We start from the raw sequence: 72,089 nt of genomic DNA, 5'->3' as shown, positions 1-72,089 counted from the left end.
CCGGGCAGCTAACCGGCAGCGTAGCTGTCAACATTGTAAACAGTCCGGAGCGGCCGCCATCTTGTCTCTCGGTAGATTCGAGAGACAAGATGTGGTGAAAAAAGAAGGGGGAAATGAAGGAAAGGGGGCAAGGTAAACCCCTCCTGACCCCCTAGGATTGATGAGGGGGATATTAAAGTCCCCCGCGATTTTTCGCGGTAGAGGCGCCTCCCGGTACGCGAACCGGGCAGCTAACCGGCAGCGTAACGGGAGTCCGCCATCTTGTGTTTTTGGAGCGTCCGGTTCGCGTACCGGGTAGCGTCCCGGTAAGCGTAACAAGGGGAAAACCAAGAGAAACAGTAAAAAAAAACTAAGGGAATAGATTTCCAGCAAACTTGGCAAAATTGTAGGGACTGTTTGTTTGATGTGCCTTTGCAAGGCCTCAAGATATGTGCACGTGTGGATTTTGTCTAATTAAGGTTAAAAAAAATATATATATCTGTAAGCGTGCTCCGGCACGCTTACGTTACGGGTTTTGTTTGCGCTGCTGAGCCGATACGTCACGGTTATGCGACGCGTCATGAGGCGTCTCATGTGGCTACGTGATACGTCACGTAATAAAGAATATATTTTACAGCTATAGATATTAGCTTTTAAAAAACCAATGAAATTCACTGAAAAAACCATAGGTTATAGACCATATATAGTTAGGAATTTGCATTTACAAAACCTCGAAAATTCACTGAAAAAACCATAGGTTAGAGACCATATATAGTTAGCTGGACATTTTCTTGACATAAAACCAATGAAATTCCATATATAGTTAGTTGCACTAACTATATATCGTGCACCCGCAATCCACTGCTGATGATGTCACATATTACATCATTCATGACATGGTCAGTGACATCACTGATGACATCACTGATTCAGGCAGATTCCTCAACCGGCGCCAAAGTTATTCCCAATAGAATGTTGCGATTTCCCTATGGAAATCAATCCTAACTATAACTACCTACTGGCGACCGCCAGTAGGTAATATATATATATATATATATATATGTATATACATATATATATATATATATATATATATATATATATATATATATATATATATATATATATATATATATATATACATATATATATATATATATATATTCACTGAAAAAACCATAGGTTATAGACCATATATAGTTAGGAATTAGCATTTACAAAACCTTGAAAATTCACTGAAAAAACCATAGGTTATACACCATATATAGTTAGGAATTAGCATTTAAAAAACCTTATTTTACTCACACAAAACCATTGAAATTCCATATATAGTTAGTTGCACTAACTATATATTGCGCACCCGCAATCCACTGCTGATGATGTCACATATTACATCATTCATGACATGGTCAGTGACATCACTGATGACATCACTGATGACATCTCAAATGACATCACTGATGACATCACTGATGACAACATCCAGTTACTATGTTTCTGTAAAGTTAAAATATGTCTTACATATTGAAGAATGAGTGGATGTATAAGTGTCTGGACGAAGGATTTAGTAGGTACATGACTGAATGTATGAGTGAGTGATTAAATGTGTCTCACTGAGTGCATGGGTTAGTGACTAAACTGTCTTAATTTGTGCATCATTATGTCTGTTGTTCTGTAAACTGCTGCATGTGTTGATCAGTAGCTATATGAGTAACTATATGGGTTATTGATTGATTGCCCAAGTATTTGCATGGGAGACTGAGTGTGTGTGTGGCTGGATGGGAGGTGTGTGACTCTGTACAGATCAATGTGTACTTGTATCAATGATTGTATAAGAGAGTAAGTATGTGTTAGTATATGGTTGAAAACGTAAGGTGCTCTATGTTTAACTGTATAGAGTAGAAAATGGAAGTGTGATTGATTCTTTACAGGACTGACTAGGTGTGTGAGTAACTCCATGGATGAGTGGCAGAGTGTGAGTGTCTGTATAGGTGTATGAGTGCATATGATTGTGTTGTAAACATGAGTGATTGTATGTATGAATGATTGTATGGGTGAATGAGTGAATGTGTGTGTAGACGTAGGAATCAGTGAGTACGTATGTAGTAACTAGTATTGGTGTGTCAATGGTTTCAAAAATTATACTCTGTTTTTAACACTGGGTGAAACAGAGGTTATATTAAAATGTGAGGAGATGCATTGTATTGTCACATGAATGATATCATCAGTGATGTGATCATTGATGTCAAGTGAGATGTCATCAGTGATGTCATTTGAGATGTCATCAGTGATGTCATCAGTGATGTCACTGACCATGTCATGAATGATGTAATATGTGACATCATCAGCAGTGGATTGCGGGTGCGCAATATATAGTTAGTGCAACTAACTATATATGGAATTTCAATGGTTTTGTGTGAGTAAAATAAGGTTTTTTAAATGCTAATTCCTAACTATATATGGTCTATAACCTATGGTTTTTTCAGTGAATTTTCAAGGTTTTGTAAATGCTAATTCCTAACTATATATGGTCTATAACCTATGGTTTTTTCAGTGAATTTCAATGGTTTTTTAATAGCAAATATCATAAGCTGTCGAATGTCAAGTACGTGGTAAGAATTTTTTTTTTCGTGTTTATGCACACTGATCTGCTTTGATTGCTGCCCCCCACCCCTCATTTCTATTAGGAGTACTCTCTCTTTGCAGATAGTGAAGGGTAGTTAACGCAGCCCTTTCCCCCTTTGTAATCCGTCGTGCCTGCTTCTCTCTCCATTTGATTGATTGTTCTCTTTGGTTCATTCTCTATTTACAAACAAGCACAGAGTCGCAATACTCTGTTTAGTCTTTGCAGATAGCGAAAAATCGTGTAAAAAAACAAAAGGAATCGAGCAAAATCAGTAGGCCACTAATGGGATCTCTTTTGACCTCGCTAAAATAGAAACATTAGGAACAACCTGTTGAAAATAGCAATGCGTATGTATATAAGCGGCGTTCATTTGTGTTCACAGTACCCCTTGTTGATTGTTTCAATCGAGCATTGAATTGTTCGAAGTTAATTCTCTTAACGATCTTCTCTACCTGCAAACGAGGAAGAATAGGAATATTCTATCTCCCTTTGCAGATAGTGAAGGGTAGGTAACGCAAGCCTTTAACACGTCGTACCTATTTCATTCCTCATTGATTGATTGATTGTCCGAACATTGACTGTTTGGGAATTAGTTCTTTTTGGAGGTATTCCCTGTTTGCAAATAAACGTAGGAAAATCTTTGCAAGTAGTGAAAGGGTACGTAATGCGGACCGTTCTCCCCCGTTGTAATCTGTCATGCCTATCTACTCCCCACTGATTGATGCACCTTTTTCACCCGGACCATTTACTAGAGATACGTCATCTGGCCCGACCAGAGAGCACCCCTAGTGAAAAGGACATATGCAATAATAACGAAGTGATCACTGTATCCTGTTAACAGAAACTTTACCATGAAACAACCTGGAAAGAAAAAAATAGGAAAACGAAAATCAGTAGGCCACTGATGAACATGAACTTTTATTAAACAACGAACAAAGAAACGATAACATAACGTAATGATAAAACCTATTAATGTCCTAGAAACAAGAAAACGTTAAAATATGCCAGTGGTGAGAGACCAGAAAAACAGTAAGAGAAACCAAATCACCCCTCGCTGTCCCACCGCCTGCCACGCCAAAAAAATCGATAGACTAGGGAAAATGCAAGTCAGTAGAACATCCACCCCCACTCTGGAAACTTCCAAGGTGGGGCAGGGTTCCGGCTACGCCCAGCCGGGAGCAGCCCATATAAGGCAGGTCCTGCTGCCACGCCTCGGCCAGGAGATCCTAACGTAGGGTGTAGCCGGAGGAGAGGCCGAGACCAGCGGGACCCGGCCAGGGGATTGCCTTTACAACGCTGAACAGTTGCAGGGGGGGGGAATGTCTCCTCGACCCTCCCCTCTCTCTCCCAGTCCGGCCGCGGTGGCCCTTGAGAGTTGCAGGTAGTCCCGCCACATGCTCTTCCGGTCCGACCACCAACGGTCGGGGGGCCGAGGCCGACGGGATCCGGCTGCAGCCGATAAACCAAGAAACCCGTTCATGGGGCCAGAGCCAGGGGCGTCCGGCCGACATCCACCGGAAGCCCGGCCCGAAGACGGACGGGACACTTCTTTCTTTTATAATGGCTGCGACAACACTGGAGGGGGATGTCTTGCACATGCCTCCGACCCCCCCCTCGTCCTCATCGCCTGGTCCGGCCATAACAAATCTCAAGCGAGACGCCGTGGGGTGCACTGGGAGGGAGAGACGGTGCGAACAGGCCTCTCCCGCCTCTCCAGGTGGAGGCTTCCCAGCTGCACCCTCAGCGCTCCAGGCGGTGGCATCCTAACAACTACAGTGCTGCACAGTTTCGGAACGACCTAGATAACGGTTCTTCCACTGTGGCCATGCTGCAACGTCTCGCCCGGCAGGGTGGAGCCCGTCCGCTCATGTGACCCCGCGATCGCCGGTAGCTGCCGAACTCTCAAAATGGCGGTCGACCTGGCAAGAGCGGGCCCAACATAAAGAAATGGCCCGGTCACTGGTTGACTCCACCACCGTAGTCCTCCACGACCTTGAAGATTCTAGAGGAGCCGCGGGAGTCTCCGACCCCCGATGGGGAATGACTGCCATGATCGCCCGTGGAGTGACGAAACTGTATCCGCGGGACGTCGGCGCTCCCATGCTGGCGCCAGCCTCACTTTGAATTACTACAATCCTGCAGACCTTACTTCCGGTGAAAGCACAGTGTGACCCGGTAGGAAAAATTATTGCACCCCCTCCCCTTTTTGACTGATAGTTCAAACCACCGATCCTTTCCTTTGCCCTTTTAACGGAACTTTGGACTGCCTCCCCCTCTTTTACATTTTCTAGAGAAAACAAAACATTAACCACTACATTAGCATAGCAGTTGACACCAGAACTGTTTTCAAATTGAAAACCAACAACATCTTCAACAGAATCCTTTTTGTTTCTGCTGTGACCCTGCTACAGCACAGGCATTGTCCCCAGCAGTAATTCTGCAATGCCGGTAAGAATAGCTGTGGTGCCTACTGGACTCACTCACCCCCGCGGCGCCCCACGCCGTTTTTTGCTGGGCGGCAACTTACTAGACATCACTTTCGTGCCATCTAGATTTCAGCGCGTTCTGCTGCCTTGGAACTATTCGCACAACAGACCGCTACTGACAAGAATATTTCATTATTGGTGCTGTCAATTTCAATAAATCTATTGGATAATTAAAAAGAAATTGCCACGGTCTCTTCGTTGTTTAAATGTTTTTACTGTTTTTGTTTTGTTGTATATATTTATATGTTATTAAAGTTTTATATTCCTACTACTTTGTTGGAGTGCTATATATTTTTAATGTGACACATAATTGTAAAAACTTTGATGTACAAAGAGTCATTCCTGGAATCTTCCGCTTCAGGCTCGGTCCCCTCCCCAATCACAATACAGGATGGTTTTCAGATAGTAGGAACGCGTGTGCTGTGACGGATCACATCGGGTGTGGGCCTTGATCTACTATAACTCCTTTGAAGAGGGGTGATTCTTTACAGCTGGGGCCATAAACTACATCTGCAGGGCTAGCTGATAGCCTAGGACCGGCCTGGACATTCGGACACAGAGGAAGAGGAGTGTCAGAGGGTGCGGTAGTGAATAGGGCGAAAGGGAGGTGTCGGGCGGGCACAGAGTGTGATTCTCAGGGAAGAGCAGCGCAGATGGGGGAAGGTTTATTGCCCATGCATAAGACAGAGAGCGGTGGTGACCAGTGCCTGGGGGAGATGCTTACGAGGGTGAGGAGCCATGCTACGAATCGACAGCGTGCAGAGAGTGGGTCTGGTCAAGACATCTAAAATGGCTGCCGTGCACGACAAAAGTGTGGCATTTCAAAAAAGGCAAGATGGCGCAGACAATGTTTTTCAACACTTCCTCATTTCCTTCGAATCGAACGTTAACAGACGTTGGGGCATATTACCAAAGTTAAGCGATATTTATCGCTAACGATGCTTACCAACGAATTTTTTACCGCTAAGCATCGTCAGAAATTATCGAAGATAAACCTTGCTATTATCAAGGTTTATCGCAAATGCGATAATAAACGGCCGCAATGCATGAATATCGCTAAAAACTCAGCGATATTCATGCATTACCGAGCTAATACTCTTAGCCATGTTATCCACCTCCCATTGGATAACATGGCTAAGAACTGCTCAGGGCAGGTGTTACTTTTTGGAGATATTCGCGCTTACCGCGAATATCTCCAAAAGTTGGTAATAGGAGATAGATATCTTGCATGTTGTAATGCAAGTTATTGTGGTATATGGAACTCATACCATAATCTCTCAGGAAAGCAGAAACTGATCCTTTTGGGACCGCCTAAAAAGGCCTAGGGGGTGAGGAGTACTCTACTTTGCCCCCTTTTCACGTTCCAAACTATTTTATTTTACTCTCTTCTGTAATTACACAAAATACCAGCGATAAGATGCATCGGAGACACACAGTGAGAGAAAGGAGGCCGGAGATGAAGAAGACATGTCAAATACACATTGGAGATAATATAGTGGCAGAAGGGAAGTAAATATGAGTAAACTTACCATGTAACATAAAAATGTTGCACTCTATACTATAAGTCTCATTTTATACTACAATCACTTCGCTACAACCTCATAAATTAAAAATAAAAATGAATAATGTCTCAAACAATTTTTGATTTCTAAATATAAATTTATTCTTCAGAATTTTCTAAATTTGAAAGAACTAGTAACATGTCCTCATCAGTAATTTCCTCTTCAATCATCTCATCTGGAATCTCCTCATTAAAAGTCTGCAATGATGATTCTTGTAACTCTATGGTCTCCAAACACTCGATAAATTCGCCATCAAGAGATTGATCAAAAAAATCATTCAAGTCATCTCCTCCTTCTGACAATATTTCATTATTGGTGCTGTCAATTTCAATCAATGTAGTGGAATCATTCAAGTCATCTCCTCGTGACAATATTTCATTATTGGTGCTCTCAATTTCAATCAATGTAGTGGAATCATTCAAGTCATCTCCTCCTTGTGACAATATTTCATTATTGGTGCTGTCCATTTCAATCAATCTAATGGAATCATACAAGCCATCTCCTCCTTGTGACAATATTTCATTATTGGTGCTCTCAATTTCAATCAATGTAGTGGAATCATTCAAGTCATCTCCTTGTGACAATATTTCATTCTTGGTGCTGTCCATTTCAATCAATCTAATGGAATCATACAAGTCATGTCCTCCTTGTGACAATATTTCATTATTGGTGCTCTCAATTTCAATCAATGTGTTGGACAATTCAAAAGAAATTGCCACGGTCTCTTCATTGTGAGCCATTTTATTTTGAAATTGCTTGCTGTAAATTGCAGAAAAAAATAATCACTTTCATTTATCGTCTTTAGTAATACATAATATAAAACTAACTTTATCAAGTATTTAGTATAACAGAAGGACTGCAAATAAATAACAGAAAACATTTTTCAAATTATCTTCAAGTGTACAACATAGTTCCCCATACAAATTAACAACTCACCTTTTTAAAAGTAGCAGAAGTGTTAGTACTGTGTAAATCAAACACCAGAAATTCACCACCAAAAATTCCTCACAAATGTACCTCAGACAGTAGTATCACAAAATGGCTGTGGTTTCCTCTCATTTGACATATATACATAACCAATTAACTTTCATCACACACAAATACAAAACCAAAGTAACATTTTAATTGGTTCTAAATTTCAACACTTTCAAATGTGTTTTCCCCATGCAATTTTCCATAGGACATTTACATACGTCTACAGCCTGAATGGCTGAACGGAATTACACCAAACTTGGCAAAATGGTACATCAAACCTAAGAGGTCAGGAAGGATCTACTATGCCCCCTTATGGTCATTTCCCCCTTCGCTTTGGCCTCCTCTTGTCTCTCAATCCTACCGAGGGACAAGATGGCGGCCGCTACGGACTGTTTGGAATGTTGACAGACGCCGGAGAACCAATCAGCTTCGCAAAGCTCCGTAACGCGAAAAGTACGCGAAGCGGAGCGCTGTTACAGATATATATCTTTTTTTCAACGTTAATTTCTCAAAATCCACTGGAGCACATATATTGAGACCTAGCAAAGGCACATCGGGCTACCAGTCCCTAATATTTTGCCAAGTTTCGTGCAAATCCATTCAGCCGTTCGATTATTATTATTTTGTTTTTTTTTTGCCCCGCGGGGCCCTTTTAAAACCTCCACATCAAACCTAGGGGGTCAGCGAGGATCTACTATGCCCCCTTATAGTTATTTCCCCCTTTGTTTTGACCTCCTCTTGTCTCTCGATCCTACCGAGAGACAAGATGGCGGCCGCTACGGACTGTTTGGAATGTTGACAGACGCCGGAGAACCAATCAGCTTCGCTTCACAAAGCTCCGTTGCGCGAAAAGTCCGCGAACCAGAGCGCTAACCGGTCCGCTGTTACAGATATATATCTTTTTTTAAACGTTAATTTCTCAAAATCCACTGGAGCACATATATTGAGACCTACAAAAGGCACATCGGGCTACCAGTCCCTACAATTTTGCCAAGTTTCGTGCAAATCCATTCAGCCGTTCGGGCTAAAAGTGAGGCCAACCGCCCTATGGAAAACTCAATGTTAAAAACACGTTTTGGGACCCCCCTTTTTTCTCGGCCCCCACTGGACGAACCCCCCCCAAATTTTCAAGGGCTGCTCAGAAACAAAATGTGCCATTTTCCTGAAAATTTCAGCCGATTCCGTCCACAAACGCCAAAGTTATTAGACATAGAATTTTCAAAAAACCCATAGAGAAAAAATCCTAACTATATATACCTACTGGCGACCGCATTGAGTTTTCCATAGGGCGGTTGGCCTCACTTTTAGCCCGAACGGCTGAATGGATTTGCACGAAACTTGGCAAAATTGTAGGGACTGGTAGCCCGATGTGCCTTTTGTAGGTCTCAATATATGTGCTCCAGTGGATTTTGAGAAATGAACGTTAAAAAAAAGATATATATCTGTAAGCGCGGACCAGGCAGCGCACTGGTTCGCGGACTTTTCGCGCAACGGAGCTTTGTGAAGCGAAGCTGATTGGTTCTCCGGCGTCTGTCAACATTCCAAACAGTCCGTAGCGGCCGCCATCTTGTCTCTCGGTAGGATCGAGAGACAAGAGGAGGTCAAAACAAAGGGGGAAATAACTATAAGGGGGCATAGTAGATCCTCGCTGACCCCCTAGGTTTGATGTGGAGGTTTTAAAAGGGCCCCGCGGGGCAAAAAAAAACCAAAATAATAATAATCGAACGGCTGAATGGATTTGCACGAAACTTGGCAAAATATTAGGGACTGGTAGCCCGATGTGCCTTTGCTAGGTCTCAATATATGTGCTCCAGTGGATTTTGAGAAATTAACGTTGAAAAAAAGATATATATCTGTAACAGCGCTCCGCTTCGCGTACTTTTCGCGTTACGGAGCTTTGCGAAGCTGATTGGTTCTCCGGCGTCTGTCAACATTCCAAACAGTCCGTAGCGGCCGCCATCTTGTCCCTCGGTAGGATTGAGAGACAAGAGGAGGCCAAAGCGAAGGGGGAAATGACCATAAGGGGATATAGTAGATCCTTCCTGACCTCTTAGGTTTGATGTACCATTTTGCCAAGTTTGGTGTAATTCCGTTCAGCCATTCAGGCTGTAGACGTATGTAAATGTCCTATGGAAAATTGCATGGGGAAAACACATTTGAAAGTGTTGAAATTTAGAACCAATTAAAATGTTACTTTGGTTTTGTATTTGTGTGTGATGAAAGTTAATTGGTTATGTATATATGTCAAATGAGAGGAAACCACAGCCATTTTGTGATACTACTGTCTGAGGTACATTTGTGAGGAATTTTTGGTGGTGAATTTCTGGTGTTTGATTTACACAGTACTAACACTTCTGCTACTTTTAAAAAGGTGAGTTGTTAATTTGTATGGGGAACTATGTTGTACACTTGAAGATAATTTGAAAAATATTTTCTGTTATTTATTTGCAGTCCTTCTGTTATACTAAATACTTGATAAAGTTAGTTTTATATTATGTATTACTAAAGACGATAAATGAAAGTGATTATTTTTTTCTGCAATTTACAGCAAGCAATTTCAAAATAAAATGGCTCACAATGAAGAGACCGTGGCAATTTCTTTTGAATTGTCCAACACATTGATTGAAATTGAGAGCACCAATAATGAAATATTGTCACAAGGAGGACATGACTTGTATGATTCCATTAGATTGATTGAAATGGACAGCACCAAGAATGAAATATTGTCACAAGGAGATGACTTGAATGATTCCACTACATTGATTGAAATTGAGAGCACCAATAATGAAATATTGTCACAAGGAGGAGATGGCTTGTATGATTCCATTAGATTGATTGAAATGGACAGCACCAATAATGAAATATTGTCACAAGGAGGAGATGACTTGAATGATTCCACTACATTGATTGAAATTGAGAGCACCAATAATGAAATATTGTCACGAGGAGATGACTTGAATGATTCCACTACATTGATTGAAATTGACAGCACCAATAATGAAATATTGTCACAAGGAGGAGATGACTTGAATGATTTTTTTGATCAATCTCTTGATGGCGAATTTATCGAGTGTTTGGAGACCATAGAGTTACAAGAATCATCATTGGAGACTTTTAATGAGGACATTGCTGATGAGGACATGTTACTAGTTCTTTCAAATTTAGAAAATTCTGAAGAATAAATTTATATTTAGAAATCAAAAATTGTTTGAGACATTATTCATTTTTATTTTTAATTTATGAGGTTGTAGCGAAGTGATTGTAGTATAAAATGAGACTTATAGTATAGAGTGCAACATTTTTATGTTACATGGTAAGTTTACTCATATTTACTTCCCTTCTGCCACTATATTATCTCCAATGTGTATTTGACATGTCTTCTTCATCTCCGGCCTCCTTTCTCTCACTGTGTGTCTCCGATGCATCTTATCGCTGGTATTTTGTGTAATTACAGAAGAGAGTAAAATAAAATAGTTCGGAACGTGAAAAGGGGGCAAAGTAGAGTACTCCTCACCCCCTAGGCCTTTTTAGGCGGTCCCAAAAGGATCAGTTTCTGCTTTCCTGAGAGATTATGGTATGAGTTCCATATACCACAATAACTTGCATTACAACATGCAAGATATCTATCTCCTATTACCAACTTTTGGAGATATTCGCGCTAAGCGCGAATATCTCCAAAAAGTAACACCTGCCCTGAGCAGTTCTTAGCCATGTTATCCAATGGGAGGTGGATAACATGGCTAAGAGTATTAGCTCGGTAATGCATGAATATCGCTGAGTTTTTAGCGATATTCATGCATTGCGGCCGTTTATTATCGCATTTGCGATAAACCTTGATAATAGTAAGGTTTATCTTCGATAATTTCTGACGATGCTTAGTGGTAAAAAATTGGTTGGTAAGCATCGTTAGCGATAAATATTGCTTAACTTTGGTAATATGCCCCAACGTCTGTTAACGTTTGATTCGAAGGAAATGAGGAAGTGTTGAAAAACATTGTCTGCGCCATCTTGCCTTTTTTGAAATGCCACACTTTTGTCGTGCACGGCAGCCATTTTAGATGTCTTGACCAGACCCACTCTCTGCACGCTGTCGATTCGTAGCATGGCTCCTCACCCTCGTAAGCATCTCCCCCAGGCACTGGTCACCACCGCTCTCTGTCTTATGCATGGGCAATAAACCTCCCCCCATCTGCGCTGCTCTTCCCTGAGAATCACACTCTGTGCCCGCCCGACACCTCCCTTTCGCCCTATTCACTACCGCACCCTCTGACACTCCTCTTTCTCTGTGTCCGATTGTCCAGGCTATCAGCTAGCCCTGCAGATGTAGTTTATGGCCCCAGCTGTAAAGAATCACCCCTCTTCAAAGGAGTTATAGTAGATCAAGGCCCACACTCGATGAGATCCGTCACACCACACGTGTTCCTACTATCTGAAAACCATCCTGTATTGTGATTGGGGAGGGGACCGAGCCTGAAGCGGAAGATTCCAGGAATGACTCTTTGTACATCAAAGTTTTTACAATTATGTGTCACATTAAAAATATATAGCACTCCAACAAAGTAGTAGGAATATAAAACTTTAATAACATATAAATATATACAACAAAACAAAAACAGTAAAAACATTTAAACAACGAAGAGACCGTGGCAATTTCTTTTTAATTATCCAATAGATTTATTGAAATTGACAGCACCAATAATGAAATATTCTTGTCAGTAGCGGTCTGTTGTGCGAATAGTTCCAAGGCAGCAGAACGCGCTGAAATCTAGATGGCACGAAAGTGATGTCTAGTAAGTTGCCGCCCAGCAAAAAACGGCGTGGGGCGCCGCGGGGGTGAGTGAGTCCAGTAGGCACCACAGCTATTCTTACCGGCATTGCAGAATTACTGCTGGGGACAATGCCTGTGCTGTAGCAGGGTCACAGCAGAAACAAAAAGGATTCTGTTGAAGATGTTGTTGGTTTTCAATTTGAAAACAGTTCTGGTGTCAACTGCTATGCTAATGTAGTGGTTAATGTTTTGTTTTCTCTAGAAAATGTAAAAGAGGGGGAGGCAGTCCAAAGTTCCGTTAAAAGGGCAAAGGAAAGGATCGGTGGTTTGAACTATCAGTCAAAAAGGGGAGGGGGTGCAATAATTTTTCCTACCGGGTCACACTGTGCTTTCACCGGAAGTGAGGTCTGCAGGATTGTAGTAATTCAAAGTGAGGCTGGCGCCAGCATGGGAGCGCCGACGTCCCGCGGATACAGTTTCGTCACTCCACGGGCGATCATGGCAGTCATTCCCCATCGGGGGTCGGAGACTCCCGCGGCTCCTCTAGAATCTTCAAGGTCGTGGAGGACTACGGTGGTGGAGTCAACCAGTGACCGGGCCATTTCTTTATGTTGGGCCCGCTCTTGCCAGGTCGACCGCCATTTTGAGAGTTCGGCAGCTACCGGCGATCGCGGGGTCACATGAGCGGACGGGCTCCACCCTGCCGGGCGAGACGTTGCAGCATGGCCACAGTGGAAGAACCGTTATCTAGGTCGTTCCGAAACTGTGCAGCACTGTAGTTGTTAGGATGCCACCGCCTGGAGCGCTGAGGGTGCAGCTGGGAAGTCTCCACCTGGGGAGGCGGGAGAGGCCTGTTCGCACCGTCTCTCCCTCCCAGTGCACCCCACGGCGTCTCGCTTGAGATTTGTTATGGCCGGACCAGGCGATGAGGACGAGGGGGGGGTCGGAGGCATGTGCAAGACATCCCCCCCCAGTGTTGTCGCAGCCATTATAAAAGAAAGAAGTGTCCCGTCCGTCTTCGGGCCGGGCTTCCGGTGGATGTCGGCCGGACGCCCCTGGCTCTGGCCCCATGAACGGGTTTCTTGGTTTATCGGCTGCAGCCGGATCCCGTCGGCCTCGGCCCCCCGACCGTTGGTGGTCAGACCGGAAGAGAATGTGGCGGGACTACCTGCAACTCTCAAGGGCCACCGCGGCCGGACTGGGAGAGAGAGGGGAGGGTCGAGGAGACATTCCCCCCCCTGCAACTGTTCAGCGTTGTAAAGGCAATCCCCTGGCCGGGTCCCGCTGGCCTCGGCCTCTCCTTCGGCTACACCCTACGTTAGGATCTCCTGGCCGAGGCGTGGCAGCAGGACCTGCCTTATATGGGCTGCTCCCGGCTGGGCGTAGCCGGAACCCTGCCCCACCTTGGAAGTTTCCAGAGTGGGGGTGGATGTTCTACTGACTTGCATTTTCCCTAGTCTATCGATTTTTTTGGCGTGGCAGGCGGTGGGACAGCGAGGGGTGATTTGGTTTCTCTTACTGTTTTTCTGGTCTCTCACCACTGGCATATTTTAACGTTTTCTTGTTTCTAGGACATTAATAGGTTTTATCATTACGTTATGTTATCGTTTCTTTGTTCGTTGTTTAATAAAAGTTCATGTTCATCAGTGGCCTACTGATTTTCGTTTTCCTATTTTTTTCTTTCCAGGTTGTTTCATGGTAAAGTTTCTGTTAACAGGATACAGTGATCACTTCGTTATTATTGCATATGTCCTTTTCACTAGGGGTGCTCTCTGGTCGGGCCAGATGACGTATCTCTAGTAAATGGTCCGGGTGAAAAAGGTGCATCAATCAGTGGGGAGTAGATAGGCATGACAGATTACAACGGGGGAGAACGGTCCGCATTACGTACCCTTTCACTACTTGCAAAGATTTTCCTACGTTTATTTGCAAACAGGGAATACCTCCAAAAAGAACTAATTCCCAAACAGTCAATGTTCGGACAATCAATCAATCAATGAGGAATGAAATAGGTACGACGTGTAAAGGCTTGCGTTACCTACCCTTCACTATCTGCAAAGGGAGATAGAATATTCCTATTCTTCCTCGTTTGCAGGTAGAGAAGATCGTTAAGAGAATTAACTTCGAACAATTCAATGCTCGATTGAAACAATCAACAAGGGGTACTGTGAACACAAATGAACGCCGCTTATATACATACGCATTGCTATTTTCAACAGGTTGTTCCTAATGTTTCTATTTTAGCGAGGTCAAAAGAGATCCCATTAGTGGCCTACTGATTTTGCTCGATTCCTTTTGTTTTTTTACACGATTTTTCGCTATCTGCAAAGACTAAACAGAGTATTGCGACTCTGTGCTTGTTTGTAAATAGAGAATGAACCAAAGAGAACAATCAATCAAATGGAGAGAGAAGCAGGCACGACGGATTACAAAGGGGGAAAGGGCTGCGTTAACTACCCTTCACTATCTGCAAAGAGAGAGTACTCCTAATAGAAATGAGGGGTGGGGGGCAGCAATCAAAGCAGATCAGTGTGCATAAACACGAAAAAAAAAATTCTTACCACGTACTTGACATTCGACAGCTTATGATATTTGCTATTAAAAAACCATTGAAATTCACTGAAAAAACCATAGGTTATAGACCATATATAGTTAGGAATTAGCATTTACAAAACCTTGAAAATTCACTGAAAAAACCATAGGTTATAGACCATATATAGTTAGGAATTAGCATTTACAAAACCTTGAAAATTCACTGAAAAAACCATAGGTTATAGACCATATATAGTTAGGAATTAGCATTTAAAAAACCTTATTTTACTCACACAAAACCATTGAAATTCCATATATAGTTAGTTGCACTAACTATATATCGCGCACCCGCAATCCACTGCTGATGATGTCACATATTACATCATTCATGACATGGTCAGTGACATCACTGATGACATCACTGATGACATCTCAAATGACATCACTGATGACATCACTGATGACATCTCATTTGACATCAATGACCACATCACTGATGATATCATTCATGTGACAATACAATGCATCTCTTCACACTTTAATATAACCTCTGTTACACCCAGTGTTAAATACAGAGTATAATTTTTGAAACCATTGACACACCAATACTAGTTACTACATACGCACTCAGTGATTCCTATGTTTACACACACATTCACTCATTTACCCATACAATCATTCATACATACAATCACTCATCTTTACAACACTATCATATGCACTCATACACCTATACAGACTCTCACACTCTGTCACTCATCCATGGAGTTACTCACACACCTAGTCAGTCCTGTAAAGAATCAATCACACTTCCATTTTCTAATCTATACAGTTAAACATAGAGCACCTTACATTTTGAAACATATACTAACACATAATTACTCTCTTATACAATCATTGATACAAGTACACATTGATCTGCACAGAGTCACACACCTCCCAGCCAGCCACACACACACTCAGTCTCCCATACAAATATTTGGGCAATCAATCAATAACCCATATAGTTACTCATATAGCTACTGATCAACACATGCAGCAGTTTACAGAACAACAGACATAATGATGCACAAATTAAGACAGTTTAGTCACTAACCCATGCACTCAGTGAGACACATTTAATCACTCACTCATACAGTCAGTCACGCACCTACTAAATCCTTCATCCAGACACTTCTACATCTACTCATTCTTCAATATGTAAAACATATTTAAACTTTACAGAAACACACAGTCACTGGATGATGTCATCAGTGATGTCATCAGTGATGTCATTTGAGATGTCATCAGTGATGTCATCAGTGATGTCACTGACCATGTCATGAATGATGTAATATGTGACATCATCAGCAGTGGATTGCGGGTGCGCGATATATAGTTAGTGCAACTAACTATATATGGAATTTCAATGGTTTTGTGTGAGTAAAATAAGGTTTTTTAAATGCTAATTCCTAACTATATATGGTCTATAACCTATGGTTTTTTCAGTGAATATATATATATATATATATATGTATAAATATATATATATATATATACATATATATATATATATATATATATATATATATATATATATACCTACTGGCGGTCGCCAGTAGGTATATATAGTTAGGATTTTTTCCCTATGGGATTTTTGAAAATTCTATGTCTAATAACTTTGGCGTTTGTGGACGGAATTGGCTGAAATTTTCTGGAAAATGGAACATTTTGTTTCTGAGGAGCCCCTGAAAATTTGGGGGGGGGTTTGTCAAGGGGGGGCCGAGAAAAAAGGGGGGTCCCAAAACATGTTTTTAACATTGAGTTTTCCATAGGGCGGTTAGCCTCACTTTTAGCCCGAACGGCTGAATGGATTTGCACGAAACTTGGCAAAATTGTAGGGACTGGTAGCCCGATGTGCCTTTTGTAGGTCTCAATATATGTGCTGCAGTGGATTTTGAGAAATTAACGTTCAAAAAAAGATATATATCTGTAAGCGCGGACCAGGCAGCGCCCCGGTTCGCGTACTTTTCGCGTAACGGAACTTCGCGTAGCGAAGCTGATTGGCTCTCCGGTGTCTGTCAACATTCTAAACAGTCCGGAGCGGCCGCCATCTTGTCTCTCGGTAGGATCGAGAGACAAGAGGAGGCCAAAACAAAGGGGGAAATAACTATAAGGGGGCATAGTAGATCCTCGCTGACCCCCTAGGTTTAATGTGGAGGTTTTAAAGGGGCCCCGCGGGTGGTTAGCGCCCGGTACGCGAACCGGGAAGCGTTCTGGGGAGCGTACTACAATGAAAAATGAATGATAGTCTTTTCAAATGCTGTATGTTAATTGATTGTTGTATTTTTTGATTATTTTTTATTTCCTTTATCTTCCCAGGGAGTGACCAGGTACGCGAACCGTTGAGCGCCTCGGTTCGCGGACCTTAAGCGTTCCGGGAGTCCACCATTTTGTGTTTCGGTCGAATTAAGATACAAGATGGAGGGCAATTAATGTTCGGAATGGGTAGAAGGGGGCACGGTAGAGTTATCTTGACCCCCTAGGTTTTCTGAGGGTGGCTGAGGAGGTTTATATGTGCGAAAAAAAAACATTTTTAAAAAAAAAATTCGCGAGGTTAGCTCCCGGTACGCGTACCGGGTAGCGCCCCAGGGAGCGTACTTTGTTGAAAATTAGTGAAAAAAGTTAGAGTAAAATATTAATTGTGAGTGATTAGATGTAGGGTAGCTCTGAGAAGAGCTTTTGGGTTTATGGTACATTTAGGTACTTATAAGTAGGTACCAATGCACATTCTTAAATTCAGAGTGAAAACTCTGTTGCCCTCATCTGAGAAGTGAACTCCATCTCCTCTGTAGATATCTTGCATGTAGTAACGCAAGTTATTGTTGTACAGGGAGCCCATTCCATGGTCTCTCATGTAAGCTGAAACAGATTTGTTTACATGCTTCCTCGACTTCTCAATTTGTGGACAAAATTGGTTTGACCACCTCCATTTCTGTCTTTGGCATATATTTGAATGAATATACCAAGGCAGTCTGAGGAAAAAGTGCCATTAATTGCTCAAAGGTGTCCTTTAAAAGCATTTCCAGACCTACACCAGTCAAAGTGCCCAAGTCATTACCTCCACAGTGCACAATTAACAGGTCAGGTTTTGGCAAATGCATAAAGGTTTTCACCAATGGTATCAATTGGTGACATTTTAATCCTCTGTGGCCAAACCACTTAATTTCCACATCTTGTAAATTGAGGTTAGGTAAATTCCTGTTTTCAACGTACCTTTGAGCCCAGTGAATATAACTATGACCAACAATCCAGACAGAAAACATGGTGAGAGAAGGTTCTCCTGCAGTCAGATGAAGTGTGGCAATGAAATGGCAGTTGAAAAAATGAGAGTGTAAAATGAAAAAAAAACTGTGGAGTTTCTGTGTTCATGAAGCAGTAACAGTGATTGGTGGATTTTGATTGATGAAAACAGAAAGTTAGGGTGTACAGATGTGTTGTTTGAAAGATGTATTTTGAGTGGTCAATAAAAAATCATTAAATGAAACAATGCACTGGATATGCAGGTGCACTGAGAGTTCAGAGTTCAATTGCAACATTGTTGTGTGAACTTGCAAACACCAGAGTTTCTCCAAGAGGTGGTTGCTATGGAAAATAGGCAGAAAGGGCAGAGGGGGAAGGGTTTTCATTTGAAAAAAAGTGAGGGAAGAGTTTTGATTGGGTGACATGAGAAATATGTGTGAAGAATTACAGCATTTCTGTGCTTTTGATAGCTGCAGACTCTGGAGTGCATACCTTTTGCTCTGCTGAAGACAAATTGGTGTGTTTCTTAGACTGTTTTCAAACTCAAAGTATTTGCTAAGGTGAGAAAATATTTCTTTACTTTAGATAGAGAATAGTGTGCTTTAAGGAGAAAATTATGATTTATGTGGCGCAAATTGCTTGTAAATATGCTCTCACATGTGTATGCAAAATTTTGATTTTGAATGTTTGTGTTACATAGCCATGTTAAAAGTGACCCAACCATGCTGGAAAGCCAATCAAAAAATGATTTCATGTGTTTTAATGACATTTTAAGTCATTTTCCCATGTGCAGTGTTTAGAAATTATGATTTGAAAATCGTTTTTGGGGAAAAGGAATTGTTTTTAAATTCATGACAAGGACATAATGGTGTATGGTTCTTTATAAGGCAATTGACTGTCCCTGATGTTATTTTTCTCATTTTAGTGTAAGACCTTTCTCTGTGGCGCAAATTGCTTGTAAATATGCTCTCACATGTGCATGGAAAATTTAGATTTTGAATGTTTATGTTAAATAGCCATGTTAAAAGTGACCCAACCATGCTGGAAAGGCAATCAAAAAACGCTTTCATGTGTTTTAATGACATTTTAAGTCATTTTCCCATGTGCAGTGTTTAGAAATTATGATTTGAAAATCGTTTTTGGGGAAAAGGAATTGTTTTTAAATTCATGACAAGGACATAATGGTGTATGGTTCTTTATAAGGCAATTGACTGTCCCTGATGTTATTTTTCTCATTTTAGTGTAAGACCTTTCTCTGTGGCGCAAATTGCTTGTAAATATGCTCTCACATGTGCATGGAAAATTTAGATTTTGAATGTTTGTGTTACATAGCCATGTTAAAAGTGACCCAACCATGCTGGAAAGGCAATCAAAAAACGCTTTCATGTGTTTTAATGACATTTTAAGTCATTTTCTCATGTGCAGTGTTTTGAAATTATGATTTGAAAATCGTTTTTGGGGAAAAGGAATTGTTTTTAAATTCATGACAAGGACATAATGGTGTATGGTTCTTTATAAGGCAATTGACTGTCCCTGATGTTATTTTTCCCATTTTAATGTAAGACCTTTCTCTGTGGTGCAAATTGCTTGTAAATATGCTCCCACCTGTGCATGGAAAATTTTGATTTTGAATGTTTGTGTTACATAGCCATGTTAAAAGTGACCCTACCATGCAGGAAAGCCAATCAAAAAACGCTTTTATGTGTCTTAAGGACAATTTAAGTAATTTTCCCATGTGTAGTGTTTTGAAGTTATGATTTGAAAATCGTTGTTGAGGTAAAGGAATGTTGTTAAAATTTATGTGCGCCATATGCCCCCAAATTTCTTTTTTAGGGTTGCAGCAGGGTGTTCTTGAGACACCCCTGCACCTTTGGAATAAATTCCTAATTTGTGATGAGCAAATTGTTAATCGCAAATTGCACCTTCATTTATATGAGCCTCCTAGCCCATGGAAATGAATGGGTAAAATAGCAATTAGCAATTTGCTCATTGCAAATTAGGAATGGTAAAGAATTGCTATTTATTCCTTAAAATTCGCTATTTAGGAAATGCAAAATAGTTTGATGATACATATGGCGGTTGATCTCTAACAAGATAAGAAGCTTATGGATTCATTTATGGTGACTGGCGCAATGAAGTAGACATCACTTACTTCATTGGTAGAGCTTTACATATATTATCTCCTCTGTATTCTTCATCAAGCGTAAATTTAATCTGCAATCCTGAGTAGGCCTCACTTTAAACAAACCTCTGGATAGGCTACATCTTATTGTTATCCTGTATTAATCATTTAAAATGCTAGGGACAGATTTATGATAGGTGTATACCTCTTTTGTGCCACTTAGAAAACATTGTCCATGGGGAAATGACTTAAAATGTCCTTAAGACACATGAATGTGTTATTTTAAAACGTTTGCAATTTTTTTGGGTCACTTTCAACATGGCTATGTGACTGAAACAGTCAAAATCTAAATTCGCAATGCACAGGTGGGAGCATATTTACAAGGAATGTGCTTCATGGGGAAAGGTCTTATAATGTAATATGGGGAAAATGACATCAGAGACACTGAAATGCCTTATAGAGAAGCATACACCATTATGTCCTTGTCATAAATTTGCAAACCATTACTTTTCCCCAAAAACGATTTTCAAATTATATTTTGAAAACACTGCACATGTGGAAATGACTTAAAATGTCAATAATTCAAAATTTGCGATTCCTTAAATGCAATGTATCAAAAAAAAAATATGTAAAAAATGATATTAAGGATTTGGAAACTACCACCAACTTCTAGTTTGTGGTAATTTGCGAATTCTTTTCAAAAAGCATTTTTTTCAACAAAAAAAAAAGGTCCCATATGACGCCCATACATGCCATTAGGGCATGTAGGTGTGCCATATGCTCCCAAATTTCTTTTTCAGGGGTGCAGCAGGGTGTTCTTGAGATACCCCTGTACGCTTGAAAAAAATCCTATTTTGTGATGAGCTAATTGCTAATCACAAATTGCAACCTTCATTCCTATGAGCCTCCTAGCCCATGGAAATGAATGGGTAATTTGCAATTAGCAATTTGCTCATTGCAAATTAGGAATATTAAAGAATTGCTATTTATTCCTTAAAATTTGCTATTTAGGAAATGCAAAATAGTTTGATGGTACATATGGTGGTTCATCTGTAACAAGATAAGAAGCTTAGGGATACATTTATGATGACTGGCGCAATAAAGTGCACATTACTTACTTCATTGGTAGTCCTTTATATGTATTATCTCCTCTGTATTCTTCATCAAGCGTAACTTTAATCTGCAATCCTGAGTAGGCCTCACCTTAAACAAACCTCTGGATAGGACACACTTTATTGTCATCCTGGATTAATCATTTAAAATGCTAGGGACAGATTTATGATAGGTGTATGCCTTTTTTGTGCCACTGTGCGTCACTTTTATGATGCAGCGGTGGTGCAAAATATTTGCTATGAGGTGACAACATTAAAAATTGATGCATTTAGGCAGATATGTCATGGTGTAAAAAAAAACGTACCACATAAAACCCAAGCAGCAGTGATGCAAAAGATGCACCATGTCGCAAGACAGGCCTCACTTGGGGCCATATGTATCAAGCTAATTAGCATTTGCAAAGATCAAAATTCTATGAATTTCGGCCTTTGCGAATGTTAATTAGACAAATGGTATGTATCAAACAACTTTGATGCAAAATAAGGAGTAGCAAAATTTGCTATTCCTTATTTTGCGATTGCACTGAAGCATTTGCAAATTTTGTGACTACTTAAATGCAATGTATCAAACAAAAACTATGTAAAAAATGACATTAAGGATTTGGAAACTATTGTGGTAAATTAGTGGTAATTTGTGAATTCTTTTCAAAAAGCTTTTTTTCAAAAAAACAAAAGGTGCCATATGACGCCAACACATGCCCTTAGGGCATGTATGTGTGCCATATGCCCCCAAATTTGTTTTTCAGGGGTGCAGCAGGTGTTCTTGAGACACCCCTGCACCCTTGGAAAAATTCCTACTTTGTGATGAGCAAATTGCTAATCGCAAATTAAACCTTCATTCATATTAGCCTCCTAGGCCATGGAAATGAATGGGTAACTTGCAATTAGCAATTTGCTCATCGCAAATTAGGAATGGTAAAGAATCGCTATTTATTCCTTAAAATTCGCTATTTAGAAAATGTAAAATATTTTGATGATACATATGGCAGTTCATCTGTAACAAGATAAGAAGCTTAGGGATAGATTTATGATGACTGGCGCATCACCAGGGATGTGACAGTCATCCTGCGCCACTGTTCCGCCACCCATGTTGTGCTGCATTTACAATGCGGCGCAGCATGGGGCAAAAACGGCACAGATGCGTGACGCATCTGTGCCGTAAAGGTGGCGCATTGCTGGAGTTGTATCGCAAGTGCGATGCAGCTCCAGCAAGGCTCAGGGGTGCTCCATCTCCACAATGCTGCGTCAAGACCTATGCCAGCTTCAAGCAGGCGCAGGGTTTTGACGCAGCTTTCTCCTATCTGATTGTAAATGCGGCACACCATGGGTGGTAAAGCAGTGGTGCACATTAACTGGTGCATGCGTGGGGATGTGCCATTTAATATAAATCTGCCCTTTAACATTTAAGTATGTGCAGGGGACACAGAGTCGGTGAGGCTTATCCAAGGTTAAGAAGAGATGAGTCCTGTTCAGTGAAAAATTAGACATAGGCTTCACCTGCTCAGCATTGCTGGACATGGCTAAATAATAGCTGCAAAATGTTAATCTTGTTAAACAATTTTACTATTATAATCTCTGAGATTTGTTTCTTACTCTGCAACATCTCATTGTTGTTATCTTTCTTTAAAGATAAAGACAACCTCAACATGAGCGACAATCTGCAATCAGTTGATTTTGACCTCATCATTGAACTTGTAATTGAAACATCAGTGGATGTTGATCCTTTGGATGATTTAAATCCTGAGGATGAAGAAGAGCGTGATGAGGATGCAGATTTGTCCGAATTATATGATATAGGATGGGAAGCTGACCTGCTTGAGCCTTTGGAATTATAAACATTTATTTTTAAAATTTATAATCAATAAAAAGTAAAAAGGTAAACCGTTTAATTTAAAAATAAAGACACCTTCAAAAACAGGTTATGTGTAGTGTCTTCAATAAAATATTAAAATATGCTCATAAAATTAGATCAGATTCACATATAAAATAGCATAGGTAACATAAATATAAATGTCATTTCTTTTCTGGTATTTCTGTATTGTAAAATTGCCAATGACTAAAACATCTTCAAATTAAAATGTCAAGTAGTGTGTTATGTTTTTGATCACTATTACTGATTTACTGTTTGATAATAATGTTTATTTACATTTTTTATTATATTTTTCCTCAGATTCAACTGCAGATCATTTCAAGATTTCAATATGCCTACAATACAAAGACAGATAAAGGCTGCAAAACGTCAAAGACAGCAGGTGAAAAAAAAAATGCAGCAGTCCTCTAACAAAAAGATTTCTCAAGCCACGAAGAAAGCACCGGGTAAGAGCTCTAAATATTTCATAAGAAATATTTGTAATAAAAAAAATATTACTACAGAAAATGTTTCAGTCCATAACACGAGAAGGAAATCAAATGGAAAGAAAAGGACAATGAAAAATGTTACTGCTAGAGCAAGAGATAAATCTGTGCATGATAGTAGAAGGAAACAACAGTTTAGGGATATTCGTAAACGAATGTTCCGCAACAGGATAATTGGCAATTTGTTAAAAAATATTAAGAAAGGTCAACAGAAACTAGTTTTTTATAAGAGAAAAAAAAAAGTTGAGAAAGTTATTGATCAGGCATTTGAAATTAAACGTAAGTTATTTATTTTGATAATCAATAGAATTAGGAAGCTAAACAAGGCAATTTTTGATTTCAAAAGAAATAGTAGATGGAAGAGAATAGTTAATCGTAGTAATTTTTGTGAAGTTTTTTCTGGAGAATGGATGCATAGTTCAAGCTGTGAGGCATTTTTTAATGAAGAGAGTTATTTCCAGGATAATGATTTGGTGCATGCAGTTGACACCAGTGGTCGTGCTTATGAAGTGAAAGATGGTTGTCCAGTTGAAAAAGAAAAACTTGTGACAACAGAGGCAGAAGAGTTGTTAGGTAATGAGGTTTTAGGAATACGTGCTAAGGGTCCTGTGTACACCTGGAAGTGTAGTAGTATTTGCAGTGTGCGACAGGATTCCATCAATTTGCTTTGTGATTTTGTACGGTCATTTAACAAAAAAAGTTTGAAGCAGAAAATGAGGTTGTTGCAAGAATTAGATCCTTGCAGAGTAAGAGAAGTGACAGGTTTGCATGGTCATTCACTGGCTTGTCTTTCCAGGAGAGTATGCCAGAGTGTTTTTCATCATTTCAGGATGCTAGCAGTGCATCATAACAAAGTGAGGAAATTAGTTAGAATGTTGTATTATGCTAAGAGTCCAGCAATTATGCTGAAACAATTATGCGCTGCTCTTTTGCATGGTTCTGAAATAGATGTGAAGAATATATGTGAAGAAATTGAGTTTTGTTACTTTGGAAGTAAAGAGGAGAATGTTGAAATTGAGCAAGAAGTAGAGGGTCATTTGGAAGATAGTGTACATGTTTCCAGTACAGATAATTTCCAGAGGGAAATTGCGATGTTTGACGTGAAATCAAGTGAGAGGCCTAATTTTACTTGTGTGTGTTGTAGACGCACTTATTATAAGAATCAGACTAAGTTAGTGGATTTATATGCAAAAAGTGAAAGGGAAAATAATAGTGAATGGAAGGATTTTGCAACATACTTGATGGTAGAAAATTGTTTTGATTTGGGATTGGATCAACGTGTGTGTACTTATTGTTGTAACAAATTAAAACAAAACCAGATGCCTGCTAGAGCAGTTCATAATAATCTGGAATTGGTTGAGATTCCTTCTGAATTGAAGGACTTAAATACTTATGAATCTATTTTGATTCAAAGTATCCATCCCTTTCAGGCTATTGTAAGAATGGAGCCAAAGACAGGGAAATTGCCTCCATCAGATTTACAGAGAGGATTAAAGGGAAGAGTTGTTTATTTGCCTCTAGATTTGAAGAAAAACATTAACACAATTGGAGTAGAAAAAGTGGAAGAGGAACCTCTGGTTATCTTAGTTAATGGGGTTCCGACAAAGAATAAGAAAATATGGCAAGATTTAGTAGATGTTAGGAAAGTTAAAAAGGCAACATTGTATTTGAAAAAAAATAATAAATACTATAATGTATATGTTGCAGAAGAGGAAGTAAGTGAGGAAGAGGATAGCGATTTGTGTGCTGGTCAAATTGAGAAAGTAGAACCCTCTACTAGTGAAGAAATATATGAACATTATAGTGTTCATCCTTTGCATTCCAAGGAAGTCGTGGGGAATGCTATTGAGTTGTTTCAAATGAAACAAGCCAAAGGGAGTCCCATTAGTGTTTGGGAGGAAAGTTTGGAAGCTCGGTGTTTCCCACAGCTATTTCCAACAGGTCAGGGAGGAAGATATGATGAGCGACCTCATCAAATTCCTGCTTCTGAATACCGGACTTTGCGATTGTATGCAGGAGATGCTAGGTTTCGACAATGCATTCCTTATTTGTTTCATCTCCTGTTTGAAAGCGATCTGTCTGGACTGTCATATGCAGTGAACCACATCTTGAAAAGTGGTATACACATGCAAAACATCTCGGCAAGTGATTTTATGGATAAAGTGAATGTCCAAGATAGTATTTTGGATTCTCACCTGATTAATCTCATGGCGTGTCAGCGTGGTACTAATGAGTACTGGTACCGTCGTCATGGTGATTTAAAATGTATGCTGAGGAACTTATGTACTCCTACATGGTTCCTCACTCTGAGTTGTGCCGAGTATGGCTGGGAAGACTTACTTCAATTTCTACGAGAGGCAAATGCTAACGTAGATAACATCGAATTCAAGACACCCGGAGAACTGTGCTCTTTGGATCCAGTCAATGTATGTAGGTACTTCAATCATAGATTTGAAGCTATGATGTCTTTCATCATGAATAAGAAGAATCCACCTCTTGGAGAGGTGTTGGATTTCTTCTGGAGAAAGGAGTACCAAGCAAGAGGTGCTCCTCATATACATATGTTGCTGTGGATCAAGGATGCACCTAAATTTGGAACGGATCCAGAAGACTCAGTGATGAGTTTCATCCAACAGTATTCTACGTGTGCTGTTCCAAACGCAAAGGAGAAGAAAAGCCTAAGAGAAAAAGTTCTGCGTTTCCAAAGCCATCGATGTGGAAAGTACTGCCGTCGTAAATTCCGAAACAAAGACAAGTTCTACACCAAATGTCGTTTCGGCTTTCCACGACCGGTGATTTCTAAAGGAAGAGTAAACAGTTTGATGTCTTCGCTGCGACATAATGTGATGAAGAAATCACCTAAAAACACATACAATTTGAAGAGGAACGAAGAGTCCAAGTACATCAACGACTACAACCCGGTGATTTTGTCCATGTGGAATGCTAACATGGATATACAGTTTGTGGCTGATAACTGTATGGCTGTGGCTCGGTATGTGACGTCTTACATCACCAAAAAAGAGAAGACAGAATTGAAGGATATGTGGGAGGACATTTCCCATGAAAAGAGCCTCAGCAAGAAGTTGTACAGTTTCAGTCTGAAGATGTTGTCGCATCGAGAAATCGGAGCGTACGAATGTTCTGACCGGTTGTCTTCAGCAAGTCTCTATGCCAAGTCCAGGAGTATCGTTTGGGCGAGTCTTGGTCTTGCTGCAACGCGTAATCGAGTTCTCAAACCTGTGCGGGAAATTGAGTATTTGGCGGAAAAGGAGCCAAACAGTACCGACATTTTGAAGACAAACATGTTAGATACATATTATCCAAATCGAAGCAGTCACCTCGAGAATGTTTGTCTGTATGAGGTTCTGCAAAATTACATATTCAAGAGGAACATCAAAGAAGATACTGAGAAAGGAGTGTATGCTGTAATAGGAAGTGAGGGATGTCTGGTCAAGCAAAGAAAATGCCACTTGATAAACCATCGAAAATTGAGTGGCGAATCTCCTGAAAAAAAGGAGTTTTTCTATTTAGCACTTTTGCAACTTTTCAAGCCTTGGCGTGCAGAAGAGGAACTGCTTGGAGATTTCCTCTGTTACGAAGACTCTTTCAATGCCGCCAAGGAGACCATAGAATGTCCTGCTTTTCCCAAATATGTAGAAATGTTGAATGCAGAAATTGAGCAGGAAGCAACGATTGCAGCCGAGATTGCCAGAGACAGTTCTCAGGATAGTCAGAGTTCTGCTTCATTGAGTCAGGATCCACTAGGAGGACCTCTTATTGAAAATGAAGCTGCCACTGCTATGAATGAAGTGGAAAGAGCCATGGCACATGCTCAAGAGGATGCGGTTAACTTAGAAGAGTTGGAAAGGCAACTCAACGTTGAGCAGAGGAAAATATATGACGAAGTTACCATGCAAATTGATCATGGATTAAGTCATGATAAGAAAGAGTGCTCATGTACGTCGTTGAAGCCTGTCCGACTGTACGTGAGTGGAGAAGCGGGAACTGGAAAAAGTTTCCTCATTAAAGCAATTTCATGCTTTTGCAGGAAAGGACAGAGTCATCGCTGTCTTGTGTTGTCACTGCTCCAACTGGACTGGCAGCACATAATATTAAAGGGATTACTTTACATCGTTTACTGATGCTGCCAGTGGAGCATGACAACAAATTAGAATATCACAAGCTATCTGGAGATGCTTGTTTTGAAGTTTCAAGAATCTTGAGGAAAATGAAACTTCTTATCATTGACGAAGTAAGCATGGTTTCCAATGTCATGCTTGCCTTTGTGCATTTGAGGATGCAAGAAGTTCTCAAAACAGAGTATGATGTGTTATTTGGTGGCAAACACATCATTGTTTTCGGAGATCTTCTGCAGCTGACACCAGTGAAAGGGCAACCTGTGTTCAAAATGCTCACGCATGAAGATACCAGGAAGTGCCTAGGCAGCATTGGCAACGTCAATATATGGTTAAACTTCAATTATGCTGAACTGCATGAAAATATGCGTCAGGCAAAGGATGAAGTTTACAAGACTATTCTACAAGATGTTAGAATTGGAAAAGTGACTGAGCATGGGAAAGAAGTTTTAAATGCACGATTACTGTCAAATTTATATCCAGAACAAGATGTTGTGCCTGAGAATATTTTTCAGAAAATTACTGAAAAGAAATCTGGAATATGTTTGATGCCAACTCTTGCAGAATGTGCCAAATTTAACAACAAAATGTTGCATTTAGAAAAGCAAGAGATTGTGAAACTGGAAGCTATTGATAGAGTAGAGCATATGGGATCAACAATTATTTTGTCTGAGAATCTGAAAACTAAATTGGATTCATTAGAGAAGAGTATATCTAAAACTGCAGGTTTTGAAAAGACTCTGAATGTGTGCTTGAACTGCCGTATAATTTTAAGAAGGAATTTACATGTTGAAAGAGGTCTGGTAAATGGATCAATGGGTAATGTTGTTGATTTTGTGAAATACAGAAATAGAGATGGAATTGAATTTTTAAAAATTAAATTTGATGGCATTGAGGAAGTACTGCTAATTGCTCGTTGTTCTGCTAGATTTTTGCTTGTAAAAGACTTATATGTTCGCCGTAAGCAGTTCCCTGTTTGCTTGGCATATGCGGTGACAATCCATAAATCGCAAGGTTTAAGTGTAGACAGTGCATTGGTGAATAATGGCAGTTCTGTGTTCAAGGAGGGTATGGCATATGTGGCATTGTCACGAGTTAGAACTTTATCGGGATTGTACTTGATTGAGTGTGATGTCACAAACATTTGTGCAGATCTAGATTGTGTTAAGGAATACAATAGGTTAAGAAGAGAGTATGCGCCACATTTGCCTCAGTTTCCTTTGTTTGAGAAACGTCTAGTAGGCCGGAAACGAAGAAATGAGAACAATACTGGGGAGGTTGTAGCAAAAAGACAAAAAGTGAATGAACCTAAAATTACAAGCAGAAACAAAGAGGATTCTGTTGAAGATGTTGTTGGTTTTCAGTTTGAAAACAGTTCTGGTGTCAACTGCTATGCTAATGTAGTAATTAATGTTTTGTTTTCTCTAAAAAATGTAAAAGAAGAGATTGTGGTCAATTCTGATCAAAGATTTTGCAGTTTGTTAAATTCTGTGTTAGAGAAATGTACCACTGATAGAAGAAACATAGAAAGTGTGTCTGAAATTCGAAATCTGTTAGATAGATGTTCAGGCCAAACACAATTCTCTCAAAATATTCAGCAAGATTGTCAGGAGTTTTTAATGTATATGCTTGATGTATTACATGCTGAAGGTGTAGATGTAGATCAGCTGTTTGTGCTTTCTTATCAATGGCAGCATGACTGCGAGAACTGTATGGTATCAAGTACTACTAGTGTAGACTCAGAAAGATTTATATATTTAACTTTGCCAGACAGTAAATCAGTCTCCTTTAATAAGCTAGTAAAAGCTGCTAATCACAACATGGAGTGTAGCCAATGTAAATCTGAAATGATGTCCACATTATTTATACGAACATATGGCCAGTACGTTATTTTAATGTTCCAACGATGTAGGACTGATGGAACAAAATTGACAACTTTAATAAAAAAATTTGTAGCTTCGCAGTTGTCAATATCAGGAAGGACTTTTGTAACTACAGCAATTATATATCATGACGGCCCTTCAATAACATCAGGACATTACACAGCTTATTTAAAGTCTAGAAATGGCTGGTCATTCTGCAATGATTCTGTTTTAGTTTTCAAAAAAAAATTGCCGTATGACCTTAAAAACTCTTACCTGGTGTTTTTAAAACCAAAATTTTAGGGAAATAATCTCGGGATGTGCTCTGTGGAATTTCAAGAAGTTCTAATGGCTCCTACACAATTTGGCCTTGAGGATAAGTGTAGTTCAGAGACATAACTTCTAATCATAGGACTGGACATCATGGAGATATATGTGCACTTTGAATGAGTTCAGAAAAACTGTTTCTTTTTATAAGCTAATTGAAGCAGCCAATCAAAACATGGAGTAGAGGGAATGTAAGTCTGCAATGCTGTCTACTGTTTTACATTGCTTTGTGATTAAAAGTGATGTAGAGAATTAAATAATTGTAGTAGTCATAGAGGTAGTGTAAGTCTGCTTCATATTAAGCAGTATCAGTGTCATAGGAAATGTAGAACATGACTGAGCAAGAAGGGGAAGATATTACTATTCCAGGATTGTGAAAATGATCTTCAACATTTTAATTGTGAAAGTTGCGGAAATGCCAAATGATGGGATTGGCTTACAAGAAATCCAAGAGTTATAAATAGCTCTGACTAGATTTGGCCTTGTGGAAAATAGTGGTAGAGAGCAAGAAGTCATTTATTGCATGTAACGTGTTTTTAAAAACGATGGAGGTTTTCTTTCAGAAAGTGGCGGGCTGAAAGTAATAACAGCACAAAAGAGTGTAAGCTGTTCATAGGACATCCTTGGACGTCATGGAAAGTAAGTTAACTTTAAGGAGTTCTGAATTTTGATTTCTGATGTTGTATGGGTTTTTTAAACACAATCATTTTGATTGTGTTTTTTTTTCCCCGCTGTTACATGATGAATACCTTCAAGTCACTGTTTTTAGTGAATTTTGATACATTCTGAGAACAGCAAAAATAAACCATTTAACATGTATAATTAATTCTGTACTGTTTGCATTTATGATGTATATGTAGACCTGTGTAGGAGGCATGGAGAAGGTGAGTTTTCTGTAAGTGTTAAATTTATTGCATGCAGTGCTGCACTTCTACGTATTCTTTCATATGCTGGACTACATCTGCACAATGAGATACCTAAGCAAAGGAAACACAAGTGATGTGATTGTGAAATGAGCAAAATAAATTGCACATATTTCAATTACATCATCTGTGTTTCCTATCATTATGAATCACATTGTGCAGATCAAGTTTAGGTCTGTCCAGGGAAACATAGGAGGTTTCTACTTTGTTGAAGAGTGCAGTGGACATGACTCACTTCATTGGTAGACTTTCACAGATATTATCTCCTCTGTACACTTCAACAAGTGTAAATCTCATCTTGAACTCTGAGTAGGCCTCACCTCAAACAAATCTCTGGATAGGAGACATGTTATTGGCATCCTGAAGCGACACTTTTCTGAAACAAGAGCAATGCAAAAGATGCACCATGTTTTAAGATAGGCCTCACTTCATCTGCATCAAGATACTGTTAGTTTAAAATGTATATCTTTAGGATTGTGTAGGGGACCTGGAGAAGCAGAAGCTTCTGTCAGTGTCAAAGTTGTTGAAAAACTATTTGTCCTTCAATCTTTTCCCTTGTCTTTTGTAATTTTTAAATACATGTTTTAATATTTTTCAAATGTTGGTTCTCTCTTTCACAGATTGAAAGTATAAAAATAAAAAGTGATTAATTTAACGGCAATTATAAGGTAAATAGTTGTACTCTTTTCGTTACATTTCTATCACATTCACCTACTATTAGATCCACTGCTTCACTTCTTTAATCCTCAGTTTCCTGCCTTTGCTACTTTCCTCATTCCTTTCTCTATTACCTACTTACTCAACTCCTTCCACTCTTTTTCTCAGTCCCTCTGTTCTCATAGTTCCTCAGTCTTGTTCACTCACTCCATCTCTATTACTCTTAGTGTCTGTGAATTACTTTCCCACCTTTTTTTTTGGACCGCTTCCCGGGAAGTGGCCCGGTTCGCAAACCAGCAGCGTTATGGGAGTCCACCATTTTGTGTTTCGGTCGAATCAAGATACAAGATGGAGGGCAAATAATGTTCAGAATGGGTAGAAGGGGGCACGGTAGATGTATCTTGACCCCCTTGGTTTTCTGAGGGTGGCTGAGGAGGACCATAGTTCTTCACTCTTGTTCACTCTCTCTGTTTCTATTAATGTCACTGTTTATGACTGATCAAAAAAATTTTTTTTAAAAAAGAACAGTAACTATAAGGGAAGGAAACAGACAGTTATGTTAAAAGAAAGACAGCTATAGGGAGTAAACTAAGGATACTGTTACCTACAATCCACTGCTGTTGATGTTACTGACCATGTCATGAATGATGTAATATGTGACATCATCAGCAGTGGATTGTAGGTAACAGTATCTCTTGTTTACTCCCTAGCGCTGTCTTTCTTTTCACATAACTGTCTGTTTGCTTACCTTATACTTACTGTTCTTTTTTTTAAAAAATATTTTTTTTGGTTAGCTTCCGGTACGCGTACCGGGTAGCGCTCCGGGGAGCGAACTAAGAGAAATAGAGGTTGGCAGAGTTCTAAATATTCTACCAATTTTTTTATAATGGGGAGGTAGTTCTGAAAAGAACTTTTTTTTAATGTTTTTGTTGTTTTATATTTTTTTTAGTATTTTTTGAACATTTTTTTACTTTTTTTGTATTTTCTGAACGTTTTTAAAAAATTTTTGGTTTTTTTGGGGGGGGGGGAAACAAAAACGATCCATTGTAAAGGGCTCAACAGGAGCAACAAAAAAAAAAGAATTTATTTTTTGGGGCGTCTCGGACAAACATTAACATGATTTTGAATAGCTCGCAAAATCAAAGTGATGCTACTTTCCCTGTAGCAGATGAAATCGCCACATTCCACGCACACTTGCTTCACGTGCCCAAACAACATTTGGATGTTTGCGATCATCTCCCTCGCCTCTGGTCCCGACACCTCTGGAACAACCGATCTTCTTGCCATTGGGAGGGGATTTTGTTGCTCGTCACGTAGCTGGGCAGCACTATAATTATTTGGGTGCCACCTACTCATATGCCGATGCATAGTGTGATTGCCGTAACTGTATTTTTTATCAGTTCCCCTTGACAATCTATCACCGCATATACGGCAAAACACGTAGCGTGCATTCACTTTTTTTTGCCCCTCAGGAATTCTATAGAATTGCCAGATGTAATTCTCCTTTCGATTGTACCTCCTGGGCTCCTCTGGCAAAAACCTTGGCTCTTCCTCCTCTTCCTCCTCTTCCTGTTCTTCCTCTTCTTGCAAAATTACTTCTGCAGGTGGTCCTCTCTTTCTTGGATTTGGTGGAGGTGGTGGGTTAGCACCAGCTGAAGCTACTAATGAAGCCATGTCAAAGTGTAAATAAAGGGTCTTTCTCTCACCAAGATGAAAGTCAGAGTGAGGAAAGAAGGAGGGGTTTTCATCATTTGGGAAAAGCAAAAGTTCTAAACCAATGAAAAGTGTTCATTTTAGATCACATGACCTAGTATTACATCATTAGGAAACCAAAAGTGAAATGAACCAATGAAAAGTGTTATTACCGAGTCACATGACCTGCTGTGTTTACCTTACGCGGTCGGCGCCGCGCCCCGGATCGCTTCCGGTTCGCGTACCGCTGCGCTTCCGGGTACGCGAACGTAGCACGTAATATGACGTATTACGCGAGAACGCGAAACGTCATGCTGACGCGACGCGTCACGATGTTGTTTTCTAACGCGAGAGGTGCGCAAAAGGAACGTTTACCGGTTCGCGGACCGGGTCGCGCCTCCGGATTGAGCTAACGGGAAGCTAACCGGTTCGCGTACCGGGAGCGAAACAAAAAAAATAATTAAAAAAAAATTGTATTAAAAACATGTAAAAAATATTTTTCTATTTAAAGAATAATACATTGTAAAGGTTTTGATATTAGCTATTAAAAAACCAATGAAATTCACTGAAAAAACCATAGGTTATAGACCATATATAGTTAGGAATTAGCATTTACAAAACCTTGAAAATTCACTGAAAAAACCATAGGTTATAGACCATATATAGTTAGGGATTAGCATTTACAAAACCTTATTTTACTCACACAAAACCAATGAAATTCCATATATAGTTAGTTGTACTAACTATATATCACGCACCCGCAATCCACTGCTGATGATGTCACATATTACATCATTCATGACATGGTCAGTGACATCACTGATGACATCACTGATGACATCTCAAATGACATCACTGATGACATCACTGATGACATCTCAAATGACATCACTGATGACATCACTGATGACATCTCAAATGACATTACTGATGACATCACTGATAAAATCATTCATGTGATAATACGATGAACCTCTTCAGACTCTAATATAACCTTAGATACACTCAGTGTAAACACAGACTCACAGATTGTCACTCATCCATGAAGTTACACACACACCTAGACAGTCATGCAAACAATCAATCACACCTCCATTTCCTTAACTATACAGTTAAACACACCTTACTTATTCAAACATATACTAAAACATATTTACTCACTTATACAATCCTGGATACAAGTTCACAATGATCCATACAGCCACTCACACATTCACTGGCTCTTATGCACAGTTATTTATATATGTCAACTCTCACATGTACTGTATTTTACATATGTACTTAATTTGACATGTAGCACTGAGATATCTATTCACTCACCAATACAGTCATGCACACAGTCAACCGCCCATACAGCTGTTTCCAACATGCACTTTTGAACCCATACATCTATGCACAGAGTCATACACTTCCCAGCCACCCACACACACACTCAGTCTCCCATACAAATGCTTGGGCAACCAATCAATAACCCATATAGTTACTCATATAGCTACTGATCAACACATGCAGCAGTTTACAGAACAACAGACATAATGATGCACAAATTAAGACAGTTTAGTCACTAACCCATGCACTCAGTGAGACACATTTAATCACTCACTCATACATTCAGTCATGCACCTACTAAATCCTTCGTCCAGACACTTATACATCGACTCATTCATAAATATGTAAGACATATTTTAACTTTACAGAAAAATACAGTCACTGGATGTTGTCATCAGTGATGTCATCAGTGATGTCATTTGAGATGTCATCAGTGATGTCATCAGTGATGTCATTTGAGATGTCATCAGTGATGTCATCAGTGATGTCACTGACTATGTCATGAATGATGTAATATGTGACATCATCAGCAGTGGATTGCGGGTGCGTGATATATAGTTAGTACAACCAACTATATATGGAATTTCATTGGTTTTGTGTGAGTAAAATAAGGTTTTGTAAATGCTAATCCCTAACTATATATGGTCTATAACCTATGGTTTTTTCAGTGAATTTTCAAGGTTTTGTAAATGCTAATTCCTAACTATATATGGTCTATAACCTATGGTTTTTTCAGTGAATATATATATATATATATATATATATATATATATATATATATATATATATATATATCTCACTGCTCCAAGGTGCACCAGAATTCCCGGGTCACTCGCGGGCGGGTGTCGTTTAGCGCGTTGGTGCAAACGCGTCAATACAATGGCTCCATTCGACCCTTCATTCGAGACGAAAACGCACTCACGGGGGTATGTTTGCACAAGATTTATTTCGGCTTCTGACAAAAACAACAGACCTCTAGTCCTTCGTCAGTGTTAGTTTGTGCCACGTTTCCCGGCACACTATATACATTGCACTTCCTGTTTAGCGTGAATGAAAAGGAAAAAAGGGGACAATGTGCAAATATTTACAACAGGGCGGCCATTATTGAGTGGATAAATACTAACACACATGAACATAATTACAGTGTGCTACGACCCTTAGATATACTAATGCCTATCTTTTCCAATCATTAAATAAAAATTGAAAAATGAAAACAATCTCGCTGTGTATCAGCATATCATGGCATTTCAACGCCCTATTTACAAATATTTACAATATATACATTTTGAACACCGTCCTGTACAGTGAAATCATCGTACAGTTACATTGTGGGTTAAAGTCCGATCCACGTGTTCAATACACATATGTAAAGATGATAATAACCCAAGTCGGTGAAAATTAATAGATCTCGCCGTGTATCGGCATGTCACCGACAGTAGCTCATTTGAGATGTCATCAGTGATGTCATCAGTGATGTCACTGACCATGTCATGAATGATGTAATATGTGACATCATCAGCAGTGGATTGCGGGTGCGCGATATATAGTTAGTGCAACTAACTATATATGGAATTTCAATGGTTTTGTGTGAGTAAAATAAGGTTTTGTAAATGCTAATTCCTAACGATATATGGTCTATAACCTATGGTTTTTTCAGTGAATTTTCAAGGTTTTGTAAATGCTAATTCCTAACTGTATATGGTCTATAACCTATGGTTTTTTCAGTGAATTTCAATGATTTTTTAATAGCAAATATCATAAGCTGTCGAATGTCAAGTACGTGGTAAGTAAAAACATTTTCGTGTTTATGCACACTGATCTGCTTTGAATGGTGCCCCCCCCCCATTTCTATTAGGAGTACTCTCTCTTTGCAGATAGTGAAAGGTAGTTAACGCAGGCCTTTGCCCCCGTTGTAATACGTCGTGCCCGTATGTTTCAAGCCCTTTTGTTTTAACATGCGCTATCCTTCTACAGGGCGGTCGTTCCGGGCAACACGAATAATTGATCTATCTGTGCCCTAACGCGCACTGCCTCGGTAAGCAGTGCGGTCCCCTCACTATTTTCAAAATAGTCCCACTTGTCGGCGAGTGCTAAGTACACAATTACCACGTTTCTAGTTCACTTACACACCGCTCAAAATTCTTGCGCAACCACTAAGGCCCCTTAGACACATTATAGCAACTCTGGATGCATGCCTTATGCATGCCTTATAGTTGAGATTAAGGTCACTGCCTCTACATTCTTGTTATGAGTAGGACCTCACTTCCTGACGAAAAAGCATGTGCACGGTGCACAAAGAGTCACTTTTCGTATTCTTTTATGTATTCTGTACCTAAAGTACACTTTTTATTTCTTCTTATAGGCAAAATTGAGGTTTAGTGAAAAGGCAAAAGTATTTAATTGTCCTGATGATGGTTCCTATGATTCCTTAATGGAACCGAAACGCCGTCGACTTGCTCATGCACCCGATACAAATCTGATTGATTGATTTTCTGTAATGGTGCAGCTTGATATTTTCTGTGTAATGTGTATGTAAACAGAAAAAACTTTTGTTTTGCCTTGAACCTTTCCTGTTTTCTCCAACTGTAATCACCCCGTAAGTGTTGGGCACAGGCTTGTGTACCACATAGGGGCACTGTGGATGGTATTCCTATTTTCTATTTTTGAGAAATCTTGTTTATTAAGTAAACCTGAATGACCTCTGTCCGGCTGGACATGTCCTTCTGATAATATAGAATCGATTTCGTCTATATTTATTGGTTGTGTTTCATTATATATGCATGGGACCACTGTTTTATTACTTCCGAACATTATTTTTTCTTAAATATATGTTATAATGTTCCAGGCTAATGTACTTTCCCGGAAAATTTACAACTGTCCTGCAAGTAAAATATATTCTTTTTCCGAGAAAAAGAGCGTTTCTTCGTCCCATGACGGAGCCGTTGAGCAAAAGAGGGTCGACCTGCTGTCTTAGTCGCCGATACGCCTGAATATGAGATTCTTATCGATCACTTTATGTTGCAGGAGTAGAAAACACAATGCCCTTGACCATTTATCTTTACTGCGTTCCTGCGTATTATACCTTTTACCCTTCATGTAATTGGTCTGCTTTATTTCACTTGCCTTTTAATGATTCTAAAACAGTGACTATTATTAAAAACTTTACCAATGTATATACTACTACCATGTTTTCTTTTAAAAACCTTTATTGTGAAAATTTCATTATACAAATACGAGCCTATAACGACGTGGGCCGGCCACGGAGCAAACTGTAATCGTATATGATGAGTAGACATTTACACTGTAGAGGAACGTAACGGGCGGGCCATTAGGTTGCAAGAACTAAGATGTCTAACAGTTGCGGAATTGGTGGACGTACATTTTATAATTAAAATACGACAGGGCCAGTTACAATAAAATTATCTAGATATACATTTGCGGGCAAGTACCATGGGTGACGTTAATTCGAACTTTCAATAGTACAGTAATCAATAACACATCAGAACTTAATATCAATAGGGATGTCGAAATATTCAATCAATTCTCGTCCCCGCCCGCCATGTGCTTCAAAACTGCATACGTATCTCGTGATTTCAAGGTTCTGCAACCAGTACACAACAAGGACTTACGAGTCCCATTTATTCCGGCGCCATTTTGGGCGAGGACGGGCAGGTCCAGGATATAGTCAAAATGTCTCTACCAACCATCGACTATGATGATGTTCATATGCTGTATTTATTAGAGTAACACTCATCTGTCCACATGAAATTAATTTGCCACAATCTAAACATGTCATTTTAATCTTTCCAAAGTTCTTCTAAATATTTGGGACCGTTTCCCTTGCCTCTGATGCTGTCAGTGCCACTTCTTTGATGAATGTACTGGCAGGTCGGGGGTTCTCCTCCAAATCTCTCTTTTATGCAGCACTATAATTAATTGGTGCCACTGATCCAGCGGCCTATAGAAAATATATCATAAACAACGCTACCCAACTTCATAACCTATAAACAAAATTCTACACTAAATTATGGACCCATTTATAAACCTGACATATTTTGGGCCTACTGAATCTGGTGGTCAGATTAAACCTATATACACCAAATTTACAAACTATATACAATATTATATATTAGCGGAAAGAATATTGTAATTATAACACATCCTCACTATTTAAACGACCACCATTTGGCGACGTGATCTAGCTAATAGTAACCTACACTTCTGAATAATCAAGACCAGCTTGTTTGTCAAAAGTAAGATTTTATTACTAAATTATGGTATTTCAAATTGTAGTTTTATAAATGTAATTTATTAGCATTAAAGCAAACATGTTTGTAAAGAATCATGAAAAATACAATTTAAGCAAGAAAATCAAAGTCTAAATAAGTATTTAAAAGTTTAGCATTTCTAAAACCTAAGTCCCTAGCTAGGCTAAATAGATAGAAATTAAAGTAAAGTTCTTTGAGGATTCTTACGTGCTCCACGCAATGTCCGACAGCACTTCACCCTCATCGGAAAGTCAGAAAGCAGCAGCCAGCCCATCCCTAGGGGCATGACTTTTTATACCCTTCTACGCTAACTAAACTACTCAAAGGAAAGTTTTCAGAAATCTTCGACGTCCCATTGGCTGAGAGTGACAAGTGACATGTCACCCACTTTTCAAAAGTTCCATTAAATCATATTTCTTAAAGACCATTGTCTCTTCCGAGTGCAACCAGGAGCTTCCTAGGTTTGTAACAAATGTATAAAATTGTTCTCGCTGCGTCCATGCGACTTCCGCGGATGCCAAGTTAAGGCTGACAAAATGTTCTTTTTCGACCTTGGCCACGTCCGACAGAATGATGATAGCACGTCAGCTTTTTGCTTTGTGAATGCAGCTTTTGGCGAACACTTTACTTCATAATGGGCGTCTCGTGACTTTTGCAGAAATGAAAATTCAGCTTTTTGTAACCAGAGCGAACTAGGCCCAAAAGCAGGCAATTTAAGCTTTCTAGTATAAAACAAACACAAGAAAAGTATTAATGTAAGAAATAATGTAGATTCTGTATCCACCCCAGGTTTTACTAATTAATTAACCCACCCGATTAGTCAAATGTTACCTAGCAAATGCAAACAAATAAAGCAGCGTTTATATTTACCAGTCTCTATTAATCCATGAGACTTAAGTGCACCTAGAATAGTAGAAATGACATCACACAGACAAGGAAAAGCAAAACAAGCACATGCTTCTTTTAAATTTGCAGCAGTTAGTAATGACAAAAACAAAAACAATAAATTATTTTATTATTTTGCACGAACAAAAGATGCAACAATTATGCACGTTTATGAGCACACATGTTAGTCCTCCCACGTGTAAAGTTTAATCTAAGTTGTATTAGCACGACATATCACAAATCATTAATATTATTATTCATGTTATGGAAATGTGACTTTGCGAGTTTAAACAAAATTTTGTTTTCTATCTCGCTCCATCAACTCCCTCATCTGGTGATTAACAAATCACCACACCAGCACCCAAAATTTTATAATTTAAACTTCCGAGAAAATGATTCAAATTCATTTGTGTTAGTAAATTCTAAAAACCAGTATCTGCAAAATCCTCAGAATTTGCATATCGCCCTCTATGTAATTCCTGTAACTCAATCTCCCTTTCTTCTTCTTTTCTAAGTTTATAGATTCTTTTCTTTTCTTTCAACTGCTTCTTTCTTTTATGTAACAAACAACCTATTTTAGTCAAAATAAAAATGAACAATATAATAATCAAAGGTGCCAAAATCTTGCCAAGAATTGAACTCCCAATGTCATGAAACCAGTTTTTAATTGCTTGGAATCTTTTAGAAAGTTTCCCTGTAAAATCTTCTTCTTCTAAAGGAATTATTTCGGAATGCATTTGTGTAATGTTCTTAATGTACATTTCAATATTCTTACTTTCATCAGGTATATATGTACAGCAATGTTGTACATATAAAATGCCACAGACTCCTCCCTCTTTTGCTAGGAGTATGTCTAAAGCAAGGCGATCTTGAATTACCATGGATCTAATTGCAATAACTTCAACATTCACTAGTTGGAACCCATCAGCTGTGTCAGTTGATAATCTATCAACTATAGTGGACAATTTTCTGATTCTCCCCGCATTTAGGGTTATACCAACAAAAGGTATCACTGCTTGAAAAATATCTCCCAAAACTTCAGTAAAAGTTTCTCTTTTAACTCTATTTACATAATTATGAATTTTAAACAATCCTTCTGAATCTCTGTCAACATGAAACACTTTAGGAAAAACAATTCCCACATAACAAGTTCCATACCAGTGGTCTGGAAGGTTGTAGTAGGCTTTGTCACCACAAACAAAATAAATCCCAGGAAAGATTGGATCCTTTCCACCTTTGAATCCCCAACCTCCCAAAATCTGATAAGTATCTTCACAGTTACTCGCACCTACAAAGTAATTATCAAAAAGTGTGTTATCTCTTCTAATGCAAAGCTTTCCACTAACTGGTTTGTCTATGTGAATTGCAACATTTTCAAGCATTTTGCCATTTAACTTTTCATCCTCTTTTTGCCAGAAGTTCGACTTAGTCTGCTTGACTAATTCATTCCTTTTATAAATTGCTCTTCTTTCCTCAACCATATTCAAAAACTTCTTCCCTTCAGCACTTAATTTGCAAGTTAGATTATTCTTATAAGCATACTCATAAGTAAGTTCATTAGTAACAAGGAAAAATTCTCTCATTTGTTTTGCTTTCTTATGCTTATTTAAAGCATTTTCAATCTTAACATTTGCGAAAATCTCGTCAAAATCTGAATAGTAATATTCTAAGCGTCCAGTTTGATAAAATAAGCTAGTTAACACACTACATGTTACACCATATGTAAGAGGAAGCATATTATATGTTACTCCCTCAGAAACAGAAGCAGGTAACTTGACACAGACGTAGCAGTCTTTTGCATCCATTACCTTAACATATTCACTCAAGAGCTTTGTGAATGTATTACTTGAAAAATCACTAATTGATTTACTTTGATGAATGTTAGGTTGATGATCAATAACTTTTGTAGATGCACTATGTTTAGTTTGGCTAACCAAAGCTTTTCTTGTTATGTTAACTTTGTGTAATTCTCTATTCATCTCCAGTGGGATAATCACAGCTAAAACTAACCAGAGCAGAATTAAAATGAGCAGACACACCAGAGTCATCTTACAGCATCTCTTAAAAACAGAACACCTTGAAGTGCTCTCCTTAACATAAGGCATTTTTGGTTAGTTTAGCCTCAAAAACAAAACAAAATTTTAAAATTCTAAATTTATATTTACACCCCCCTTTTAAAATTTTTTTTTTTTTTTTTTTTTAAAAACCCTAAACAAGATTTCTTCGACCTTATGTCATACATAAGTTTTCTTCAACTAAACAGTTTTTCTTCGACCTTGTGTCAACTAACAGATTTTCTTCAGCCTTTTGCCAAATTAATATTTCTGTACTTTAATCATTGTCACTAATTTCTTGGATTTCGTTTTCTTCTTCACTACTATCATATATGTCAATAACAGGTGGAATTACTAAATAAGTCCACTCAGGAGATTTGTATTTCTGGTTTGGTCTTATTATTCTTTTTCCTTTTCTCGATATCACTTCAATTTTCCTCCCAACTCCAACTTCCCTTCCAGGACTCTTTTGACTACTGATTTCTTCAACTTGCTCTATTGGTTTCTTGATCAACCTGACTCTCAATCTTCCACCAGGCCAATATTCTGTTTTTCTCACGTACTTTTTCTTTGGTTCAGAATTATTTGATTCTGACTTCCAAGTCCTTTTCTTACTGTTTCCACTTTCACCATCCACGCCACTTTCTTCAGTTTCGTAGTCTGAAATTTCAATTGACTCAGGAACTTCTCTATTCGGCAATTTCACTCCTTCAGGAACTTCACTTTGTTTTCCGTCACTGGTACTCGGTAATTCGTCTTCCTCCTCTTCTTCAATTACCCCCAACTTCCCAGATTTCGGATTTCTGTTCCTTACTCCAGAGCTTCTTCTCTGCCTTTCGATACTCTCCTGGTCTGAAACTTCTTTTTGTTCTGCTTCTTTGTCTTCGATGGAGACAACCGAATCCTCAGTTATCTTCTTCTTTAACAGATTCTCTTCACCTTCAGAATCTATTTCAATGATTTCCAAGTCTTTACTTGTCACTGGTACAGCTTCCAGATGTCGACTTTCCTGTCGATCTTCAAAATCTGGATTTACTTCACCTTCTGTTCCTCCTTCTGCTTCAGAATCAGAATCATCTGTGGTATCACTTTCAACATCAGAACTCTCAGGAGTTGGTACTGGAATAGTATGACTAGGATGAATCCAGCGTTTCAATCCTCTGCACTTTACAGCATTAGTAGTGACCAAAATTATTTGCCTAGGCTTCTGCCATCTAGGAGCCAGACAATTTCTTCTCCGATGTACTTTCGTTCTGACCCAATCTCCAGGTCTCAGATCATGTGTCAAAACCTTTTCATTTGATTGTGCTTCAGTTCCCACCTGATTAGACACAGAAGTTACCATATCAGATAACCTTTTACAGTAATCCAAAATAGCACTGTCATTTATGCTCAACAGTTTACCTACAGGTACGAAAGCTTGCCTCATAACTCTTCCCATTAAAATTTCATGAGGACTCAAACCTGTCTTTTTATCTGGTGTACTTCTTAATGACATCAGAACAAGTGGAAGAGCATCAGTCCACTTTACACCTGTTTCAAGACACATTTTTCCAATTCTGTTTTTAATTGTTCCATTAATTTGTTCAACCACCCCAGATGCCTCTGGTCTGTATGCACAGTGTATTTTCTGCTCAATGCTCAAAGCTTCACAAATTAATTTCATCAGTTTGTTATCAAAATGGCTTCCTCCATCACTCTCAATAGTGACTGGAAAACCGTACCTTGGGATAATTTCTCTAAGCATCAGTTTTGCCACTGTAATTGAATCACAATGTCGTGTAGGGAAAGCCTCTACCCATCTTGAAAATAGACAAACAATTACAAGCACATATTTCAAACAATTGTGTAAAGGCATTTCAATGAAATCCATTTGTAATCTGGTAAAGGGACCACCCTCTCGACCAATTATTCCTGTGCCCACCACTGATTTTCTGTTTGGATTCATTTGTTGGCATGACAAACACCTTTGACAAAAAGATTCTGCAATTGTTCTGAACTTGGTATTAAACCATGTTTCTCTGAAAAGTCTAACCATAGAATCTCTTCCCAAATGTGCTGGACCATGATATAATCTGGCCATGTCAGCAATCATGCAATTTGGTAAAACCACTCTGCCATCTTTGTAAACCCACACTCCATCTTCTTCACGTGGTCTACAATCTGATCTTAACCACAAGTCTTTCTCTTCATCATCTGCTTCGTTTTGTAAATCTCTAATCTCATGCCATGTTTCAACAACATTTGTTAGCATTAATGAATTTGAATCAGTTTCTTTACTTCTTTCCCGATTGTATGCATAATTTTTCCTTGCGCAGTATTTAGCCGTTTCATCTGCAAAGGCATTGCCCTTGGAGATATAATCAACTCCTTTAGTGTGCGCTGCACATTTAACAATGGCGATTTCTTTCGGCAATTGTATTGCTTCAATTAATCTCCTAATGAAAACTGCATTTTTTAATGGTGACCCTGCTGATGTCATGTATCCTCTCTGAGACCAGAGTTGTCCATAATCATGTACAACCCCATACCCATACTGACTATCAGTAATGATGGTAACTCTTATGTCTTTTGATATTTCACATGCACGAATTAAAGCAATCAATTCAGCCACTTGTGCTGAACGAACTCCTTCAAGACATGATGCTTCTTCAACATCTTTAACTGTACAAACTGAATATGAAGCTTTCAAGACACCTCCTTCGGATCTTAAGCATGAGCCATCTACGAAGTAGACAAAATCCGATTCAGACAAAGGTCTGTCTTTGATGTCTTTTCTTGGTTTTGTGCAGAATTCCATGACATCTAAACATTCATGTTCAGTTTCAATGTCATCAACAATTTCAGAATCAGGCAGTAATGTAGAAGGATTCAGATTCAAACATCTTGAAATCGAAACATTATCTGCTCCTAGTATGATTTTCTCATACTTCGTCAATCTACTACTGGTTAAATGCTGAGTCTTACCTCTTGTCAGTAATATTTCAACTGAATGAGGCACAAAAACTTTCACAGGAAATCCCATAATGATCCCCTCACTTTGTTCTAGACTAATACTTGTAGCTGCAACTGCTTTTAAGCAACCTGGTAATGCTTTTGCAATTGGATCAAGGACTGCAGAGAAGTATGCAATAGGCTTCTTTAGATTTCCATGTCTCTGAATCAACACAGATAATGCACATCCTTCTCTTTCACTGCAATACAGTTCAAAATCTTTCTCATAATTTGGCATACCTAAAGCAGGAGCTTGGCATAAGCTCTTTTTCAGGTTCTCAAAAGAATCCATCTCAGCATCATTGAGAATAATTGGATCTTTTACATCTGACTTTGTCAGTCTTTGTAGTGGTTTTGCAATTACTGAAAATCCACTTATCCATTGTCGACAGTAACCAACCATTCCCAAGAACATTCTAACCTGTCTTTGTGTTCTTGGTGGTAACATTGCTTGAATCATTTTTATTCTCTCAATTGTTACTTGTCTTTTTCCCTTTGCAATTCTGTGACCAAGATATTTTACTTCTTGTTTGCAAAACTGTAGTTTTGATGGAGACACTTTATGTCCTTCTTCTGCAAGGCGATTTAACAGAATTATTGTGTCTGTCACACAATTTTCTTTTGTCTTAGCAGCTATCAACAAATCATCAATGTACTGCACTAACGTAGACCTACCAGGTAAGTCTAGGTTTTCTAATGACCTTTTTAACAATTCATTAAAGATTGAAGGACTCTCTGTATAGCCCTGAGGGATTCTGCACCATCCGAGGGTCTTACCTTGGAATCTGAAAGCAAAGATTTCATAACTGTCTGGATGTAAAGGCACCGTAAAGAATGCATTACAAAGATCTATGACTGTATACCATTCAGCATCATGCGGAATCTGGTACAGAATTACTGCTGGATTTGGAACCACAGGACAACATGGAACAACAATTTGATTAACCTTTCTCAAATCTTGTACGATTCTAAATGTTCCATTTGCCTTTTTAACTCCCATAATTGGTGAATTACAAGGACTACTCTCCATTTCCTTTAATACACCTTGTTTAATGAATTTTTCAATTATAGGTGTAATCCCTTCAATTGTTTCTGTTTTCATTTTATACTGTGGAATGTTTGGAAATTCTATTCCCTGCTTCAAAGTAATTTTTACTGGATCTATGTTTTTCATTAAACCCATTTCATTTCCGGTAAAATCCCATATTTCTGACTTCACTGTTTCTCTGAGTTCCTCAGGTAAATCTTTCTTTTCCATTGCAGGAAACAATTTTGTTTCTTCTGCTTCCATCATCATCATTGTCATTCTGTACAAACCATCTTCTTCCATTGTTTGTAACTCAACTCCTTCAGGAGAGCAATATATTCTGCAATTCATTTTACATAGAATGTCTCTACCTAATAGATTCACTGGACTACTATTACAAACTACAAATCTGTGTTTGTCTCTGTAATTTCCAATTTCAACTGGAACTGGATCAGTTAAGTCAGTTTTAATTTGCTGATTACTTACTCCGACAACTTGGATGGTATCCCCAGAGAGAGGTAGGTTTTCAATTTCCACTGATCTAACAGTAGAACGGGTAGCACCAGTGTCCACTAGAAAAGTGATGTCTACATCATTAACTTTCCCGTTTACAAAAGGACCAGACTGGTCAACCTCAAGAGTGGCTCCAACAACACACTCTTCCTCCTCTCTCGGGCACCGTCAGCAATAATCATCAGAATCACTGTCCTGACTTTCTGCTAATAGGAACTGTTGTGAAGCATTTTGCGTTTGATTTCTTTGCTGCTTTTGCTGTTTTTGCGGTTTTATTACCTGTTCACTTCCCTGAAATCCCACATTTGGATTATATTTTTGTACTCCCCCACAATTCGGAAAAGGTGGTTGTGGCAATTGATCCTGACGATTATTCACCTGTTGCTGTTGCTGTTGCTGCAACTGTCGCTGAATGTTTATTTCGTTTAACCCCTGTTGCATCTGTAGCTGTCGCTGCAGGTCAACACCATTCTGCATCTGTGGATTTAATAAGGGATTCTTTAAGTTTCTAGGAGGATGAGGACACTCGTCTCTCCAATGTCCAATTTCGCCACAATTAAAACAAGGTAATCTTTGTTTCAACTCCTCCATCTTTGGGCTAAATTTCTTCGGGAAATTATTACCTTTAAACTTTCCTTGTATCTGGTTTGTATTTCCAGTTTGAACAAAATTAGTGTTCTTATTACCCATGCTGGCAATCTGTTGCTCGGCCACTTTCACCTGGGCCCACATTGCTTTTTCCTTGAGCTTCTTCTGTCTCACTTCTAATTCATCACTGCAATACTTAGCTTTTCTCAGAATATCATCCACAGAAAGTGATTGCCATCCTACAATGCTATTTCTGATCATGTCTCCAATTTCAGGCTTTAGTCCATAAACAAATCTATAGACAAAATGACTCATATCTTTTTCATCTAATTTCTCATAACCACTGTATTGTTTAAAAATTAACAGTAGTCTTTCATAAAAAGAATGAACTGATTCTTTTGTTTCCTGTTCTGTCCTTTCTATTTTAACCCAATCAACTTCTTTGGGTGGAATTTTGTTTTTCATCCAAACAATTACTTTTTCGTAAAAATCCATTACGAGTGGATTTGGAGCACCTGTTTCTTTGATTCGCTCAGGTTCTGTTTTTGGCCAACTAATTGATATTTTGCATTCTGTCCAAAGATCTGATGGAACGACAATGTCAAAGAATCCATCTAAATCAATCCACAGAACTTTTGACACTTTGATAAATCTATCCACTTGTCTGTACCACTCAACTGGTTTCTCCCTTAATTTTGGAAAGTCATTTGTAAACAACAGAATGTCCTGTCTCGACCAAGGAACATGAACATATCCTCCACCTGCAATCTCTCTCATTGGAAATTGTTTTGACAATTTTTCCAATCTTTCATCTTCCTTCCTTTTCGTCCATTTTACTCTCCACTTATTGAGTTCTCCTAGCTTTTTGATGTAAACGATCAAATCTTTTATATGTAATATTCTTCCCATTGAGTTCAAACTCTCAATGTCACTTTCTGAAAAGTCTAATCTGTAATGTTTTGCAAAATTCTTTTGTTTGCTCACATCAATTTCAAGTTCCGCTGCTAGATCCTCTAGCTGATCATATTTGTTTTTTGTTTTCCACTGGATGCTTTTGCAAATGAACAGTAGTTCATCATCTCGATAGTAATTTAAACTATCTGGACCAATTGTTCCAATTATTAATTCTTCGATATTTGCTTTTAATTTAGCCACATCAAGTTTTGGTGTGGTTACCCTGACTTCAGGACTCCCTACATCCGATATAGCACCCATTGGTGTTTTTGGAGATAAATCCTCATTAAAGGTTAAATCAGGCATTCTCGATTTAGAAGAGTTTATTTCAGATAAATCTGAATAAAATTTTTCAGCAACCCTTTGAATTTCTGTGTTTAAAGGAATAGTTAAAACTGTTTTGCTCGATTCTTTTTGGTCAAATACAGGCTGAACAGGACCAATCGTTACTGGAACTGTCACAGCTTCCATGCCTTTTGTCATTCTTCTAATTAATTCTTCTTTAGATCTCAAATATTCAGTAGAATCAACATCTTCAACATTTCTTGCCTCTCTGTTATAATCTTTTGGAGCTTCTCTTGCTCTTGGAGTCATTGAAAAATGTCTACCTTCATTTCGAGCATTATCAAATTCTGGTCTTCTAGGAGTTTCAATAATTTCACAATTATTTGGATAAAGTTTAGGAGCTTCATTAATCGGAGGTGCACTCGGTGAAGTTTCAGTAGAAACCACCGGAGTAGACCATGATCTAGGAGGTCTCAAAGGCTGATTCTTTCTAGCTGTAGTATATATCTCTTCCATAACTGCATCCTCAGATTCACTTTCCATAGATTTCCCTGTAGGAGTACCCATTACCATTTCATGAATTAAATACAATCCTTCACTCATGTTTCCCTGTCTCCACATTCGCAATCTATCTTCATGAGTTTCCCTTCTCCAAGGTGGATTTTTAGAAGGTCTTTTAATTCCACTAGCTTCTCTTTGTAACTGATACATTTCATCTTCCCACTCAACTAATGCTTCGAATTGAGTTGGTCTCGGTTTTGGAACAAGAGCATTCATTTTCTCTCGTAAATTTCTCAAGACTTTTACATTAAATGAACCATCATCAGGCCAAGTTAAAACACCGTCGTTCTTAGTATAGCGTTTCCAACTATCAAACCATAAGACAGTATGATAACCATATTCACCTTCCATGTACGCTGCAGGTGTTTTATACTTATGAAGTAATTTACCACCTCGCGTTTCGATTTTCTTGTCAGGCGAAAATAAATTCTTAAACTTCTGAAATAGTGTTGGCTTTTTCTCAACATGTTTAAAATGATAACTCATTTTTAAGAGTTAAATCTAATTCACAAAATCGTTCGTAAATTATTTCCGGGATGTTCCGCAAAACAACCAATCCGTGCGCGAAACACACCAACAAGCCAATGACAGTTGAGCTACGTCACTTTTCAGCTCAACCAATAAAATTAGAGTTTTCCTAAAGAACCAATTAGCTTACGGACCGTCAGAGACTCAAGAGCCAATCAGAGTACAGTTGGTGACGTAGGTTACCCAATCCCAGCGCGGCTCTGTGACGTACACAGCAGCTGCGGTTTCTCGCTTCTCACTCCTGGCGCTTACCCCTCCTTCACAAAATCTTTTCACAGCGCCATTTTAAGAACACTTTTCAGTGTAAATTATTTCTTAACAATGACAATAAGGACTCATCTGTTCGTTTCACTATTTAGGATAGTTAACATACATTCAAGTATCCACACTTCGGAATAGACGGCGCTATTCACACTAAGGATAATTTTCAATTGTCAGTAGAGTAACCCTTACCCCACCCTTCTAACACGTATAATTATGAACTCGCTTTGCTCTGAACGCACCGCGAAGTGACAGTTCTAAGAGTTCCACTTGGACATAAAAATACAAATCAAACTCGCACTTTCACACGGAAAATTCCCTAATTTCAAACACACATGAAATCCGTACAGGACTCTCACCTGTTTATAGAAATCATGCACCGTTAGCAAAATAACGACGTTATCCGTACAGGGCTCTCACCTGTTTATAGATATGAAACATGTACCCGTACAGGACTCTAACCTGTTTATAGATAATCATGCACCGACGCTACTTTACCCTTCACTCAAGCTCGGATATAACTAATACTCTTATCACAGTGAGTTTTATGGAAGGCGCTTTGTCCCTATTCTCATGCTGCTCTAATTTCTTAGAAAACCCTCACTATACAAGATTCACACCTAGCCCTAAAACTGTGCTGTTCGGCGACAACACTATGGTACACGGCGATACCTCTTGTGATACTCGGCGATATCACTACAAACAGAACAGATGGCTTGCGTGACTAATTTCTCGCCACACAATCTATACCGGTATAGCTTACAGATAGCACGAATAACAAACTCAACATGTGTTAAAACATCGATCCTATTTCCATACCATAACACCTTAGTAACCCTTAGCAACCAACATATTACCTTGGTTACCCTTAGCAACCATCAATTTCTGCTACCAGAGAATTGATCCAGCGGCCTATAGAAAATATATCATAAACAACGCTACCCAACTTCATAACCTATAAACAAAATTCTACACTAAATTATGGACCCATTTATAAACCTGACATATTTTGGGCCTACTGAATCTGGTGGTCAGATTAAACCTATATACACCAAATTTACAAACTATATACAATATTATATATTAGCGGAAAGAATATTGTAATTATAACACATCCTCACTATTTAAACGACCACCATTTGGCGACGTGATCTAGCTAATAGTAACCTACACTTCTGAATAATCAAGACCAGCTTGTTTGTCAAAAGTAAGATTTTATTACTAAATTATGGTATTTCAAATTGTAGTTTTATAAATGTAATTTATTAGCATTAAAGCAAACATGTTTGTAAAGAATCATGAAAAATACAATTTAAGCAAGAAAATCAAAGTCTAAATAAGTATTTAAAAGTTTAGCATTTCTAAAACCTAAGTCCCTAGCTAGGCTAAATAGATAGAAATTAAAGTAAAGTTCTTTGAGGATTCTTACGTGCTCCACGCAATGTCCGACAGCACTTCACCCTCATCGGAAAGTCAGAAAGCAGCAGCCAGCCCATCCCTAGGGGCATGACTTTTTATACCCTTCTACGCTAACTAAACTACTCAAAGGAAAGTTTTCAGAAATCTTCGACGTCCCATTGGCTGAGAGTGACAAGTGACATGTCACCCACTTTTCAAAAGTTCCATTAAATCATATTTCTTAAAGACCATTGTCTCTTCCGAGTGCAACCAGGAGCTTCCTAGGTTTGTAACAAATGTATAAAATTGTTCTCGCTGCGTCCATGCGACTTCCGCGGATGCCAAGTTAAGGCTGACAAAATGTTCTTTTTCGACCTTGGCCACGTCCGACAGAATGATGATAGCACGTCAGCTTTTTGCTTTGTGAATGCAGCTTTTGGCGAACACTTTACTTCATAATGGGCGTCTCGTGACTTTTGCAGAAATGAAAATTCAGCTTTTTGTAACCAGAGCGAACTAGGCCCAAAAGCAGGCAATTTAAGCTTTCTAGTATAAAACAAACACAAGAAAAGTATTAATGTAAGAAATAATGTAGATTCTGTATCCACCCCAGGTTTTACTAATTAATTAACCCACCCGATTAGTCAAATGTTACCTAGCAAATGCAAACAAATAAAGCAGCGTTTATATTTACCAGTCTCTATTAATCCATGAGACTTAAGTGCACCTAGAATAGTAGAAATGACATCACACAGACAAGGAAAAGCAAAACAAGCACATGCTTCTTTTAAATTTGCAGCAGTTAGTAATGACAAAAACGAAAACAATAAATTATTTTATTATTTTGCACGAACAAAAGATGCAACAATTATGCACGTTTATGAGCACACATGTTAGTCCTCCCACGTGTAAAGTTTAATCTAAGTTGTATTAGCACGACATATCACAAATCATTAATATTATTATTCATGTTATGGAAATGTGACTTTGCGAGTTTAAACAAAATTTTGTTTTCTATCTCGCTCCATCACCACCTCTCCATATGACGATGCATGGTATAGTTACCATAACTATATTTTTTTTCGGTTCCTCTGGAGAGTACATCGTGGCAGATGAAGCGTGTAACGTACCGGGCGTTTACCTTTTTTTGCATGTACAGGAAAGGAAAAAAAAATTGAGCGTCCAAGTTCTAAGGTGTCCCAGGGCCATTTTAGTGGACCAGGCCCAAATCCAAAGAACAGGCCGCCATTTTGAGAGTCCTGTTGCAGCCGCCTGTCGCTGTAGCATCAAGAGCAGCCGAAACTCAGCTGAATGGCAACTGAAACGGTAAAGGGGCACCCCACTACAGCAGACGAGCCTCCACCTAGGAAGGCCCGTTCACGCCGCCTCCCCCCCCCCCCTTCGGGCACCCCACGCCGTTATTCGGAGCAGTATTGTAGGATGGCCACACCAGTGCGGCAACTTGCTAGACATCACCTCGGTGGTAACCGAATCTCAGCGCCTTGTGGTGTCTTCTCTTCAGAAAATATTGTTGCGCTGCCTTTGGCCCCATTCGCACATCGGTCCGATACTGACGCCATCTCACAGGCTAATGGGGCGCCCCACGCCGAGTTTCAGCATTGTAGGATGGCCACACCAGTACAGCAACTTGCTAGACATCACCTCGGTGCCATCCGGATCTTGGCATCTCAGCGCCTTGTGGTGTCTTCTAGTCAGAAAATATTGTTGCGCTGCCTTTGGCCCCATTCGCACATCGGTCCGCTACTGACACCATCTCACAGGCCAACAGGGCGCCCCACGCCGACTTTTACCATTGTAGGATGGCCACACCAGTGCCACAACTTGCTAGACACCACCTCGGTGCCATCCGGATCTTGGCATCTCAGCGCCTTGTGGTGTCTTCTATTCAGAAAATATTGTTGCGCTGCCTTTGGCCCCATTCGCACATCGGTCCGCTACTGACGCCATCTCACAGGCCAACGGGGTGCCCCACGCCGACTTTCAACATTGTAGGATGGCCACACCAGTGCGGCAACTTACTAGACACCACCTCGGTGCCATCCGGATCTTGGCGCGTTGTGTTGCCATCGGCCTATTCGCACATCGGTCCGCTACTGACGCCGCCTCACGTGCCAACGTATTTTCTCCGCATTTTATACCCTATGCCGCATAACAGGTCATGTGACTTGTTTATAAAACTTTTCATTGGTTCATTTTACTTTTGGTTTCCTAATGATGGAAGGCTTGATCATATGACCTAAAAATAACACTTTTCATTGGATGAAAACTTTTTTTTTCCCAAACGATGAAAGCCCCACCTTGTTTCTGGATGTTTCAGACTAAAGCTGGCGTCACCATGAAAGCACCACCATCTCGTGGCTCCGTCGTGGTCATTCCGCGAGCAATCATGGCAGCCGCTCCCCACCAGAAGCCTGCAGGAGTCGGGGGCCCCCAAAACTTTTGATGAATCCTCAAGGCGGAGGGGACGCTTTCGAGAATGGGGTCCAAGACCTAGCAGACAAGCGTCCGATTTCCAAGGTGTCCCAGGGCCATTTCAGTGGACCAGGCCCAAAAAGGAAACAGCCTGCCGCCATTTTGAGAGTCCTGTGACAGCCGCCTATCGCTGCACCGCAAGAGTGGCCGCAACTCGGCTAAATTGCGGCTTTTGACACAGTGGACCAAAAGCGGACGGAATGGCAACTGAAACGGTAAAGTGGCGCCCCACTACAACAGACGAGACTCCACCTGGAGAGGCCCGTTCACGCCGCCTCCCCCCCCCCCCCGGGGCGCCCCACGCCGTTATTCGGAGCAGCATTGTAGGATACCAAAACCAGTGCGGCAACTTACTGGACATCACCTTGGTGCCATCGTTCTGCTGCCTTGGAACTATTCGCACAACAGTTTGCTACTGATGACCCACCCCCCGCGACGCCCCACGCCGGATGCCGAAATCAGTGCGGCACCCAGGCAACATCACCTGGGTGCCGTCCAGAAATCTGGACGTTGTGCTGCCTTGGGACTATTCGCACAACCGACCGCTACTGACCATTGTTCCTTCTTTTTCCCTAAAAATGTTTATATGTTATTACTGTTTTTGTTTTGTTGTATATATTTATAAGTTATTAAAGTTTTATAATCTTACTACTTTGTTGGAGTGCTATATATTTTTAATGTGACACATAATTGTAAAAACTTTGATGTACAAAGAGTCATCCCTGGAATCTTCCGCTTCAGGCTCGGTCCCCTCCCCAATCACAATACAGGATGGTTTTCAGATAATAGGAACGCGTCTGCTGTGACGGATCTCATCGTGTGTGGGCCTTGATCTACTATAACTCCTTTGAAGAGGGGTGATTCTTTACAGCTGGGGCCATAAACTACATCTGCAGGGCTAGCTGATACCCTAGGACCGGCCTGGACAATCGGACACAGAGGAAAAGGAGTGTCAGAGGGTGCGGTAGTGAATAGGGCGAAAGGGAGGTGTCGGGCGGGCACAGGGTGTGATTCTCAGGGAAGAGCAGCGCAGATGGGGTGTGGTTTATTACCCATGCATAAGACAGAGAGCGGGGGTGACCACTGCCTGGGGGAGATGCTTGCGAGGGTGGGGAGCCATGCTAAGGATCGACAGCGTGCAGAGAGTGGCTCTGGTCAAGGCATCTAAAATGACTGCCGTGCACGACAAAAGTGTGGCATTTGAAAAAAGGCAAGATGGCGCAGACAATGTTTTTCAACACTTCCTGATTTCCTTCGAATCGAACGTTAACAGACGTTGGGGCATATTACCAAAGTTAAGCGATATTTATCCCTAACGATGCTTAGCAACACATTTTTTACCGCTAAGCATCGTCAGAAATTATCGCAGATAAACCTTGCTATTATCAAGGTTTATCGCAAATACGATAAAAAACGACCGCAATGCATTAATATCGCTGAAAACTCAGCGATATTCATGCATTACCGAGCTAATGCTCTTAGCCATGTTATCCACCTCCCATTGGATAACATGGCTAAGAACTGCTCAGGGCAGGTGGTAGCTTTTGGAGATATTCGCGCTTATCGCGAATATTTCCAAAAGTTGGTAATAGGAGATAGCGATGTTAGCGACTGTTTCCAGTCGCTAACATCTTGGCATGCCCACTTTGCATGTCATTAGTGATAAATATCACTCACATGCAAAGTGGGGCCCAAGATGGTCGCTATCTCCTACTAGCGGTCGCTAACTGGTGTTAGCAACAGCCAGGTAATACAGAGATAATTTTATCTCCGCGAAGCGGAGCGCTGTTACAGATATATATCTTTTTTTGAACGTTAATTTCTCAAAATCCACTGAAGCACATATATTGAGACCTAGCAAAGGCACATCGAGCTACCAGTCCCTACAATTTTGCCAAGTTTCGTGCAAATCCATTCAGCCGTTCGATTATTATTATTATTTTTTTTTTTGCCCCGCGGGGCCCTTTTAAAACCTCCACATCAAACCTAAGAGGTCAAGGAGGATCTACTATGCCCCCTTATGGTCATTTGCCCCTTCGCTTTGGCCTCCTCTTGTCTCTCGATCCTACCGAGAGACAAGATGGCGGCCGCTACGGACTGTTTGCAATGTTTACAGACGCCGGAGAACCAATCAGCTTCGCAAAGCTCCGTAACGCGAAAAGTACGCGAAGCGGAGCGCTGTTACAGATATATATCTTTTTTTGAACGTTAATTTCTCAAAATCCACTGAAGCACATATATTGAGACCTAGCAAAGGCACATCGGGCTACCAGTCCCTACAATTTTGCCAAGTTTCGTGCAAATCCATTCAGCCGTTCGATTATTATTATTTTTATTTTTTTTGCCCCGCGGGGCCCTTTTAAAACCTCCACATCAAACCTAGAGGGTCAGGGAGGATCTACTATGCCCCCTTATGGTCATTTGCCCCTTCGCTTTGGCCTCCTCTTGTCTCTCGATCCTACCGAGAGACATGATGGCGGCCGCTACGGACTGTTTGGAATGTTTACAGACGCCGGAGAACCAATCAGCTTCGCTTCACAAAGCTCCGTAACTCGTAAAGTCCGCGAACCGGAGCGCTGCCTGGTCCGCTGTTACAGATATATATCTTTTTTTGAACGTTAATTTCTCAAAATCCACTGAAGCACATATATTGAGACCTAGCAAAGGCACATCGGGCTACCAGTCCCTACAATTTTGCCAAGTTTCGTAGAAATCCATTCAGCCGTTCGGCCTAAAAGTGAGGCCAACCGCCCTATGGAAAACTCAATGTTAAAAACACGTTTTGGGACCCCCCTTTTTTCTCGGCCCCCCCTTGACGAACCCCCCCCAAATTTCCAGGGGCTGCTCAGAAACAAAATGTGCCATTTCCTGAAAATTTCAGCCAATTCCGTCCACAAACGCCAAAGTTATTAGACATAGAATTTTCAAAAAACCCATAGAGAAAAAATCCTAACTATATATACCTACTGGCGACCGCCAGTAGGTAATATACATATATATATATATATTCACTGAAAAAACCATAGGTTATAGACCATATATAGTTAGGAATTAGCATTTACAAAACCTTGAAAATTCACTGAAAAAACCATAGGTTATACACCATATATAGTTAGGAATTATCATTTACAAAACCTTATTTTACTCACACAAAACCATTGAAATTCGCATATATAGTTAGTTGCACTAACTATATATCGCGCACCCGCAATCCACTGCTGATCATGTCACATATTACATCATTCATGACATGGTCAGTGACATCACTGATGACATCACTGATGACATCTCAAATGACATGCTAATTCCTAACTATATATGGTCTATAACCTATGGTTTTTTCAGTGAATTTCAATTGTTTTTTAATAGCAAATATCAAAAGCTTTAAAATGTATTCTTCTTTAAATCGAAAAATATATTTTATATGTTTTTAATACAATTTTTTAATGTATTTTTTTTTTTATTATTTTTTTTTGTTTCGCTCCCGGTCCGCGAACTGGGTAGCTTCCCGTTAGCTCAATTTGATGCCGCGCTTCGGTCCGCGTCCCGAGGCGCGAAGCTCAGCTTCCCGGAAGCGATCCGGGGCGCGGCGCGGAGCGCGTAACGTAAGCATAACAGGTCATGTGACTAGTTAATAAAACTTTTCATTGGTTCATTTCACTTTTGGTTTCCTAATGATGTAAGGCTAGGTCATGTGACCTAAAAATAACACTTTTCATTGGTTTAGAACTATTTTTTTTCCAAATGATGAAAACCCCTCCTTGTTTCCTCACTCTGACTTTCAACTTTGTGAGAGGAAGACCTTTTTGGATTACTCATAGAAATGGCAAGTCTTATAGCTGCAGCTGGTGCACCCCCACCACCACCACCACCTCCTTAGAAGAGAGGACCACCTCCTCAGGTTATCATTCAGCAACAGGAGGAAGAAGAGGAAGAAGAGGAAGAGGAGCAAGAGAGGCAGTTTTTGCGTGAAGAGCCTAGGAGGTCCCATGTCAAAGAAAATTTCATTTGGCAATTTTTCAAATATCCCCGGGGCCAAAAAAAAGTGAATGCCCGCTATGTTACTTGCCTTATATGCAAAAAAGATCTGTCCAGAGGGACAGATAAAAAATATAGTTATGGCAATTATACCATGCATCGCCATATGGACAGATGGCACCCTATCAATTATAGTGCTGCACAGGTACGTGACCTGCAAGATAACCCCCGTCATGTGGCCAGTACATCACATCAAGAGGCAGTGACGGGACCAGAGGCGAGGGAGACGGTCCCAAATATTCAGCTGAAGTTTGGAGAAGTGAAACAAGTATGCATTTATTGCGGACAATTGATTTGCTACAGAGAAAGTAGCATACATTTAATCAATGCTGCTATTGACAATCACAAATGTCCAAAACGCCCCAGAAAATAAATTATCTTTTTTTTTTTGTTGCTCCTGTTGAGCCCTTTATAATGAATCATTTTCGTTTCTCCCCCCCCAAAAAAAACAAAAAAAATATAAAACCGTTCAAAAAATACAAAAAAAGTAAAAAAATGTTCAGAAAAAAAATAAAAAAAATATAAAACAACAAAAATAATTTTTAAAAAAGTTCTTTTCAGAACTACCTCCCCTTTATAAAAAATTGCTAGAATGTTTAGCACTCTGGCAACCTCTATTTCTTTTGATTCGCTTCCCGGTTCGCGCGCCGGTACGCGAACCGGAAGCGAACCAGAATAAAAAAAAATGTAAAAAAAGAAGAGTTAGTAAAAGGGAAGGAAAGAGAGAGTAATGTTAAAAGAAAGACAGCTAGAGGGAGTAACACAGAGATACTGTTTAATAGATCTATTTACCGAAGATAAGATGGAAGAGGGTATAATTGTGAAAAACAAAATAGATAAGGAAGTGAAAGAAAAAAAGGAGAGTAGAAGAATAATAAACAAGAGTTTCTTAGAGAATGTGAGTGAATGTTCAAAATAAGAAGAAAAACAGTAAAGGATGTGGAATGAGAGGTAGGGATAGAACCGGACTAAAAGAACAATCCTGAGGGAAAGTGTTAAGAAAACAGTGAACAAAAGTAAATAGGAATAAAACAAGATGTATGATAGTGATTAAGGTTAAAACATGTGGAATAACAGAGACAAAAAACAGAAAGCAGAAAAGAAGAAGTGACAGAAAAGGAATGATTGAAACAGCAAAGGCAGGAAACTGAGGGTTAAAGAAATGAAGCAGTGGAACTAATAGAAGTTAAATGTGATAGAAATGTAACGAAAAGAGTACAAAACATTTACCTTATAATTGCCGTTAACTTAGTCACTTGTTATTTTTATACTTTCAATCTGTGAAAGAAAGAACAAAAATTTGAAAAATATTTAAACATGTATTTAAAAATTAGAAAAGACAAGGGAAAAGATTGACAATCATCCAATTTTACAAAGAAATAAAGTTAGAGATAAACATGCAGAAAAAAAGAGAAAGAAACGTGATAGACAGTCAGAGACAAAAAGAAATTGAAATAGAGTAAATTACTAAGAGAAAAAAAAAGAAGATACTTTCAGTGACAGAAAAGAAGGATAGAAGAGAAAACTAAATTGAAGTTGTGTAAGCTACTAAAAGAAAGTGAGTAAGGTAAACTATATAAGTAAAGGGTGAATAAGGAAAAGAGAGTGAGGGAGAGAGGAGACAGAGGAAGTGAAGGAAAGAGTGTCAGATACAGACTGAGTGAGGCATCTACACAATGTGATTCATAATGTTAGGAAACACAGGTAATGTAATTGAAAAACGTGCAATTTTTTTTGCTCATTCCACAATCACATCACTTGTGTTTCCTTTGCTTAGGTATCTCATTGTGCAGATGTAGTCTAGCATATGAAAGACTACGCAGAAGGTGAGCACTGTATGCAACAACTTTGACACTTACAGAAGCCTCTGCTTCTCCATGCCCCCTACACAGTCCTAAATATATACATTTTAAATTGACGGTATCTTGTTGCAGATGAAGTGAGGCCTATCTTGCAACATGGTGCATCTTTTGCACTGCTGCTGCGTCATAAAAGTGACGCAACGGCGGTGCAAAAGAGGCGCACGGCCATCATAAAACTGCCCCTAACATTTTAAATGATTGTTTCAGGATGCCGATAAGGTGTGGCCTATCCAGAGATTTGTTTGAGGTGAGGCCTACTCAGAGTTACAGATTACATTTAGGCTTCTTGCAGAGTACAGAGGAGATAATACATGTGCAGGCCTACCAACGAAGTGAGTCATGTCCACTGCACTCTTGAACAAAGGCCAGACCTCCTCTGTCTCCCTAGACAGGCCTAAACCTCATCTGCACAATGTGATTCGTAATGTCAGGAAACACAGGTGATATAATTGAAAAATGTGCAAATATTTTTGCTCATTTAACAATCACATCACCTGTATTTCCTCAGCTTAGGTATCTCATTGTACAGATGTAGTCTAGCATATCCAAGAGTACGCAGAAGGTGAGGACTGTATGCAACAGAGCAATGTACATTACTCACCTCCCTTGACACTTACAGAAGCCTCAGTTTCTCCATGCCTCCTACACAGTTCTAAATGTATATCATAAATACAAAAAGTACAGAATTAATTATACATGTTAAATGGTTTATTTTTGCTGTTCTCAGAATATATCAAATTTCACTAAAAACAGTGACTTGAAGGTATTCATCATATAACAGCGGGGGGAAAAAAACACAATCAAAATGATTGTGTTTAAAAAACCCATATAACATAACCAATCAGAAATCAGAACTCCTTAAAAGTAACTTACTTTCCATGACGTCGAAGGATGTCCTATGAACAGCTTATACTCTGTTGTGCTGTTATTATTATTATCAGCCCGCCACTTTCTGAAAGAAAAGCTCCATCGTTTTGACAAATATGTTACATACAATAAATGACTTCTCGCTCTCTACCGCACTTCTCCTCAAGGCCAAATCGTGTAAGAGCCATTTATAACTCTTGGAATTCTTCTAAGCAAAGCCCGTCATTTTCTTTTTCCGTAACTTTCAGAAAGAAAACGTTCAAGATCACTTTCACAATCCTGTACTAGTAATATTTTACCCTTCTTGCTCACTCATGTTCCACATTTCCTATGACACTGATACTGCTTACTATGAGGCACACTTACACTACCTCTATGACTACTACAATTATTTAATTCTCTACATCACTTTTAATCACAAAGCAATTTAAAACAGTACATAAAATTATATCAACTCCTAGAATCATTATAATCCAGTTACCTACCCAAAATTCTTTCTTCTGAAAACAGAAAGTAAGAATATTTTTAAGTCAAAAGGCAACATTGTTTCATAGCCAAATGTGAATCATTTCCAAAACATCAGCTTTTTTTACATTTTCAATAAGCTGTGTAATAAGTGGATGTTGTCAAAGGACCATCATGTCATATAATAGCTGTAGTTAGAAATGTTCTTCCTAAAATCAACGACTGTGTAGCCACAACATTTGTAATTAAAGTTGAAAACTTACTTTCATCAGGTTTATATAGTTGGAATTTTTAAATGACATTATAACCAAAAGTTTGTTCAAAAAATGTGAACAGCATTGCAGACTTACATTACCTCTACTCCATGTTTTGATTGCCTGCTTGAATTAGCTTATTAAAAGAAACCGTTTTTCTGAAGTCATTCAAAGTGCAGTTATTTTTCCATGACGTCAAGTGTTATGGTAAAAATACCGTTTGCTTTGGGAAATACTCTGTTGTCCTTTAACTAATCCGTGCCCACCACTTTCACTAAGAAAACCTTCTTTTTTTTCAGGAACTACTAAAAACTCAAAAATAGCTTTTTACTCTGTACTACACTTATCCTCAAGGCCAAATAGTGTAGGAGCCATTAGAACCTCTTGAAATTCCTCAGAGCAAATCCCGAGATTCTTTCTCTAACATTTTGGTTGTAAAAACACCAGGTAAGAATTTTTAAGGTCAAAAGGCAATTTTTTTAAAAAACTTAAAACAGAATCATTGCAGAATGACCAGCCGGTTCTAGACTTAAAATAAGCTGTGTAATGTCCTGATGTTGTTGAAGGACCGTCATGATATATAATTGCTGCAGTTACAAAAGTCCTTCCTGATATTGACAACTGCGAAGCCACAACATTTTTAATTAAAGTTGTCAATTTTGTTCCATCAGGCCTACATCGTTGGAACATTAAAATGACATACTGACCATATGTTCGTATAAATAATGTGGACAACATTGCAGACTTACATTGGCTACACTCCATGTTGTGATCAGCTGCTTTTACTAGCTTACTAAAGGACACTGATTTACTGTCTGGCAAAGTTAAATATATAAATCTTTCTGACTCTACACTAGTAGTACTTGATACCCTACAGTTCTCGCAGTCATGCTGCCATTGATAAGAAAGGCCAAACAGATGATCTACATCTACACCTTCATCTTGCAATACATCAATAATATACATTAAAAACTCCTGACAATCTTGCTGAATATTTTGAGAGAATTGCGTTTCACCTGAACATTTGTCTAACAGATTTCGAATTTCAGACACGCTTTCTATTTTTGTTCTATCAGTGCTACATTTCTCTAACACAAAGTTCAGTAAACAGCAAAAACTTTGATCCGAATTGATCACAATCTGTTGTTTTAAAGTTTCTAGAGAAAAGACAACATTAACCACTACATTAGCATAGCAGTTGACACCAGAACCATTTTCAAATTGAAAACCAACAACATCTTCAACAGAATCCATTTTCTTTCTGCTTATAGTTTTGGGTTCATCGACTTTTCGTCTTTTTGCTACAACCTCCCTACTATTGGTCACATTTCTTCGTTTCCGGCCTACCACACGTTTCTCAAACAAAGGATATTGAGGCAAATGTGGCGCATACTCTCTTCTTAACCTATTGTATTCCTTAACACAATCTAGATCCGCACAAATGTTTGTGACATCACACTCAATCAAGTACAATCCCGATAAAGTTCTGACTCGTGACAATGCCACATATGCCATACCCTCCTTGAACACAGAACTGCCAATATTCACCAATGCACTGTCTACACTTAAACCTTGCGATTTATGGATTGTCACCGCATATGCCAAGCAAACAGGAAACTGCTTACGGCGAACATATAAGTCTTTTACAAGCAAAAACCTAGCAGAGCAACGACCAATTAGCTGTACTTCCTCAATGCCATCAAATTTAATTTTTAAAAATTCAATTCCATCTCTATTTCTGAATTTCTCAAAATCAACAACATTACCCATTGATCCATTTACCAGACCTCTTTCAACATGTAAATTCCTTCTTAAAATTATGCGGCAATTTAAGCACACATTCAGAGTCTTTTCAAAACCAGCAGTTTTAGATATAGTCTTCTCTAATGAATCCAATTTAGATTTCAAATTCTCAGACAAAATAATTGTTGCTCCCATATGCTCTATTCTGTCAATAGCTTCCAGTTTCACAATCTCTTGGTTTTCTAAATTCAACATTTTATTGTTGAAGATGGCACATTCTGCAAGAGTTGGCATCAAACATATTCCAGATTTCTTCTCAGTAATTTTCCGAAAAATATTCTCTGGCAGAACGTCTTCTTCTGGATACAAATTTGACAGTAATCATGCATGTAAAGCTTCTTTCCCATGCTCGGTCACTTTTCCGATTCTAACATCTTGTAGAATATTCTTATAATCTTCATCCTTCGCTTGACGCATATTTTCACGCAGTTCAGCATAATTGAAGTTTAACCATATATTGACGTTGCCAATGCTCCCTAGGCACTTCCTGGTATTTCCATGCGTGAGCATTTTGAACACAGGTTGTCCTTTCACTGGTGTCAGCTGCAGAAGATCACCGAAAACAATGATGTGTTTGCCACCAAATAACACATCATACTCTGTTTTGAGAACTTCTTGCATTCTCAAATGCACAAAGGCAAACATGACATTGGAAACCATGCTTACTTCGTCAATGATAAGAAGTTTCATTTTCCTCAAGACTCTTGAAACTTCACAACAAGCATCTCCAGATAACTTGTGGTATTGTAATTTGTTATCATGCTCCACTGGCAGCATTAGTAAACGATGCAAAGTAATACCTTTAATGTTATGTGCTGCCAGTCCAGTTGGACCGGTGACAACACAAGACAGCGATGACTCAGTCCTTTTCTGCAAATAACATGAAATTGCTTTAATGAGGAAACTTTTTCCAGTTTCTGCTTCTCCACTCACGTACTGTCGGACAGGCTTCAACGACGTACATGAGCACTCTTTCTTCTCATGACTTAATCCATGATCAATTTGGTTGGTAACTTCGTCATATATTTTCCTCTGCTCAACGTTGAGTTGTCTTTCCAAATCTTCTAAGTTAACCGCATCCTCCTGAGCATGTGCCATGGCTCTTTCCACTTCAATCATGGCAGTGGCAGCTTCATTTTCGATAACTGGTCCTCCTAGTCGATCCTGACTCAATGAAACAGAACTCTGACTGTCCTGAGAACTGTCTCTAGCAATCTCGGCTGCAATTGTTGCTTCCTGCTCGATTTCCGCATTCAACATTTCTAGATATTTTAGAAAAACAGGACATTCTATGGTCTCCTTGGCGGCATTGAAAGAGTCTTCGTAACAGAGGAAATCTCCAAGCAGTTCCTCTTCTGCACGCCAAGGCTTGAAAAGTTGCAAAAGTGCTAAATAGAAAAACTATTTTCTTTCAGGAGATTCGCCACTCAATTTTCGATGGTTTACCAAGTGGCATTTTCTTTGCTTGACCAGACATCCCTCACTTCCAATTACAGCATACACTCCTTTATCAATATCTTCTTTGATGTTCCTCTTGAATATGTAATTTTGTAGAACCTCATACAGACAAACATTCTCGAGGTGACTGCTTCTATTTGGATAATATGTATCCAACATGTTGGTCTTCAAAATATCGGTACTGTTTGGCTCCTTTTCCGCCAAATACTCAATTTCCCGCACAGGTTTCAGAACTCGATTACGCGTTGCAGCAAGACCAAGACTCGCCTAAATGATACTCCTAGATTTGGCATAGAGACTTGCTGAAGACAACCGGTCAAAACATTCATAAGCTCCGATTTCTCGATGCGACAACATCTTCAGACTGAAACTGTACAACTTGTTACTGAGGCTCTTTTCATGGGAAATGTCCTCCCACATATCCTTCAATTCTGTCTTTTCTTTTTTGGTGATGTAAGATGTCACATACCGATCCACAGCCATACAGTTATCAGCCACAAACTGTATATCCATGTTAGCATTCCACATGGACAAAATCACTAGGTTGTAGTCGTTGATGTACTTGGACTCTTCGTTCCTTTTCAAATTGTATGTATTTTTGGGTGATTTCCTCGTCACATTATGTCGCAGCGAAGACATCAAACTGTTCACTCTTCCTTTAGAAATCACCGATCGTGGAAAGGCGAAACGACATTTTGTGTAGAACTTGTCCTTGTTTCTGAATTTACGACGACAGTACTTTCCACAATGATGGCTTTGGAAGCGTAAAACTTGTTCTCTTAGGCTTTTGTCTTCCTTTGTGTTTGGAACAGCACATGTAGAATACTGTTCTATGAAACTCATCACTAAGTCATCCGGATCTGTTCCAAATTTGGGTGCATCTTTGATCCATAGCAGCATATGTATATGAGGAGCACCTCTTGCTTGGTACTCCTTTCTCCAGAAGAAATCCAACACCTCTCCAAGAGGTGGATTTTTCTTGTTCATGATGAAAGACATCATAGCTTCAAATCTATGATTGAAGTACCTGCATACATTCACTGGATCCAAAGAGCACAGTTCTCCGGGTGTCTTGAATTCGATATTTTCAATGTTTCCATTTGCCTCTCGTAGAAATTCAAGTAAGTCTTCCCAGCCATACTCGGCACAGCTGAGAGTGAGGAACCATGTGGGAGTTCCTAAGTTCCTCAGCATACATTTTAAATCTCCATGTCGACGGTACCAGTACTCATTAGTACCACGCTGACATGCCATAAGATTAATCAGGTGAGAATCCAAAATACTGTTTTGCACATCGACTTTATCCATAAAGTCCCTTGCTGAGATATTTTGCATCTGTATACCACTTTTCAAGATGTGGTTCACTGCATATGACAGTCCAGACAGATCGTTTTCAAACAGTAGATGAAACAAATAGGGATTGCATTGACGAAACCTAGGATCTTCTGCATACAATCGTAAAGTCCGGTATTCAGAAGCAGGAATTTGATCAGGTCGCTCATCATATCTTCCTCCTTGACCTGTCGGAAATAGTTGTGGGAAACACCGAGCTTCCAAACTTTCCTCCCAAACACTAATAGGACTCCCTTTGGCTTGTTACATTTGAAACAACTCAATAGCATTCCTGATGACTTCCTTGGAATGCAAAGGATGAACACTATAATGTTCATATATTTCTTCATTTTTAGAGGCTTCTACTTTCTCAATTTGTCCAGCACACAAATCGCTGTCCTCTTCTTCACTTACTTCCTCTTCTGCAACATATACATTCTTATAGTACTTATTGTTTTTCTTCAAATACAATGTTGCCTTTTTGACTTTCCTAACATCCACTAAATCTTGCCAGATTTTCATACTCTTTGTCGGAACCCCATTAACTAGGATAACTAGAGGTTCCTCTTCCACTTTCTCTACTCAAATTGTATTAATGTTTTTCTTCAAATCTAGAGGCAAATAAACAACTCTTCCCTTTAATCCTCCCTGTAAATCTGATGGAGGCAATTTCCCTGTCTTTTGCTCCATTCGTACAATAGCCTGAAAGGGATGGACACTTTGAATCAAAATAGATTCATAAGTATTTAAATCCTTCAATTCAGAAGGAATCTCAACCAATTCCAGATTATTATGAACCGCTCTAGCAGGCATCTGGTTTTGATTTAATTTGTTACAACAATAAGTACACACACGTTGATCCGATCCCAAATCAAAACAATTTTCTACCATCAAGTATGTTACAAAATCCTTCCATTCACTATTATTTTCCCTTTCACTTTTTGCATATAAATCCACTAACTTAGTCTGACGCTTATAATAAGTGCGTCGACAACACACACAAGTGGAAAGGGGCGACCGCTCGGTCCCCCCGAACGTATGGATGGGTGCCCGAACCTCCCGGGAAACCATTTTGGGCGGGGTGGGCGTTGCCTGGCTGGTATGCCCAAAGCGGCGTGGCCGGAGCGCACCTTCCCCCGCCCGAGAGGGGTTGTCCTAGACACCTCGATGGAAGACCACGCCCAGTAGGCATATCGGGGACGGGTACACGCCCTCCCGCAGAAAGATAAAGGAGCGGGAATCCAGAAGATCGTCCTCTTGTTCCTCGGATCGGAAGGCTGCACCCACTCGTTGCTCGTGAGCCCTCGACGGAACAAGCAGCAATTTTGGACGTGGTAATCCTGTTTTTTTTTTTTTTCTCTTTCAGTTTCGACACAGATTTCAGGACCTCGTGGACCGACCAAAGGCGGAGGACTCAAAACTATGCCTAGCAAGCAAGCAGGAAAGGGTTCCGAGACGGAGAAGATGTTACGCCTATTGTCGAACCGGATGGCTTGTATGGACCGAAAGCTCGGTCAAGTCCAATCGCTCGGTAGAGGTTTGGCTGAGGTGAAGAAGCAGTTGGCCGCACTGAACGACCCATGTCAGCCGAAAAAGGTAATAGGCCCGGCCTTGCCGGGAGTTGCCCCCAAGGTTGGGGGGAAGAGGGTCAAAGAAAGGGCGGTTTCGGGGGGGTCCCAGTTACAGAGGTACCTCTTTTCGCCCCCCCCGTACCAGTGGATAACCCGGTTCAGACCCCTGATGTAGGCCAGCCGATCCCGGTTGTGATCACCTCTGTCGAGGACGATGAAATACCCCCAGAATTGGCCGCACAATTGACGGCATGGCTCAAAACGAAGGTGGGGGGCACAGCGACCCCGGGGGATCCGGCTGAAGAAGCCAGAGTGTTAATGAGGCAGTTGCGGCAAGCGAGAGATGGCGCGAAGGCGAGTGTTCCTCTTGTTCCCCCACAGGTGGCGCCGGGAGTACCAGCAGCTGGTCAAGAGAAGACAGCGGCAACAACAGCCGATCCGGGTAAGCTCGCATTGCCGATGGTGGGGGAGGGCTCGATACCCTCGAGGCGGGAAAAGGTTGCACAGCACATTCCCTTGGCCACAAAAGAGTTAATATGGGGAGACAAGTATGTCAACATGTTTTCATTGTTAACGGACCATCGTGAGATGGAGTACGCTAAAACGCAGAAAGATTTGTGGCACCCTAGTGTTTGGCGCGCCAAGATGGCCGAGTTCAGGGTGGAAGAGACAGTGACGAACTGGGTTAAGGCCTTCTCTATATTTACTGCAGTTATGGGGGAACGTAAACCTGAGGTTATGACTGAGTTGGTTTGCTATCAGAATCGCATTATGGATTTTTATTCAATGTATGAGGGGGAAGAATGGAAAGGCTATGACATGAAGTTCCGTAAAGCAAAAGAATATGATGCTTCTTTGTCTTGGGATTGTTTGGACTCGGTGTCATGGCACAAACAACTCCTGCCAGGGGCGACAGGTACGTCCTGGCCAGGCGGGAGCGGGTCCGGAGGAGTCCGCCAAAAGCCCGGGGTGCCCTTTCGAGCAGGCACAGGTGGGGGCTATCAGCCCAGAGTTGGCGGGAATGGTGGTAAAGGAGGGGTCTGTTGGGGCTTCAATCGAGGCAATTGTAGCAGACCGCAGGGGGCATGCAAGTTTAAGCATGTGTGTGCCGGCTGTGGGAATTCCTCACACCCGGAGAGTGCATGTAGATCAAAAAATGGCGGGATGGCAGGAAAAGGTGGCCCTAAGCAGGAGTGAGATGGACCTTTGTGACCGATTGCCTACACCCGTTGATCTCATGGTTATGATTCCGTGGTTAAACAAATATCCTGATCATGTCTCCGCTGGGGTGTTGAGGAAGGGATTCTTACATGGCTTCCACATCCCGGCGGGGGAGGTTCGGGGGAACACCTTTTGTAGAAACCAAGTATCGATACGGCACAACCCAGGTGTGGCAGAAAAGAAAATAGCAAAAGAGGTTGGGATGGGGCGAGTGGCTGGCCCCTTTTCTTGCCCGCCGGTGGCCGAGTTCATCTGTTCCCCATTAGGGGTTGTCCCGAAGAAAGATCCGGGGGAGTTTAGACTCATACATAACCTTTCTGCTCCTAGGGGTTCATCGGTAAATGATGCCATTGACCCAGAAGTTTGTTCAGTAAGATATGCATCGTTCGACGATGCCGTGGCCATGTTGAACCACCTAGGCCCTGGGGCGCTGATGGCGAAATGTGATATCGAATCAGCGTTCCGGTTGCTTCCGGTGCACCCGCAGGATCAGCGCCTGCTAGGATTTGCATTTCAGGGAAGTTATTACATGGATAAATGCATGCCAATGGGTTGTTCGATTTCATGTGCATATTTTGAGATGTTTAGCTGTTTTTTGGAATGGGCATTTACCGAGGCTACAGGGCATAGACATATTATGCATTGTCTGGAAGATTTTTTGTTCTTGGGGACAGCCGGGGATACAATGTGCGCACAGGCGCTGTATGATTTCTGCATCCTCATGAATGAATTTGGTGTCCCGTTGGCACCGGGTAAGACGGTCGGACCATCTACTTCACTGGAGTTTCTGGGAATTGAGCTCGATTCTGTGGAGGGGTGTTTCCGACTACCAGTTGAAAAAGTGATCAAGTTCCAGGCTTCCTTGATGCAATGCCTCGGGGGGGAGAAAGTGACCCTGCACCAGTTACAACAAACAGTGGGTCAGCTTAATTTTGCCTTGAGGGTGATTCCTATGGCCCGCCCATTTTCGCGCTCTATCGCCCAAGCTATGGGTGGTCTTAAAGAGGCTCACCACCGTACGAGACTGTCTGGAGAGGTTCGCCAGGATATGCGTATTTGGTTGGCATTTCTGGCGGACTTCAACGGTCGAGTCGTCTGGACCTCCCCGCCAGAGTCTTCGGAGGAATTAGGTCTATGGACCGACTCGGAAGGGAGCGTGGGTTTTGGCGCCAACTTAGGTGATCGATGGTCAGCACAAACATGGCCCACATGGTGGCACTCCAACGGTCTCACAGGTAACATTGGGTTCCTGGAGTTATTCCCAATTTGGGTTGCTCTGATGACATGGCCTGACGACTTCAGGGGTCGCTCAGTGGTGTTTTGGTCCGACAATATGACGGTTGTTGATTGCATTAACCAACAGGCAGCACGCTGCAAAATGATCCTGAGGTTGTTAAAAGAGATTGTGCTGCTGTGCATGAGACTGGATGTACTGTTCAGGGCAAGACATGTGCCAGGTGTACTGAACCATGCGGCTGATGCACTCTCTCGTTCACATATGCAGGCATTCAGGGGTTATTTGCCCACAGCAGACCAGGAGGCAGCTCCTTTCCCAGAAGCAATGTGGTTAATCGGTGCCTCGGATTTCAAGACCTCGTGGCAGCGAGTCTAGCCCCCAGGACAAGGAAAGCATACGAAGGGGCGTTTCGTTCCTATTGCACATATTTGGGTCCTGCAGGGAGTCGGAATTGGGGCCAGGAGGAATCCGTCCTGGGGTACCTGGTAGCACTACACAGGGAGGGCCGATCAGTGGCAACGGCCGGTAGGCATAGGGCGGCCATTTCCTTCATGGCCCAGGTACACGGCATAAAAGACCCCACAGGTTCTTTTTTGGTGAAGAAAGCCCTTCGCGGCTGGCAGCGCCTTGAGGGTTGCAAGAAAGATACAAGGCACCCGATTGGCTTAGACAGACTGTCTCGGCTTTTAGCAAAGCTGGATGAGACGTGTTCCTCCCATTACGAAACAGTTCTGTTCCGGGCAGCGTTCACGTTGGCATTCCATAGGGCCATGAGGGTGAGCGAGCTGGTCGCAAGGAACAAGAGAGATATGGAGGGAGGTTTGTGCAGCGATCACATCCAGATAAGGGGTGATTCGATGGTAATCATGATAGCCAGGTCCAAGACTGACCAGGGGGCTATGGGAGATAATGTGGTCGTACAGCGCAAACCTGGGTCCCCCGTCTGCCCGTTGAAATGTGTGGAAGACTATTTGGCGCTAAGAGCGGCCGCTTGGGGGGGGAGCTTGTTACGACACAAGGATGGCACCCCACTGACGAGATTTCAGTTTCAGAGGGTGCTGGCACTGGCAATCGCTGACGCGGGCATGGACCCGTGCGATTTTGGGACCCACTCCTTTAGGATAGGGGCTGCTACTGAGGCTACAGCCAGGGGTCAGAGTACTGAGGAAGTGAAACGATTGGGCCGTTGGTCCTCGAATTGCTTCAAGAGGTATGTGCGCTTGCACATGTTGTAAGTGATCAATTGACATGCACTCACGTTTTCTGTCTTTGTTTACTTTGCAGTTTCGCGGACCTGCCATGCAGGGCGGAATTGGATGTCGACCCTGCATCAAGAGACCAGCGGTCAGAGATCACCGACTGGGGAGAGGATAGCATGGGTCGTGGGCCACTCATACGTGAGGCGTGCCGGTGACGTATTCAAGGAAGGTGACGCGATTCACGCACCTGGGGAATACGGGTTCAGAGTGGCTTTCCATGGGAAAGGAGGGCTCGTTTTTGACAAATTTGAGTCATTTTTCGAGGGACTTTTAGGGCGGCTTAGGTCACCGCCATCTGTAGTCATAGTACACCTGGGAGGCAACGATTTGGTGACACTGGGCAGAAGAGTGTTACTTGAACGAATCTTGTCGGCTGTTAGCTGGTTGGCTAAAAGAGTCCCGGGGTGCACGATTGCCTGGTCCCACATGATTCCTAGAAGGAGGTGGCAGGGGGGCCTTTCGGTGTCAGCTCTGAACCATTCAGTTAAACGGGTCAATAATAAGATTGGTAGATTGTTCCGTTCTGCACAGTTGCATGTCATTCCACATGGGTGTATCCGGGGTGATCAAATGTATCTGAACGATGGGGTTCACCTGTCCAGGGAGGGGAATGATTTACTCATAGGAGACTGGGTTGCATGGCTGAGAGGTTTGAGGAAGCATGACCTATAGGAGGAGTTGGGGGGAACCGGATGGTCGGTCAACCATCCGGTCTGTGGCGGTAAGGTCATGATCGGTGAGCAGTAATTGAAAGGTCCCTAGAGTGGGGCGCCACCCACAATGGATGGGAGCGCCCGGGGGAAGACGCCCATTGGCCCCTTCCACGGGGAGGCGGCACCCACTAAGGATGGTGCGCCTAGGGGGAGATGGCCATGGGCCCCTCCCAGGGGGGGAGGCGGTTATATGCCCCTCCTTACTAATTTCCCGGGGGCCGGATATCCGCGACGGCGGATAGAGAGTGTGGGGTTGGGGGGGAGAGTCCACGCTGTCCTTCCTACAGAGACCTCATACGGGAACTCGGACGACCCTTAAGATGGCGTCGAGTAGAAAGGGGGCCCCCACCACGACAAGGGAAGTTACAGTTGCCAATGAGGGTAGAGCCCTCTGCGCATGCGCCGCTCACACAGTGACGGCGGGAGTTTGGTAGTAGGGATCTGACACCGGTTAAGACCTTGCCGTTGGCCCTTA

This window comes from Lissotriton helveticus, chromosome 1_1 (assembly GCF_964261635.1).
Source record: "Lissotriton helveticus chromosome 1_1, aLisHel1.1, whole genome shotgun sequence".
NCBI lineage: Eukaryota > Metazoa > Chordata > Amphibia > Caudata > Salamandridae > Lissotriton > Lissotriton helveticus.
The sequence above is the reverse complement of the archived record's forward strand: the minus strand, read 5'-3'. Positions refer to the sequence as shown.